This window comes from Natator depressus, chromosome 14 (genome assembly GCF_965152275.1).
Source record: "Natator depressus isolate rNatDep1 chromosome 14, rNatDep2.hap1, whole genome shotgun sequence".
Classification (NCBI taxonomy): Eukaryota; Metazoa; Chordata; order Testudines; family Cheloniidae; genus Natator; species Natator depressus.
In genome coordinates, this window is record NC_134247.1 from 28,696,061 (window position 1) to 28,768,149 (window position 72,089).

Genomic DNA, 72,089 nt, shown 5'->3' on the forward strand with positions numbered 1-72,089 from the left:
TTTATGACAGTGCATGACTTTTGCTGACTTTTGTTCAGGCCTCAGGCCTTGCACCAGGCCCAATGCTCCAAGGGCTCTCTCTCTATTATACTTATGACACTCGGAATAGCCATGATGCCCCTTACATAGAGTGGTGTTTCTGGAGCAGGGCCACAAGCACAGACGGGTGGGACCATATTTTGATGCAGACCTAGGATGACCAGCAGTGGGTCTAGAAAAATTTTGCATGAAGAAAGCTACATTTCTGGAGCTTTGTGCACAGGATGCCCCAACCCTCCAGTGTAAAGCTACATGCATGGTAGCCCCCTTGGTGGTTTACAAGAGTTTCTATAACTGTCTGGAAGTTATCTACTCTGGACTGGTGTTGCCTACCAGTTTGGTGTTGGAAAGTCAGCTGTGAGGAAAGTGGTGGTGGAGGTTTCTAAGACAATAAGGTGTGTGAAGTAACTGCTGGCTTTGAAAGAATGGGGTTTTCAAAATGCCCAGGGGCGATTGGACTCGTGTCCATAGTTTGCACTCCTCAAATAGCACATGAGTAATTAAACCACAAAGGGTACCTACTCCATTGTGATGCAGGCCCTCTTAGACCACACAGCACAATTTTTGAATGTCAATGTGAGCTCCACTGGGAAAGCTTTGAGAATCAGAAGTCTTCATTCATGGAAAGGCTGGGACACTATTCCCACCAAATGACATTGCTATAAACAGAGTTACTGTCCACCCCTTCATATAGTGCTCCTCCAAGGATTTAAAGGTGGTTGATTATGCTCCAGAAATATCAACTGGAAGTTGCATACGTTATTGGGAAAGAGCTAACAATCATTGATGCCTTATCCAGTACATACATATTTCATGATGAAAGAGTAAGTTAGAGGAAGCTGATGTTGCAATACATCTCACCATGTCTTATTAGCCTATTTCAGAACAGAAATCAAAGGAATTTTTCAATCAGCTACTGAAAATGATGCTGTCCTGCAAATCTGAAGACCAACTATTTTGCAAGGATAACTGGACAAGAGACCTGATATATCAGAAGAGATATGTGCTTATTGGTTATACAGAGAGGAAGTAAATGTGCAAAATTGACATCTTTAAAAATGACCGTCATACTACCAAGAAGTCTCAGAAAAGGGATCTTGGCTATTATTCATAAAAATCATCTGGAAGCAGAGAGTTTGAGATGTTGTCTATTAGCCAGGCATGCATAGTCAAACTGAGGACATGCTTCAGTCTTGTAACACATGTCAAACCTTCAGAAACAAAAGTCAAGAGGAATTAGTGCTATTGTATAAGGTCCTAAATAGAGCTTGGCAGAAATTTGGCATGGACCTGTTTGAGTTTCAAGGAACAGATTATTTTTATTCTGGTTGATTATTATTCCAAATACTTAGAAGCCTGCTTGCTTCAGGACACCACAAGCATGTCTCTCGTAAGACAGAGAAAGTCTATTTGCAAGATATAACATACTGAGAAACTCATTAGTGACAATGAACCACAATTTTTGCTCCAGTTACTTTTAAACTTTTGCAAAACAATGGGACTTTATTCACCAAACATTGTCTGTTGATCCTATAGTCAAATGGAATGGCCAAGAAAACAGTTCAAACTTTAAAAAAGAATTCTTAAAAAAAAATCTAGCCTGGAAAACACAAATCCCTATTTTAGGCTGGAACAAAGGGACAGGATCCAGAGTCATGCACCTTGCAGATGGGTGCTGCAAGCACCAGGATAAAGAGTCACATACACTGAAACACACAAAAGGAACAAAGAATCCAAGTGAGGTAAACAGCATTAGAACTGGAATTGATTGTTTATGCAAGACAAACCTAATCCAAATGTATCAATGCCCTTTCTTCAGTGAATAGTGCTTAAGGTCTCTTATATAGTTAAGCAGCCCTTCCTGGGGGGAAGAAAGGGTTAGTTCTGGGTTTTTTTTTTTTTTTTCAATTTTAAAGTGGGAATGATAGACTATTTCCTTCCTTAGATAAAGCAGACAGAGAGAGAGAGAGGAGATGATGGTAATGATGGGGGGAATATAGCTTCTGTTGATGTTCTCAGCATGCAGGGTCGCTGGTAGGTAATGGACAGATGTTTTGAGCTGGCAGGTCAGCCACAACACCTGTTGCTCTGGACACTGGCTCACCTCCACAGTCAGAGATATCATCTGGTTCTTCTGGACGGGTCCTTCTCCTTCACTTGTCTTTCTCAGGCTGCTCAGAGCTGGATGAATTGTCTCATTTCAACATGCAGTCAGGGGCGCCATTTCAGATTTTTGTAAGGGGGGGGCAACTTTAACAGTGACTCCTGGGGCTATTTAGGCACTTGAAAACTCTAGTTTTTTGGCAGATAACTTAGCAATTAGCTGACAGGAGCCCTGTATCTAATTCCTTTATAAAAGAAAGAAAATTAAATATTAGACCCACTCAGCTCTAACAACAACATGTTCTGGCATCTTGTGGCAAGTCACTTAAGGGACACTGGTTAGGCTTAACATTTTAATGTATATTCTAACTTTGTTACTAACTATGTGGAGAGAGTCCCCATCAGGACTCCTGGGTTCTATCCCAGCTCTGGGAGGAAAGCAGGGTCTAGTGGGTTACAACGGGGAGCAGATACATCTGGGTTCTATATAAGAACATTAGAATGGCCATACTGGGTAAGAGCAATGGTCCACCTAGCCCAGTATCCAGTATTCTGACACTGGCCAATGCCAGGTGCTTCAGAGGGAATGAACAGAACAGGCAATTACCAAGTTGACCTGTTACCCATTCCCAGCTTCTGGCAAACAGAGGCGAGGGACATGCCAGACATGGTGTTGGATCCCTGCCCACCCTGGCTAATAGCCATTGCTGGACCTATCCTCCATGAATGTATCTAGTTCTTATTGGAACCCTGTTCTAGTTTTGGCCTTCACGACATCCCCTGGCAAAGAGGTCCTCAGGTTGACTGTGAAGAAATACTTCTTTTTGTTTTGTTTTAAATCTGCTGCCTATTAATTTCATTTGGCGACCTCTAGTTCTTGTTATGTGAATGAGTAAATAACATTTCCTTATTCAATTTTCCCACACCATTCATGATTTTATAGATCTCTATCATACCACCCCTTAGTCATCTCTTTTCCAAATTGAAAATTGCCAGTCTTTTTAATCTCTCCTCATAGAGAAGGTGTTCTATACCCCTAATAATTTATTGCCCTTCTCTGTATCTTTTCCAAATCCAGTATATCTTTTTTGAGATGGGGTGACCAAATCTGCACACACTATTCAATATGTTGGCGTACCGTGGATTTATATAGAGGCAATATGATATTTTTCTCTTATTAGCTATCCCTTCCCTAATTATTCCCAATATTCTTTAAACTTTTTTGATTTCCACTGCACAATGAGTGGATGTTTTCAGAGAACTATCCACAATGACACCAAGATCTCTTTATTGACGGGTTCAGGTAATTTAGACCCCATCATTTTGTATGAAAAGTTGGGATTATATTTTGCCAACTGCATTACTTTGCATTGATCAACACTGATTTTCTTCTGCCGTTGCCCAGTCATCCAGTTTTGCGAGATCCCTTTGTAACTCTTTGCAGTCTGCTTTGGACTTAACTATCTTGAGTAATTTTGTATCATCTGAAAATTTTATCACCTCACTGTTTATCCCTTTTTCCAGATCACTTATGAATATGTTGAATAGGACTGATCCCAGTACAGACCCCTGGGGGACACCACTATTGACCTCTCTCACCTTTTATTCCTACCCTTGGTTTCCTATCTTTTAACTGAAGTGCCTGGCAGTGCTTTCAGGATCATCTAATGATCCTTAATTTACTTTAATAATAAGCCTTTTGCTATCTTAATCACCCAGCCTCTGTTTATAAACAAAGGCCCTGCCCCAAAGGCTGTGCTTCTCCCAGCTTCGGAATTCATTCCATATCCCACTGGAGCTGCTGCAGAGCTCCATCTGGGGCTAGGGAGAATAGACCTCCCCTACGAAACTCGGCTGGGGCCCTCCTCCACCCCCCCGCCCCCCCCCCCCAATTGGACCCCTGCATACAGTACAGATGGTTTCAGGGTCCAGTAAAAAGCTGAGAGAGAAACCAGAGCGGGAGGAGGGCAGGGGAAGACAGAGGAAAGACCGTAGCATAAAAGGGAGAGGAAGACAGAGCAGGATATCACAAGTATCAGGTTGGGGACCTCACTGGTGCAGTGATATTCAAGGGTCCTCACTGGAGTATCAAAGACTGATAAAACCAAAGCAATTCTTCTGTCACCACCGCAGTGATGGTAAAAAGCTTTAAATTTGTCCTTCCCCAAAGTCTCTTTTTAAGGGCCCCAAAAGGGAGTGATGAGGACACTATTTTGTCCACCATTTAGGCCTAATTTCCAACAAACCAATTTTGGTTCACTGATTTCTGGTTCCTCACTTAGAATCATTGGAGGTGCAATGTCCTGTGTTGCCTGATCTATAGATTATATATTAATTGTATTGATTACTTAAGAAATTCCCAGTTAACACACTGAGGTTTGGTAGGTTCTAGTCCTGAGATCAAACCCAGTATTATTAAAATTATTTAGTTGCAACTCACCACTTAGGAAAAGCCTTTGGAATTTGCAATAGTTTTATTAATAGAGTTAGCAAAGTTACAAACACTCCAGCCAATCAAGATAGATAGGGATAATACAGAATGCACATAGTCATATCATTCCTTTTAGAACAACCCGAAAGATCTGTCATTATTTTTCTCAGCATCATCCAATCAATCATCATAATCATTTTCCTTGTCACCATCATCAGTGGTCATCATCCTGGCATCTTCCAAGACCTACATCTCTCAAAGCACAAAGACCAGGATACAATTTTTAATAATGCCTAATGCATATTCAGTAGGGATTTTAGCCCATTTTCCTTATCTGTATTTCTTCACCTTACTAATGTAAAGGTGGCCTTCTCCCATAGGAAACTAATCCTGTTACCTAAAGTTCATTAGCATACACATCCATTAATTACCATAACATTCTCGTGGTCAGACATTTGCTTATGTTCCTAACTTAAAATATCCCAGACTTGTACAAACCAGTATTTTGTGTTTCCTGTCAGCAGTTTGGGCATTACAGCAATCTGTCTTGTGCTATATTATGTTTGAGGGTTACTCCTGATTAACTACTTTTGCTAAAGCTTTTGGGGCATCCTTACAGCCCTCAGAGTAAGGGTCAGTTTATTGACTCTCGATGCTAGGCCTAGCAGCCCTGAGAGCAAGGGCAACCCTATTGAGTCTGGCCATTGGGCCTTATGGCCCTGAGAATGAGGGCAAGTCTACAGACTCTGACCATTAGGTGTCATGGCCCGGAGTCAAGAGCAGTCCTGAGGACTTATTCGTGGGATGGGGTGCACTCACCACACACTGGATGGGATACCCCCCACCCAATCACAGGCTCCACCCATTATTGCCTTAACTTATACCTATGCCTTACCTACAGAATACACCTACCCCTGCACTCAAGGGAGCTTGTGGACAAAGGAAAGGAGATGCAGGAAAGGATCCTGGACATCATGCAGAAGCAACCACCTCTGCTGGAAAACACTGTGGAGCTATGTTCACATCCAGCACCACAACCAAGCCATCCTGCAGCCTGTGGAGAACACAGGACACTGGGAGTCCCCTTTTCCTCCCACAAATTCTATCCTCCAAGAAAAGGAGAACAGTTTCCACCTACACATTTTTGTGAGCTCATCAGCACAGCCATGTGTGTGCTCAGGAGTCTGGGCATGTTTCTCCACAGGTCCATTGGTCTGAAGTTTCCACTGCATTATGTTAACTCAACAGAGGTTTCATCACGTTCAATTCAGCTTAAAAAAAATTGCTGCGGTACATTTCCCCTTCCCCCACATAACATTAATTATTAATCTTTACACAAACACACTACATTCATTTCTTCTTACAGAACATTCATTTTCTGCAACTACAGTCTGACATTTTTGGAGCACAACACATCTGACTCCATGTCCTGGACCACTTGGGGCACCTGGCACAGGTCCCCTCTCTGGCTGTTCAGAACAGGGAAATTCTCTCCCCCTCTGCTTCCCAGCCATCAGTGAGGATCTCCCCCTGGCTTTCACAGATGTTCAGCAAAACTCAGCAATCACCTATGACAAGAGGCAGATACTGCTCAGTGGCCTCCAGCCTTGTTAGGAGGTTCCTCCTCCTTCCCTTCAGTCTACCAGACGCCTATTTCACTGCAGCTAATCAGACTGTGGTTAAACAGCTCCTTTAACCTGTCCAAGTGCCCAGGGCAATGATTTATAAACCAGGGATTCAGATGCTTCCCCAGAATGAAAGGAGCGTGAGGCAAAAAAGGGTTGGTTGCCAGGTAATATTCAAAGTAAAATTACTAAAATAATGAAACAATTTATCAAAACTGATAATTAGGAGAAACAATAAATAGATGGAATTGTTAATTAATTGCTCCTCAGCGGGCTGGTTCAGGAAAAGCAAAGAAAACATGGAATTATTGATCATCGTTATTAATGCATTCAGGAAGTAACCACATAAAAATTTACCCAGGCTTCTTTTTCCTGTGCATAAGGGATGTCCCAAAATAAACAATTCAACTTGATAACTTTTAACCTAAAAATAAATTTGGATGAAACTAGATAGGTTGATAAGGCAATACAATTGAAAGGAGTGTCAACTTCATAAAAGCTAGCAAAGCTATTATTACATCTTTTATTTTTCATTAAAGGTAATACCATACATCTATGGGTGACACTGTATTGTTCAAATATAGAAAAAGAATGATCACAAAGTACCCTGCTTTTGTTATTTAAAATGGGCAAAGGTAAAATAGGAACTAATGAAGTTCCCACCCCAAGACTGGAACGAAGCTAGTCTGGAGTGTAAAATAGGAACACGTGAGACAACTCTGTAGTTTAAAAACACACACAACATAGTTAAAATTATTTTAGAAGTAAGAGTATTCTAAAGTTTAGAAGCCACACAAGTAAAGATTAAAGTATGAATCTGAAGTTAGAAGATAGCTTTGGTCTCACACACACACACACACACACTATAATATCCCAAGGGAGACAGATCTGAGGAGATTTCTTTCACTGGCAGGTAATTCTCACTCACACGTGCAAAGGCAGCCCAGCTGGAAGGCATGAGTGTAAGGGTTTGTTTACATTGGCACTTGGTCAGCAAAACTTCTGTTGTTCAGGGGTGTTAGAAAAACACCCCCCCCCCCCCCCGAATGACAAAAGTTTTACTGACTAAAAGCACCGGTGTGAACAGCGCTTTGTCGGCAGGAGCACTCTCCTGCCGACAAACAGCAGCTACGTTGCATGCCTCTTAGCGGCCTGGCAGTAGCAGCACAGCCGTGTCGCTAAAAGCCTCGTAGTGTAGCCATAACCCAAGATGCAGGCAAGAGCAGAACAGTGATTGACAAAGTTGCTAGATCTCAGTAGCACTTAAAGTTAGGAATTGAGTTGAAACAAGACAACAAAAGAAAATTAATCATCAAGCAATGGATTTCCACAACGCTGGGATAACACAATAAGCACAGCGGAGATTTAGTTATGTCCTTGCCAAACCAAAGCTTTGAAGGGTAGCTCTTTTAGGCAGTAAGGCAGATAATTAATAAGACAATTAAAGTCAGCTCAGCACTACATAGACAAGGTGTGAAAAGTAACTGGCGGTTACAGGTGCAAGCAGGCAGTTTAAATCAGCACCACATCAGTTTCAGTTAAAAAGCTGTCACATTCAAATGCTAGAACTTCGTCCGGTGATGTTCTTAGGAGGATTTTCCTCACTGTTTTGGGTGGACTCAGGCGGCTTCTGAACACACTTACTGGACCAGGCCCCACCGCATCTACCTTCCCTGGTTTGTCAATCACAAACAGAGATAGGTTCCTATGCCCCTGGGAGGGGTGAGGTTTAGCACACATCCCTCTAGTCATCATCTTCCATTGGCTAGCTTAGGCTGTGCCCTACGTAGCATGCTGGCTTTTGTGAATCTCACTCTACGGCACCTATCTTTCATTTATTGTAGAGTGGGAGCTGGTGCTCCTAACTCAGGCTTTGTTGATCCTGGTGTTGTTCCTGTGATTTGCTAGGTGCCAAAAAATTTAGTTTCTGCAATATTGAGTGTCACAGCGCCTAAGTCCCTCGGTGGATACCAACCTAAAATACTATCAAGAGTTAATGCAAAGTCACAGCATATAAGATAGGGATGATTCTAGATGTATAAGACCAAATTTCAATAGATAACCTGAATGGAAACATCTGGAAAATTATAATAAAATACCATCACAACGTGGAAGTCTCATCTCAGATTCTCGTTCTCCACAGCTTTGCTCCAGGAAGGTGATTTCATTTTCTGCTTTATAACTACACCATGTCCTCATTACATGGCCACTCCTGCCAGGCCTGGCCTGACCCTCTGAGATTTGTGGGAACTGGCAAAGGTGTTATTCACTTGGCCCTTCCCCAGCCAGGACAATTCTTGGTTTTGTGATCTCTGGATTCTCTTATGTGTCATGAGGTCTGAGCTGTGCTGAAAGCCTTTCCCACAGTCAGGGCATTTATAAGGTGACTCTGCAATGGAGGTTCTCTGATGTGATTGAAAGTGTGAGATATGACTGAAGCCGTTCCCAGTCAATACACTTGTAGGGTCTTTCTCCACTGTGGATTCTCTTATGTTTAATAAGGACTGAGCTCACAGTGAAGCTTTTTCCATATTCTGGGCATTAAAAGGGTTTCTCCCCTGTGTGGAGTCTCTGGTGAGCAACAAGGACTGACCTCTGACAGAAGTTTTTCCTGCAGTCAGGGCAGTTATAGGGTGGATTCTCTCCAGTGTGGATTCTCTGATGCGATAGGCGGCCTGAGATCCAACTGAAGCTTTTCCCACACTCAGCACATTTGTAGGGTTTTTCTCCCATGTGGATTCTCTGATGTTCAATAAGGACTAAGCTGTGATGAAGCTTTTCCCGCAATCGGGGCAGTTATAGGGTCACTCTCCTGTGTGGGTTCTCTGATGTGACAGAAGCTGTGAATTCTCACTGAAGCTTTTCCCACAGTCAGTACACTCATAGGGACTTTCTCCACTGTGGATTCTCCTATGTTTAGTAAGGGTTGAGCTCACAGTGAAGCTTTTCCCACATTCTGGGCATTGAAAGGGTTTCTCCCCTGTGTGGACTCTCTGGTGAGTAACAAGGACTGACCTCTGACGGAAGCTTTTCCCGCAGTCAGAGCAGTTATAGGGTTTCTCTCCTGTGTGGATTCTCTGATGTGATAGGAGGCGTGAGATCCGACTGAAGCTTTTCCCACACTCATTGCACTTGTAGGGTTTCTCTCCTGTGTGGATACTCTGATGTTGAGTAAGAGTCGAGTTGTGACTGAAGCTTTTCCCACAGTCAGGGCAGTTATAGGGTTTCTCTCCTGTGTGAATTCTCTGATGTGTTAGGAAATGTGAGATGTGACTGAAGCTTTTCCCACACTCTTTACATTTGTAGGGTTTCTCTCCCGTGTGGATTCTCTGATGTTGAATAAGGGTTGAGCTTTCACTGAAGCTTTTCCCACAGTCGGAGCAGTTATAGGGTTTCTCTCCTGTGTGGGTTCTCTGATGTGACAGAAGGTGAGAGAACCGACTGAAGCTTTTCCCGCACTCATTGCATTTATAGGGTTTCTCTCCCGTGTGGATTCTCTGATGTTCAATAAGGACTGATCTATGACGGAAGCTTTTCCCGCAATCGGGGCAGTTATAGGGTCTCTCTCCTGTGTGGGTTCTCTGATGTGATAGAAGCTGTGAATTCTCACTGAAGCTTTTCTCACATATGAGGCATTCATAGGGTCGCTCTCCCGTGTGGATTCTCTGATGTTTAACAAGGTGGAACCTCTGACGAAAGCTTTTCCCACACTCTAGACACTCATAGGGTCTCTCTCCCGTGTGGACTGTATGATGTTTACTAAGGGCTGAGGTTTGTCTGAAGCTTTTCCCACAGTCGAGACACTTGTAGGGTCTCTCCCCTGTGTGGATTCTCTGGTGTCTAATAAGGGCTGATCTGTATTGGAAACTTCTCCTACAGTCACCACACGTGTAGGATCTCTCTCCAGTGGCGATTCTCTGTTGAACAGTTTCTTTGATTTTCCTGATTCCTCTAGATTTACCCTGTCTCTCCTCTGAGTGGTTTCCTTGTTCTGTCTCTGGCCTACTCTGACCCTCATGGGCTTCTTCCTCCTCATGACTCTGGGAAACATCCCCTTCGGCTCTTTCCAATACTGTCCCCTGTGGTTCCACTCGCTCAGGACCTTCCTGCTCAGGATTCACCCCCTCAGTCTCACTCACCGTCCCATCACCTGCTGGGACGGAGAGAGAATCCAGACAGGAGTCAGTCCCTGGGCCAGGGGGAGGGTGGGGGGGATGGGAACCTCAGAAAGGGAAACAGAAAAGGAGGGAACAAACCAAAGTAACTGTTGAGGAGATAAAAAAAATCAGGGGCTGAATCCTACCTACTCTCCCTCCAAGAAGAGAGAGGAGGGGACCCATCCTTCCTCCACATCCTCTGAATATAGATGAAGGCAGGGCTAAAGGGTCAGACACACTTGATAAAAATTCATGATTGATGTTTGCCAGGAGGATAGAAAATTTGGTTTCTGAATCAGTTTTGCACAATCCTCACCTGTGTGGGTGTTTCTTGGGATCTCTCTTTCCTTGTATCCATGGAGACCAGGGAGCCACAGCTCCTCTCCTTGCTCTAGCCAGGAGATGACGTCAGGTTTGAAAATCAGAAATCCTGCTTGAGGGGCAAAGAAACTTGTTCATTAAGGTCAGTTCTGTTACTCCTTCCAGATCCAGAATCTAAGCAGGAAAGTGCAGAGAGGCTCCCTGCTATCCTTTCCCCTCCCCTCCAGGGTCTGGGCTATAAACCATACAAGATCTGATCTGGAGCAAGGGTTCACCACCTCTGTCTAGGAAACTGCCCTAACTTTTTCCCCTGGGGAGCCTAGCAGAGTTGCTACCCTCTCTACCTATCTGAGATACAACCTCTCTCCCATCACTGACAACTACTCTCCTGCCACACCTACCCCTCCCCAATACAAGACAGAACACGAAGATGTTGGTGCACCAACTCGCCAACCTTATGAGGAGGGCTAATATTCTGGGGTGTATTAACAGGAGCGTTGTATGTAAGACAGAGGACATAACTGTCCTGCTCTACTCAGCACTGAGGAGGGCTCAGTATGAGTACTGTGTCCAATTCTGAGCACCACACTCTAGGAAAGATGTGGACAAACTGGAGAGAGTCCAGAGGACAGCAACAAAAATGATAAAAGATTTAGAAAATATGAGTTATAAGGAAAGGTTAAAAAACATGTACAAGTTTAGTCTTGAGAAAAAAAGACTGACAGTCTTCAAATATATTAAGGGCTGATAAAAAGAGGATGGTGATGAATTGAGGTAAGACAAGAAGTAATAGATTTAACTTGCAGCAAGGGAGATTTAGGTCAGATATTAGGGAAAAAACTTTCTAACTAGAAGGGTAGTTTAGCTCTGGAATAGGCTTCCAAGGGAGGTTGTGCAATCCCCATTCCTGGAGGCTTTTAAAAAATGGTTGGATAAACATGTCAGGGATAATCTAGGTTTACTTGGTCCTGACTCACTTCTTGAGGTCCCTTTCAGCCCTAAATTTCTATGATTCTATATTCGTTAGACTGGGAGCTCTTTCATCTGGAGACTGCGCTTTACTAGGTGTCCCCATGCAGCACCTTGCATAATGGGGCAGTGGTCCCTGACTAGTCCAATCCCCTGTGCTGAGGCAGGATCAAATAAACCTACTCCATCTCTAACAGGTGTTTGTCCACCCTGTTCTTAAAAACATTCAGTGACAGGGATTCTAGAACCTGTTCTCAGTGGTAGCAGATGACAGAACAAGGAGTAATGGTCTCAAGTTGCAGTGGGGGAGGTTTAGGTTGGATATTAGGAAAAACTTTTTCACTAGGAGGGTGGTGAAGCACTGGAATGGGTTACCTAGGGAGGTGGTGGAATCTCCTTCCTCAGAGGTTTTAAGGTCAGGCTTGACAAAGCCCTGGCTGGGATGATTTAGTTGGGGATTAGGTCCTGCTTTGAGCGGGAGGTTGGATTAGATGACCTCCTGAGGCCCCTTCCAACCCTGATATTCTATGATTCTATGAACCTGCCTTGATAACTGTTCTAGTGCTTAAATATCCTTACAGTTAGAGAGTTTTTCCTAATATCCAACCTAAATCTCGTTTGCTGCACATTAAGCGATTACTTCTTCTGCTATCTTCAGTGCACACAGAGAACAACCGATCTCCATCCTTTATACAACACCCTGTAACATGTTTGAAGACTGTTATAAGGTCTCCCTTCAGTCCTTTTTTCTCACAACTAACATCCCCACTTATTGTAACCTTTTCTCATAGCTCACGTTTTCTAAATCTTTTATCACTTTTGTCACTCTCCTCCGCACTCTGTCCTATTTGTCCACATCTTTCTTAAAGTGTGGTGTTTAAACCTGGACACAGTATGCCATCTGAGGCCACAGCAGTGCCAAGTAGACAAAAGATAACTACCTCCTGTGTCTTACACACATCATCTCTGTTTAGACACACCAGAATTATATTAACCTGTTTCACAAGTAGGCAGGAGCAGCGCACGGAGCCACATGATTTCCCCCCCTGCCCCCGCGGGGCCGCAGGATTGTTCTGGCTGCTTCCGCGAGCGGCGTGGGGCCGGAGCAGACAGGGACCCTACCACCAACCGGGAGATGCCCGAGGTAAGTGCCACCTGGCAGAAGCCCGCACCCCAACCCCCAGCCCTGAGCCCCCTCCCAGAACCAGCACCCCATATCCCCTCCTGCACCTGAACCCCCTCCCACACCCCAACCCCCTGCCCCAGCCCTAACCCCCCATCTGGAGCCGGCACCCCATAACCCCTCCCACACCCCAATACTCTGCCCCAGCCTGGAGCTCCATCCTGTACCCAAACTCCCTCCCACAGCTTGCACCCTTCAACCCCTCCTGCATCCCACCCCCTGCCTCAAGCTCAGTCTAGAGCCCCCTCCCACCCTCAGAAACCCTCGGCCTCAGCCCAGAGCCCCCTCCCAAACCCCTGCCCCAGACCAGTGAAAGTGAGTGAGGGTGGGGAAGAGTGAGCGACGGAGGGAGGGGAGGATGGAGTGAGTGCAGGATGGAGTGAGTGTGGCGGGGCTTTGGAGAAGGGGCAGGGCCTCGGGGAAGGTGTGGGGTAGATCCTGTGTCGCACTTAAATTCAAAAAGTGATCTTGTGTGTAAAAAGGTTGGAGACCACTGAGCTAGACTATATTCCCTAGATTGCATATGATAATATCATGTGGGATTGTGTCAAATCTTTACTAAAATCAAGCTAAATCGTGTCTAGTGCTACTTCCCTATGCACTAGAAGAGTAACCTTGTCAAAGAAATAAATTAGTTTGTTTTAGCTTGATTTGTACTGGACAGATCTATGCTAGCTCCTCCTTATAACCCCGCTTCCTCCAGTATCTATCCAGGTATCAAAGTTCAGCTGCCTTGTCAATAATTCTGTGGGTCCTCTTTGTTCCCCTTTTAAAAATAGGAAGTCAGTTTCACTTTCTCCAGTCCACTGGGACCTAACCTGTTCTCCATGAGTTCTCAAAAATAATTGCTAATGTTTTCTGAGATTGCCTCAGCTAGTTCCTTAAGTGTCCTAGGGTAAATATGGTCAGGCCCTGCCAACTTCAATACCTCTAACTTTACTAAACATTCTTCAGCTTATTCTTTCCCTATTCTAAATTGTGTTTCTTCCTCCTTCTTGTTAATACTAGTAATGTTAAGCATCTGATCATAATTATCTTTACTGAAAACTGAAGCAAAATAGGCATTAAAAAGCTCAGCCTTGTTGATGGTATTCATTGTTAGCTCTCCTTCCCTGCTAACTAGTGGGCCTACACTTTCCTTCATCTTTTTCTTGTTCCTAACATGGTTATAGAACCTCTTCTTACTTCCTTTCATGTCCGTTGCTATGTGCAACTAATTTTGTGCCACAGCCTCTCTCATTTTTTCCTCAATGTGCTTCTCCTGTTCTTTCATAATCATCCTTAGTGATTTATCCATTTTTCCACTTTTTGTTGGATTGCTTTTTGATTTTCAAGTCAGTAAAAAAGCTGCAGATCCAGCCATATTGGCCTCTTACTATTCTTCCTATCTTTCATGTGCATTGGGGGTCTTCCTTGTTGTGCCTTAAATATTCTCTCTCAGATACTGCCAGCTCTTCTTAACTCCTTCTTCCCCTTAGATATTCTTCCTCTGGGACCATACCTACTACTTCTCTAAGTTTGTTAAAGTCTGCTTTTCTGAAGTCACATGCCCCCCAGATTTGCTGCTTGGCTTGGACTGAGCATGTTCACATGGACTAAGCATGCTCAGTTATATTTGCTGAAGCTGCTGCCCTCACTCTGCCCTGCTCGCTATCAGCAGTCTCTGCACTCCTGCCTTTACTTAGATGCAGAAATTTAGATGCTCTAGCCAAACAAATCCCACCCATAATCTCCCAGGTGGTCAGTTGAGCACACCACTTAAACTCAGTGCTTGAATCCTATTTACATTAAGTTAAAGGTGTTCTTATGTTCTTGGTGAATAGGGATGGTTTGTTTAAATGGGGCTTGAGTCCCCAGACAAGGCTAACCGGTTTCCCAACTATCATATAGACTTGCAAACAGATTCATATAATGTTGAAGCTAGAAGCGAGTATTATGATCAAGTTTGATCTCCTGTATAAAATATAGACGACAGCAGGGGTTCTCACAACAATTTTTTGGTGACCTCAGGGTGCAGCCACCAACTCTTGCTGGTGGCCGCACTGACACTTTTTCCTAAACTACCTAATTAACTTTAGAAAAAACAAATAAATATGCACATATATAAATCCAAATAATTGTATTTTATGTATGTAGGGTTTTTTTGCAGACTCTCTAATAAAAATAATGCTGTGAAAAGTGATATTTTTACGTTTGTTAATATCACTTTTCACAGCACATTACTCGCTAGAGGAGAAGCTGTGAAAAGTGATATTAACAAATATACAAGTATAGCCTCCCAGCTAGCTAGTTAAGTCTGCTATGAAAAGTGATACTTGCATGTTTGTTAATTTCATTTTTTTCAGGAAAAACTAAGCCCTAGATGAGGGTGTGGGGAGAAGGAAGCAGGGGCCAGGGGCAATGCAGGGATGGATGAGAGGCTGGGGGAGACTGCGGGGGCCAGGTGCAATGGGGAAGGGTGTTGAGCCACACCTCTGAATGGCTGGATCTGGGGGTCAGCGCCCAAAGCCCCATGACCAGAGCCATGGCCAGAGTTGGAGCCTGGGGGCTGCGTGGCTGGATCCAAGTCAGCACCTGCTGCTACGTGGCCAGAATCGCGGGTCAGCACCCAAAGCATAGTGGCTGGAACCTGGGGCTGGAGCCAGGAGCTGCACTGCCAGAGCTGGGTGTGGCACCCACCACCACATGGCCGGAGCCAGGGGTCAGCACCCAAAGCCATGCTGCTGGAGGCTGGAGCTGCCACTGGAACATGCTGCCCAACCACCCCAGGGCTAAAGCCCAAGCTCCACCACCTTCACTTGCTCCTCCAGTGTTGTGCCCCACCTGTCTGCAGAGGTGGTGCAGGGTGTCACATCCAGGAACAACAGGGAGGGAGGGAGGGATAGGTGCTGCTGCTTTGACCCCCTCCCCTCCATCACCACCCAGGAAACTGTCATGGCTGCATGAAAAGTGGCTGGTGGCCACATTTGAGAAACACTGGACTAGAGAACCTCACCCAGAGATTCCGAATCAAGCCCATATCTTGTTGTTAAGCTAGACTCTATTTCTTAGAGCGAGACATCCCTGGCTTGATTTAAAGACTCCAAGTGATGCACAGTACACCACAACTCTAGGTAATTTCTCCAATACTTCACTCACTTCAACATTTGCACCTTCTGACTGGCCTGAATTTGCTAAGCTCCAGGTTCCAGCCACTGGATTTCATTCTGACTTTGTCTGCTAGATTAAAAAGCCCTCTGCTGTCAGACATTTTCTCCCCATGTAGGTATCTTTGGGCTCTGTTCAATACACCTCTTAACCGTCTCCTGGACTGTCAAGGTTCCTTCCCCACTCTGAACTCTAGGGTACAGATATGGGGACCTGCATGAAAACCTCCTAAGCTTACTTTTACCAGCTTAGGTTAAAACTTCCCCAAGGTACAAACTATTTTACCTTTTGCCCTTGGACTTTCGCTGCCACCACCAAATGTCTAACCGGTATATTATTAGGAAAGAGTCCGTTTGGAAACGTTTTTCCCCGCCAAAATCCTCCCAAAAGTTACCCCCCCCCCCTCCTTCTGGGGAAGGTTTAATAAAAATCCTCACCAATTTGCATAGGTGACCACAGACCCAAACCCTTGGATCTTAAGAACAATGAAAAAGCATTCAGTTTTCTTACAAGAGGACTTTTAATAGAAATCAAAATCTTGGAGACCTAAACTCCACCGAATAAGGTTTTTGTTATTTCCCGTGGCGGTATGAAGCCACCGTACCGCAGCATTGTCGGTTTGCAGGTGGAAACGCCCTCCCCAAACATATGGGCGTAGCTTTTCCAGAGCGTAGACAATGGCGTAACATTCTTTTTCACTGACTGACCAGTTGCTTTCCCTCTCAGACAGCTTCTTGCTGAGAAACACTATAGGGTGGAATTCTTGATCCGGTCCTTCCTGCATTAAAACTTCTCCCACACCACACTCGGATGCATCCGTGGTTACTAGGAACGGTTTGTCAAAGTCTGGGGCCCTTAGTACAGGGTCAAACACCAGTGTCGCTTTAAGCTGGTTAAAGGCCTTCTGACACTCTTCGGTCCACTGACCTTTTTGGTTAGGTCTGTCAGTGGGGCGGCGATTTGGCTGTATTGCAGTACAAATCATCTGTAATAACCGGCCAAGCCTAAGAAGGATTGAACCTGTTTCTTTGATTTTGGGACAGGCCACTTTTGGATAGCATCCACTTTGGCCTGTAGGGGGTTAATAGTTCCTTGACCCACCTGGTGTCCAAGGTAAGTCACTCTGTTTAGGCCTATTTGACACTTCTTAGCCTTAACAGTTAGTCCTGCCTCCCTTATGCGCTCGAAGACATTTTTTGAGATGTTCCAGGTGTTCTGCCCAGGAATCCAAAAATATGGCCACATCGTCAAGGTAGGCGACTGCATATTCTCCTAATCCCGCTAGGAGACCATCTACAAGTCTTTGGAAGGTGGCGGGTGCATTCTGCAGCTCGAAAGGGAGTACATTAAATTCATACAGCCCGAGATGTGTGGTGAAGGCTGACCTTTCCTTGGCGGATTCATCTAGCGGTACCTGCCAGTACCCCTTGGTTAAGTCCAAGGTAGAGATGAACTGGGCCCATCCCAGTTTCTCTAATAGTTCATCTGTGCATGGCATTGGATAGTTGTTGGGGCGAGTTACAGCATTTAGCTTACGGTAGTCCATGCAAAAATGTATCTCCCCATCTGGTTTGGGAACTAGAACCACTGGAGATGCCCATGCACTGCCAGACGGGTGGATTACACCCATCTGTAACATATCCTGGATCTCCCGTTCTATAGCAGTTTTAGCTTGAGGAGACACCCGGTAAGGTTGGTGTCACGGAGTCCCTGGGCGATACTCTGGAACTGCTCCCATGAAGCCAGTCAGGACTCTGGGGCAGTCGCCTTTCTGTGAGCAGCCTGTCTGCAGACACACAGCTCACCCGGCTTCCACCTTCCTGGGTCTGACCTTGGAGCATTCAGCATCCTCTGCCCCTCCGTGCGCTTCCCACAGCGAGTCCACTCAGGCGGGGCTCCTGGGGAAGCCAGAGGGTCCTGCACCCCAACTTCGCAGACAGACGTGACTCTCAGCCAGCCAGTAAAACAGAGGTTTATTAAACGACAGGAACATGGTCTAAAACAGAGCTTGTAGGTGCAGAGAACAGGACCCCTCAACTGGGTCCATTTTGGGGGGCAGTGAGCCAGACAACCACATCTGCCCTTCACTCCATGTCCCAGCCAGCCCCAAACTGAAACTCCCTCCAGCCCCTCCTCCCCTGGGCTTCGTTCCTTTCCCGGACCAGGAGGTCACCTGATTCCTTTGTTCTCCAACCCTTTAGCTCTCACCTTGCAGGAGGGAAGGGCCCAAGCCATCAGTTGCCAGGAAACAGGGTGTCGGCCATTCTCTGTGTCCAGACCCCTGCACACACGTGCCCTCTAGGGCTCTGCAATGATCATACACCCTTACCCCACCCCCTAGATACTTAAGAACTGCATAGGGGAAACTGAGGCACCCCCACACTATTCAGAGGAAACATTAAGAACAGTCCCACTTCGTCACACCGGTAAGGTTGGACTTTAACTGGGTGAGCATTACCTGTGTCAATGGAGTGGTATGCCCGTTCAGTCAGTTCTGGGGTGGCTGAGAACGTTGGCACGTAGCTAGTGCACAGCTCCTGGATCTGCTGTCACTGCATACGCCCAAGAGTCATGGAGAGGTTCACCTCTTCCATGCCACCAGCACTTTTCCCTTCGTAGTAGACACCTTCAGGCCACTCAGCGTCATCTCCTCCCTGGCCTGTAAACTGACAAACCTTTAATTCTCTGGAATAAAAGGGCTTTAGAGAATTAATATGGTATACCGTAGGCTTTCGGTTGGAGGTGGGGAACGCTATGAGATAATTAACAGCTCCCAGGCGCTCCTGGACCGTGTTAAAGAAGTATGAGCTGGATGAATGGACTATGAGGTGGATAGAAAGCTGGCTAGATTGTCGAGCTCAACGGATACTGATCAATGGCTCCATGTCTAGTTGGCAGCTGGTATCAAGTGGAATGCCCCAGGGGTCGGTCCTGGGGCCGGTTTTGTTCAATATCTTCAAAAATGATCTGGAGGATGGTGTGGATTGCACCCTCAGCAAGTTTGCAGACGACACTAAATTGGGAGGAGTGGTAGATACGCTGGAGGGTAGGGATAGGATACAGAGGGATCTAGACAAATTGGAGGATTGGGCCAAAAGAAATCTGATGAGGTTCAACAAGGACAAGTGCTGAGTCCTGTACTTAGGACGGAAGAATCCAATGCACCGCTACAGACTAGGGACCGAATGGCTAGGCAGCAGTTCTGCGGAAAAGGACCTAGGGATTACAGCGGACGGCAAGTTGGATATGAGTCAACAGTGTGCCCTTGTTGCCAAGAAGGCCAATGGCATTTTGGGATGTATAAGTAGGGGCATTGCCAGCAGATCGAGGGACGTGATCGTTCCCCTCTATTCGACATTGGTGAGGCCTCATCTGGAGTACTGTGTCCAGTTTTGGGCCCCACACTACAAGAAGGATGTGGAAAAATTGGAAAGAGTCCAGCGGAGGGCAACAAAAATGATTAGGGGACTGGAACACATGACTTACAAGGAGAGGCTGAGGGAACTGGGGATGTTTAGTCTTCAGAAGAGAAGAATGAGGGGGGATTTGATAGCTGCTTTCAACTACCTGAAAGGGGGTTCCAAAGAGGATGGTTCTAGACTGTTCTCAGTGGTAGCAGATGACAGAACAAGGAGTAATGGTCTCAAGTTGCAGTGTGGGAGATTTAGGTTGGATATTAGGAAAAACTTTTTCACTATGAGGGTGGTGAAACACTGGAATGCGTTACCTAGGGAGGTGGTGGAATCTCCTTCCCTAGAAGGTCAGGCTTGACAAAGCCCTGGCTGGGATGATTTAGTCGGGGATGGGTCCTGCTTTGAGCAGGGGGTTGGACTAGATGACCTCTTGAGGTCCCTTCCTACCCTGATATTCTATGATTCTATGAATGGCCCTTCCCACGAGGCTTCCATTTTATGGGCCTGGAGTGTCTTTAAGACCATGACCTGGTCCCCTACTTCGAAGGAACGCTCTCTGGCATGTTTATCATACCAGGCTTTTTGCTCTTTTTGAGTATCCTGTAGGTTTTCTTTAGCAAGGGCTAGAGAGGTTCGGAGGGTGTTTTGTAGGTTGGTTACAAAGTCCAGAATGTTAGTTCCTGGAGAAGGTGTAAATCCCTCCCATTGCTGCTTCACCAACTGTAACGGCCCCTTAACCTCACGGCCATATACAAGTTCAAATGGTGAAAACCCTAAACTGGGATGTGGTACAGCTCTGTAGGCAAAGAGCAACTGCTGCAACACTAGGTCCCAATCATTGGAGTGCTCATTTACAAGTTTACGTATCATGGCCCCCAAAGATCCATTAAACTTCTCCACCATGCCATTTGTTTGATGGTGGTAAGGAGTGGCAACCAAGTGATTTACCCCATGAGCTTCCCAAAGGCTTTCCATAGTTCCTGCCAGGAAATTAGTCCCCGCATCTGTGAGGATGTTGGAGGGCCAACCTACCCTGGCAAAAATGTCTGCTAGTCCTTGGCACATGCTTTTGGCCCTGGTGTTGCTTAGAGCTACTGCCTCCGGCCATCGGGTGGCAAAATCCATGAAAGTCAGTATGTACTGCTTTCCTCTGGGTGTCTTTTTCGGAAAAGGACCCAGAATATCCACAGCTACTCGCTGAAATGGAACTTCAATGATGGGGAGTGGCTGGAGGGGGGCTTTGACCTGGTCTTGGGATTTTCCCACTTTTTGGCATACCTCACAAGACCGGACATAGGTAGAAATATCCTTGCCCATTCCCTCCCAGTGGAATGACCTCCCCAAACGGCCTTTGGTCCTGTTCACCCCAGCATGGCCACTAGGATGATCATGGGCTAAGCTCAAGAGCTTGACCCGGTACTTAGTTGGAACTACCAACTGTCTCTGAGGATGCCAATCTTCCTGGTGTCCACTAGAAAGAGTTTCCTTGTATAAAAGTCCTCTTTCTGCAACAAACCTGGATCAATTAGAAGAGCTGAGAGGTGGTGGGTTGTTCCATGCCGCCGTCCAAGCTCTCTGGAGGCTTTCTTCTACTTCCTGTTTGGTCTGGAACTGTTCCCTTGATGCTGGAGACATCAGTTCCTCATTGGATTGTGGACCCAGGCTTGGTCCCTCTGGAAGCGATGTAGGGGATGGGGCTGTTTCCGTTGACTGTGAACTGCTCTCTGCTGGTGCACTATGTTGGGGTTCAGGCTCCAGCTGAGCCTCTTGTGTAGGGTTATCAGCTGCTGCCAGTTCAGGTTCGGTGGGGCCCTCTGGTGTTGGGGTTGCAAGTACTGGATTCAGTGCTGGCAATGGGTCTGGTGCTAGTTGTTCTGCTGGTTCCGGTTCTGGCTCTGTCTGGGTCTCTGTGACTGGATCCACTACTGCTGTTGCAGACATTGGCCTGGTGTCCGGGTCCATCATCTCTGACCGAGTCCTGGTAGAAGTTTCCGGAACAGAGCTAGGCCTCACGGTTTGTTTAGCCTGGCTGCGGGTGACCATTCCCACCCTCTTGGCTCACTTCACATGATTGGCCAAGTCTTCCCCCAACAGCATGGGGATGGGATAATCATCACAGACTGCAAAAGTCCACATTCCTGACCAGCCCTTGTACTGGACAGGCAACTTGGCTGTAGGCAAATTGAAAGGGTTTGACTTGAAGGGTTGAATGGTCACTTGGATCTCTGGGTTGATTAAATTGGGGTCCACTAAGGAAGCATGGATAGCCGACACTTGTGCTCCGGTGTCCCTCCACGCAGTGACCTTCTTCCCGCCCACTCTCACAGTTTCCCTCCACTCTGAGGGTATCTGGGAGTTATCTGGGCCTGAGGACCTCTGGTGTGATTCCGGTGCAATGAACTGTAATCTGTTGGGGTTCTTGGGGCAGTTGGCCTTTACATGCCCCGGCTCGTTACATTTAAAACATCGTCCAGCTGACGGGTCACTGGGGCGAGGTGGGTTGCTGGAGAACGGGGTGGCGGGACGACAAGGTGGCTGGAGGGTTCCTTCGCGGGTAGGTGGGGCCTGGGGTGGCCCCCGTAGTAGGGTGTGGTCTGAGGTTGTCCCTTCTGGTATCCACTCCAACTGTGACCAGTTTTCTTCTTCTCTGCCACCTCCACCCATTTGGCTCCAATCTCCCCCGCCTCGATTACAGTTTTGGGCTTCCCATCTAGGATGTATCTTTCTATTTCCTCAGGAACACCCTCTAAGAACTGGTCCATTTGCATTAGGAAGGGCAAATCTTCTGGAGATTTAACACTTGCTCCCGATATCCAGGCATCCCAATGTTTCACAATGTGGTAGGCATGTCGAGTAAATGACACGTCTGGTTTCCACCTTAGGGCTCTGAACCGCCGACGGGAATGCTCGGGTGTTAGCCCCATTCTGACTCTCGCCTTGGTTTTAAACAGTTCATACTGGTTCATGTGTTCCTTAGGCATTTCAGCCGCCACCTCAGCTAAGGGTCCACTGAGCTGCGGCCTGAGCTCTACCATGTATTGGTCTGTAGAGATGCTGTACCCAAGGCAGGCCCTTTCAAAGTTTTCTAAGAAGGCCTCGGTATCATCGCCTGCCTTGTAGGTGGGGAACTTTCTGGGATGGGAAGGGGTACCTGGAGAAGGATTGCTAGGGTTTATTGGTATATTCTGCTGAGACTTTGCCTTGTCTATCTCCAGTGCATGCTTCCTCTCTTTTTCCTTCTCCTCCTCCACACGCTTCCTCTCTTTTTCCTTCTCCTCCATTTCTTTGGCGCTTGCCTCCATTCCCATCCGCATGAGTTCTATCTGTCTTTCATGTTCCTTTAGTTTTTCCTCAGCCTCTAATCTGGCTAATTCCAGCTTTTGTTGAACCGTGGAGTCTGTCATCCTAACCGCTCTGTTTTTAACTAACTTTACACCCGAGAGTTAGAAAGAAAACAAAACAAACAAACAAAAAACTTGGCTTGTAAAATTTTGCTGTGCTGTCCGGATACCTATGTTCTCTGATAGTGATTGTCAGCCTACAGAGAAATCCTTAAAAAAAACCCTAACACCTTTGTCTCCAGGCAAATAGGCAGAAAACCCCTCTAGTTGCTCTTAGGTTAAAAAAAACAAAACAAAAACTTCTTCAGGTCTGTGAAGACGGGTGAATTGCCCTGCAGGAGGTTAACTACCCTGCCTTTCGGTAGAGAAAACTGCAGCTCACAAAAGACAAAAAATTCCTTTTTGTCTCTGCTCTGGTCCCAAAGCAGAGAAAAAAAAACTAACTGCTTTCAGTTTAAAACCTGCTCTCCAGCAGCCCAAAGGAAAAAAAAAATATTTCCTTTTCAAATCTGTGCTTCTGGTTCAAAAAATCTCAACTTGATCTCAAAATGATTTCAAGTTAATCCCACCACTCTGCCACCATGTCAAGGTTCCTTCCCCACTCTGAACGCTAGGGTACAGATGGGGCACCTGCACGAAAACCTCCTAGCTTACTTTTACCAACTTAGGTTAAAACTTCCCCAAGGTACAAACTATTTTACCTTTTGCCCTTGGATTTTATCCCTGCCACCACCAAACGTCTAACCGGTATATTATTAAAAAAGAGTCTGTTTGGAAATGTCTTTCCCCCCTAAAATCCTCCCAAAAGTTACCCTCCCCCCTTTCTGGGGAAGGTTTAATAAAAATCCTCACCAATTTGTATTGGTGACCACAGACCAAAACCCTTGGATCTTAAGAACAATGAAAAAGCAGTCAGACTCTTAAAAGAAGAATTTTAATAGAAGAACAAGTAGAAAGAATCACCTCTGTAAAATCAGGATGGTAAATACCTTACAGGGTAATTAGATTCAAAACATAGAGAATCCCTCTAGGCAAAACCTTAAGTTACAAAAAGACACAAAAACAGGAATATCTGTTCCATTCAGCACAGCTTATTTTCTCAGCCATTTAAAGAAAACAGAATCTAACACATATCTAGCTAGATTACTTACTAAGTTCTAAGACTCCATTCCTGTTCTGTCCCTGGCAAAAGCATCACACACACAGATAGAGAGAGGCTTTGTTTCTCACTCCCCCCAGCTTTTGAAAGTATCTTGTCCCCTCATTGGTCATTTTGGTCAGGTGCCAGCAAGGTTATCCTAGCTTCTTAACCCTTTACAGGTGAAAGGGTTTTTCCTCTGGCCAGGAGGGATTTTAAAGGTGTTTACCCTTCCCTTTATATTTATGACATGGATAAACTAAATAGGCAGAGCTCCTTTAGTCGCTCACTCTAAGGCAGATTTTCCAGACCTCGAATCATTCTTGTGGCACTTTTGTAAGCCCCTTTCCAATTTGTCAACATTCTTCTTGAAGTGTGGACACCAGAACTGGATACACTGTCCACTAATAGTTTCCTAATGCCTGAAACAGAAGTAAAGCCAGGTTGGCTGGCTCATCGGGGATAAAGGCTAAAGGCCAGGCTTCTTTCACTCAGGCTGGTAAACCATCCACTTTGAAGTGAGGGTGAAGGCTATGTCACTCGAGTGCTAACAGTCCTTCAAATCCTTCCCACATCTCCCTGTGCTCATAAGGACAGAGAGTCCTCCCCCGATTCAGTGAAAAAGAATCATAGGGCATCCCAGCTCCCTGCCGTGCTAAGAACCATGGGATGAGCCCCCAGAAATTAGAGAGACATACACAAGTTGAGTGCAGCACCAGTGAGGACACTGTAACTTGCACAGGGCTTGCAGGGTGGCTGCTCACAGCCCAGCTAGGCTAATTCCAGGGCTTAGACCCAGGTGTCGATCTAGGGTAACCAGATGTCCTGATTTTCTATGGACAATCCCGATTTTTGGGTCTTTTTCTTACATAGGCTCCTATTACACCCCACCCCGTCCCAATTTTTCACATTTGCTGTCTGGTCACTCTATGTCGATCACCCCAAGTTAAATCTGCACTGAAGACATATCCTGAGTTTCTCTCAGGTAATGTCTATTCCCACACACAGTCACCTCCTGGACTGGACACAGGCATCAGAAACACCAGACCCCCCACCCCCCTCATCCCCAGCCCTGTCAGGCTGCTCCCTACTTCAGGCACAAACCAGAACTGTCCCTTTAGGAAGGATTGCTGAGCTTCACTTCACTTCAGTTACCCCGTGAACCACAGACCCAGAGAGGCAGAGGAGATGCTCTATTCCCATCTGGGCTCAAACGCAGACACACCGTCCTGCTAATCTATGAAGCAGCAGTTACCATCATGCTCCATCCCCAGAAACTCATGAAAACTCTACCCAAGCAAGAGGCCAAGGAGCACAAAGATGTATTAGCTACAGCAGGGTGGAGAAAGCTGGTGCTGGGTTACAGACGAGCAAAAAAGAGACTTCAGAACAAAGAATTTTTGTACCCCTTACACTACTGCTGCTGCTGCTGCAGGAGGACGAGATTATTAGTGACAGAAGCACAGTGAAACTCAGATTGAAATCATGGTCCACTGTGTTATCAGTGTACTTATGTGGCCCCTCATACCATAGTAACTGAGCACCTCACAGTATTTAAAGTAATTCTCCTCAGACCTCTGTGACACAGGGATGGGCTATAATAAATATTGTACATATAGGCAACTGTGGCAGACAGTTCAAGTGACATACACAAGCCACACAGAAAGTCTGTGGCAGTCAGAGCAAGAAATTAAACCCAGGTCTTTGGAGTTTGCTGTCAGAGCCCTAACCACTGGCCCATCCTCGCTCTCAAAATAGGCACCAGACATCCACGTAGTGAGAGACAGGTCCTACCCAAAACAGCTGTCAATCTAAAAAGACAAAACAGACAGGGAGTGGATTTTTTTCTCCATTTCACAGAGGGGAAAAGAAGGACTAGAAAAATAAAGCTGGGACTTCTAAAGGGTCCCAGACACCGAAGGAAAAAGATTGGATATCTAATTCTCTAGGGCCCCTTTGAAAACCGCAGACTGTGATTTACAAGAGGTCAGACAGGGAGGCTGTGGAAGAGCCTGGAATTGAATCCAGGCCCCTGAGTCACAGAGCAGAGCCTGGAACACAAGAGCCCTCCTCGCTTTTTTCTACTAAAGTGACCTACCCCACACAATACTTCCAGACCATAAATTATGTCATTAACCCTCACTGAGCCCCAGAACCCAGCCCCTCTCACTACCAGGAACCATCACTTCACAGAGAACAACCACAGCCAGGAAGAGATACCAGGAACACCACCCTCCTTCCAGGAGTTTGGCACATTGGCACAAGAGGGAGCCCTTAGTGAAGGCACTAACAACAGCCAGAGCCAGACCCAGACCCATGACACTGGACCAGGGGTTCTCAACAAATTTTTGGTAGCCTCAGAGTGTGACCATCCACTCTTGCTGGTGGCGGCACTCACAATTTTTCCTAAAATGCTTAATTAACTTTAGGAAAAACAAACAAATATGCACACGCACATGTCCAAATCATTGTAATTTATTTATATAAGAGGTTTTTTTTGCAGACAATAATAAAAATATACAGTTCACTATTCTTTACTGGACCAAAACAGAACAGAAACACAAATAAGGTGCTTTTCATGTTCTTGTCTTTTTTGTTGTTGTTTCTTTTGGTTGCTTTTTTAAAAGACTTATTAGCTAGTAAGTCTGCTGCTGTGAAAAATGATAATTGTATGTTAACATCACTTTTCACGGCCTCCCAGCTAACTACTAACTCTGCTGTGAAAAGTGATATTAAAAAACAAATAGAAATATCCCTTTTCACAGCAGATTTACTCAGCCCTGGCAAGCCCAGGGACAAATTAAGTCCTGGATGGGGAAGTGGGTAGGGAGATGCCAGGGGCAGCGGGGTGGGGGGTGAGTCCAGGGGATGGCACCTGAAGCCCCAGGACTTAAGTCTGACCCCAGCGCCTATGGGAAGGTGGGGAACTCACTGGCTGCCTGCTCCTCCAGCGTTTGTGTCTCCAGAGAGGTAACCGGGGCTGGGGGGAGTGGCAGCACTGCTTTGCTTCACCCTCCCAATCACCACCATAAGAACATAAGAATGGCCATACTGGGTCAGACCAAAGGTCCATCCAGCCCAGTATTCTGTCTACCGACAGTGGCCAAGGCCAGGTGCCCCAGACGGAGTGAACCTACCAGATAATGATCAAGTGATCTCTCTCCTGCCATCCATCTCCACCCTCTGACAAACAGAGGCTAGGGACACCATTCCTTACCCATTCTGGCTAACGGCCATTAGTGGACTTAACCTCCATGAATTTATCCAGTTCTCTTTTAAACCCTGCTATAGTCCTAGCCTTCACAACCTCCTCAGGCAAGGAGTTCCACAGGTTGACTGTGCGCTGTGTGAAGAAGAACTTCCTTTTATTTGTTTTAAACCTGGTGCCCATTAATTTCATTTGGTGGCTGCTAGTTCTTATATTATGGGAACAAGTAACTAACTTTTCCTTATTCACTTTCTCCACACCACTCATGATTTTATATACCTCTATCATATCCCCCCTTAGTGTCCTCTTCCAAGCAGAAAAGTCCTAGCCTCTTTAATCTCTCCTCATATGGGACCCGTTCCAAACCCCTAATCATTTTAGTTGCCCTTTTCTGAACCTTTTCTAATGCCAGTATATCTTTTTTGAGATGAGGAGACCACATCTGTACGCAGTATTCAAGATGTGGGCGTACCATGGACTTATATAAGGGCAACAAGATATTCTCCACCTTATTCTCTATCCCTTTTTAATGATTCCTAACATCCTGTGTGCCTTTTTGACTGCCGCTGCACACTGCGTGGACGTCTTCAGAGAACTATCCACAATGACTCCAAGATCTCTTTCCTGATTAGTTGTAGCTAAATTAGCCCCCATCATATTGTATGTATAGTTGGGGTTATTTTTTCCAGTGTGCATTACTTTACATTTATCCACATTAAATTTAATTTCCCATTTTGTTGCCCAATCACTTAGTTTTGTGAGATCTTTTTGAGGTTCTTCACAGTCTGCTTTGGTCTTAACTATCTTGAGCAGTTCAGTATCATCTGCAAACTTTGCCGCCTCACTGTTTACCCCTTTCTCCAGATCATTTATGAATAAGTTGAATAGGATTGGTCCTACAACTGACCCTTGGGGCACACCACCAGTTACCCCTCTCCACTCTGAAAATTTACCGTTTATTCCTACCTTTTGTTCCCTGTCTTTTAACCAGTTCTCAATCCATGAAAGGATCTTCCCTCTTAGCCCATGACAACATAATTTACGTAAGAGCCTTTGGTGAGGGACCTTGTCAAAGACTTTCTGGAAATCTAAGTACACTATGTCCACTGGATCCCCCTTGTCCACATGTTTGTTGACCCCTTCAAACAACTCTAATAGATTAGTAAAACATGATTTCCCTTTACAGAAACCATGTTGACTTTTGTGCAACAATTTATGTTCTTCTACATGTCTGACAATTTTATTCTTTACTATTGTTTCAATTAATTTGCCCAGTACTGAAATTAGACTTACTGGTCTGTAATTGCCGGGATCACCTCTAGAGCCCTTTTAAAATATTGGCATTACATTAGCTATCTTCCAGTCATTGGGTACAGTAGCTGATTTAAAGGACAGATTACAAACCATAGTTAATAGTTCCGTAATTTCACATTTGAGTTCTTTCAAAAGTCTTGGGTGAATGCCATTTGGTCCCGGTGACTTGTTACAGTTAAGTTTATCAATTAATTCCAAAACTTCCTCTAGTGACACTTCAATCTGTGACAATTCCTCAAATTTGTCACCTACAAAAGACAGCTCAGGTTTGGGAATCTCCCTAACATCCTCAGCCGTGAAGACTGAAGCAAAGAATTCATTTAGTTTCTCCGCAATGACTTTGTCATCTTTAAGTGCTCCTTTTGTATCTCAATCGTCCAGGGGCCTCACTGGTTGTTTAGCAGGCTTCCTGCTTCTCATGTACTTAAAAAACATTTCATTATTACCAAGAGGCTATGGCTGCACTAGAAACACTATATATGCAGTTGTAGTGTGTCTAGTGAAGACACTCTATGCCGACGGGAGAGCGCTTTCCCAGTGGCATAATTACTCCACCTCCAACAGAGGCAGAAGCTATGCTGGCGTAAGGGCATCTCCCACCGACACAGCACCGGTGTGGATAGCACTTAGGTCAGCGTAACTTGCGTTGCTCAGGGGCTGTCTTTTTCACACACCCTGAGTGATGCAAGTTATATTGACTTAAGCGATAGAGCAGACCTGCCGTAAGTGTATTTGAAAATCTGGCCACTGGGGACTGAGGCAGACCTAAGGGGAGATGGCAGAGGGCTCAGAGACCCCAGAAGTTGGAATTTGCCTTGGGAAGGGGGAGTAGAGTGTGAATTTGACTCACTTGAAAACCTTGGTTATGGGAAGAGTAGCACCATCATTATGTCCCTGAATCTTCTGTGCTGTGGGAGGGAATGTGGAAGGCACAGTCTCTCACACACAGGAGCTAGGGACTGATCCTCCTGATATCTGGGGGACCAATGAAGAATCCTGCACAGAAACCAACCCCGGTGCTTTAGAGACAGCTGCAGCTTCTACTTCCCAAGGGGCTATGCATCCTTACCCAGCAAGGTCACAGTCTCATAATTCTCCTGCATGACGTCACAGTAGAGGGCTCTCTGACCCGGGTCCAGCAGAGCCCATTCCTCCTCAGAGAAATACACAGCCACTTCCTCGAAGGTCACCAGCTCCGCTGCAGTCATTTCCCTTCCCTGTCTCTGGAGGGCATGGGACAACCTGGAGCAAAACGTCGGTGTTATTCTGCAGCCTGTCAGCATGAGGAGGGTGATGGGGAAGGTTTCAGTTCCCCCCAGTCCTTTCCCTGCTGACACACATTCCAGACTCCGCCATTCTGGGAAAATACTTGAGCCAAGATATTTAAAAAAAACCCTGAAGTTAGATCCCAAATCCCTGTCCAGTTCTCTGGGATTCAAATTGCTGAGCCAGCAAACTGTAGCTTATGAAAGTGATGTGTGCTTATGTTCAAGAGAAAGGTGCTAAAATGTAATTAGAACAGAGGTTTGAGGACCTAAATTTAGGCTTGACAATAATGAGACCTGGTAAATTGTGGGCGAAGTGAAGTGAGACAGCTCAGAAGCTGGTTCTTCATCCAACTTTCAGAAATAAATTCACGTCAGAGAGAGACTGTCCACTGTAAAGATCAACATAGGAACTGCCAGAGTGGGTAGAAGCGAGGCTCATCTAGTAACTGAACATGTTATAAGCATCTGAAAAAGGTCCTTTAGACTAAAGTTGTGCACCCAACAGCGTCACTGTGTGCTCCAGCTGTCATTAAAGAGCAGAATCCAAGGAGCCGCTTTGAGGGATCCCCCTGACACTGTCCCCAGGCCCAGGGGAGCACATTCCCCCAGCAGCGCGGGGACCAGGCAGAGGCAGGAACTGGCTTTTCTTCTCCCTGCTCCTCCCCTTCTCCCCAGGAAAGTCAATCTGCCCCGGGGTACTGCAGGGAATGGGGCTGGGCAGGGCTGAGAGCCGGGAACCTCCCTCCCCGCTGACTGCTCCTGCTGCCCCTGCCAGTCTGTTCCCCATCTCCCTCCTACCCCCTCCCCTCCCCTCGGGCTGGGAGACTCGGTCCCTGGTCCGGCCCGGGGCGGTCGCTCCCCCAGCGTTGGCTCGGCTCCTGCCGGCGCTCAGGGGGGCAGAGCCGGGGGGGTCAGGGAGGGCAGCAGCTCCGGGACTCGCAGACCCCCGCCCCCCGGGAGCAGAGCTGGGGCGAGGAGGGGCCGTTGGTGCAGAGTCACTCTCCTGCCCGGCCCCAGCCCTTCCCCCGGGTCTCTCCCCTCACCTGCAGGCTCCGGCTCAGGGGCTGGTTCCAGCCCCCGGAGAAAGTCGCCCCGAGGGGCGCTAGGGAAGGGCTCTCCCCGCACAGACCCCGCTGGGCAGCAGCTGATAAGTCCGGTTCCGGTATCGCAATAGATGGCAGCGGCAGCGGCAGCTTCTGACCCAGGAAGTTCAACCCCAAGCCCGCAGGGCAAAGCGACGGAGCAGCCGCCTCCCTCCCTTAGCTGTAGCCAGAGCCCGGCAGCGACCGCAGCTAACGAGCCCCCCTGCTGTAGCGACCACGCCGACACAGGAGCGGCTGAGCCAGCTGCCCCACAGGTGCGGGAACTAGAGCCCCACCGCTGTACACGTGGCTCCGGCAGCCCTGCGCCGCCCTCGCTCCCGTCTGATTCTGCTGCCTGCTCACTGCAGGCCAGGGATCAAAACGGCACAAAGGGGTCAAATCCAGGCGGGGGATGGATGGGCAGGGTCTGAGAAGGGGGTGGAAATTGACTAGCCCTGGGGGTCAAGCAGCTAGAGGCAGGTTTAGGATAGGGGCTGAAGGGCAACACTGGGGGAGGAGCCAGGGTTAAATCCAGGGGCAGGGCCAGATTAATCTTTTGTGGGCCCGGCGCCAAACATATTTGTGGGCCCCCATGGAGGCAATAGAGCCTGGCACGGGGAAGTCAGTCCCCGGAGTGAGCGGCTGGCCAGGGGCAGTGGGGCGTGGCACGGCAGAGGCAGCCCTGCTCCACCCAGTGTGAGGACACTGTTCACAAACCGGCAGTTGACCTGGCCCTGTGCTGCCAGCGTGCCCCCTAAACCATGGGGGTGGGCCCATGCTGTGCCACACAACCCCAAACGCTCCCCGACTCCCTATGCCCAGGGCCCCCCCTCCACATAAATGCACAGCGCCCTCCACACCATCACCCCGCCCAGCGCACCCCCACCCTCAGCCCAGCCACAACTGCCCAGCAATACACACAGACGCCCCACTTCTTAGCACTCCAACACACACACATCTCCTCCATCTCCACTGCCCAGTGTCCTTCCCCACAGCCCCCCCCACCACAACTACACAGTGCCCCCCAACAGACCCTCACTGCCAAGCACCCCAAATCACACAAACCTCCCCCACTCCCCAGCACCTCCCACCCCTTCACATCCCAGCATCCCCTTCACGACCCATTTCCCCAAGCCCTGCCCCCAGACCCTGCGGAGCCACTGCAGAGCAGGGATCCCCCTTCCAGCACAGTGCTAGGGGGCAGGACAGCTGAAGCTCGGGAGCACAAAGCGGTCCTGTCCCCTGGGGCCCCGCCCAGCCCTACCTGCCTGGCATTGGTGCTGCCCGTGGCGGAGGAGGCGTTTCCTTGCATGGGCAGAGTGGGGGGACAGCCACCAAGTTCCCCAGGCCACCACTTCTGCAGAGCGGCAGGGAGTGGCAGGCCCTGGGGAACCCGAAGCGGACAGTCACCAGGCTGGAGTGGCAGTGGCTGAGGGTTCCTCTCCACCCTCGTCTCCGCTGGTGGCTGCCTGCCAATGATGGGGGCAGAGAGGAGCCCTCAGCCAGCTGCCAGCTGAGAGGAGCAAGCAGTGAACAGGAGGAAGGGGTCATGGGGTGGGGAGGAGCCAGCAGGCAGGGCCAGGGGGTGGAGAGAAGCCCTGGGCCAGGCAGCCGAGTGGGGCAAACAGTGGCGGGGAGGAGCCGGGGCGTGTAGAGGAGCCAGCTGCTCTGGGCGCAGAGCAAGTGAGCGGGCCAGGTCGGGGCCCCTTTTGAGTGTGGACCCGACGCCAAGGCGCCACTGGTGCCATTGTAAATCCAGTACTGCTCAGGGGTGAGGTGCTGCCAGAGGGTGGCAGAGGGCAAAACCCTGGAACAGGGAGCTGCAGAGGGGGTAACAGTTACCTCAATGGGTTAAGCCACCTGCTGTGTTTGCAAAAATAGGGTGGAGGGCAGAGGGGCTTTTTTATTTCTCCTCTCCCAGGACGGTATGTCTCAGCACGGGCTTCGCAGGGCTGGATTCTTAAAGGAACATAAATCCCAGTACCTAGACATAGCAGCTCATGCAAGTGTTCTCAAACTTCATTGCACTGCGATCTCCCTTCTGACAATAAAGATGCTACATGACCCCTGGGAGGGGTCGGAGCCCAAGCCCTGCCACCCCAAGAGGGAGAAAAGGGGGCTGCAGCCCAAGCCCCACAGCCAAGGGTGAAGCTCGGGCTTCAGATTCAGCCCTGGGTCCCAGAAAGTCTAATGCTGGCTCTGGCGACCCCATTAAAATGGAGTGACAACTCACTTTGGGGTCCTGATCCACAGGTTGAGAACCACTCTGATATAACCTACTGATGTGCCATAGAAGACTTGATTCAGTGAAATATTTTACCTACACCCCCAAAAACTCTGTGTCACACATTTTGAGTATTTAAAAGAATCCCTTATCAATTTGTATGTCTACATAAAGTCTCCTAGCAGTTCACAAATTGGTCTTATCTGCTGCTGTGATTCCCTGAATTGCTTTGCTTCCTTGCAATCCATTTTAAATATGTTTTGTTTTTCAGATGTTATTTTTGTCACTCTTATTATTCTTAGCACTTCATCATTTATCTTTGTTATAATTGTGCAGATGCAGGTCATTGTGCTATTTAACTTATCTTTTAATAGCAAATACTCACTGAAAATATTTATAAGTAAATAATTGCTAGTAGTTTTAGCAATGACATCTTTGTTTCTAGTATAGCACTTGCTATGTTTTTTACTGTGATTTTTCATCTGGAATTTTTAACTTTTTAAAGTTTTTCCTCTTATTTGTATAGCACAAGTTTATTCTGTTGGATCGTGTAACTCCCAGTCAGACTGATTACCTGGCCTGGTGTCAAAACTTTCTTTTCATTTAATCCACCAGTGAGGATTGCCAGCTGTTATTTTGCCTCTCAGTCCAACCCTTAGAGCTTTTTCACATGTCATTACTTAAGTGTAGAACTTGATTCTCAAATAGTCAATAAGAGCAGCATATGATCTCATATTAAATCCTTCTGAAAGGCAAAAACCTACTATAATTTTTGCTGAACTAAGAATGGCCATATTGGGACAGACAATGGTCCATCTAGCCCAGTATCCTGTCTTCCGACAATGGCCAATATCAGATGCTTCAGAGAGAATGAACACAAAAGGCAATCATGGAGTGATCTATCCCCTGTCATCCACTCCCAGTATCTGGCAGTCAGAGGTTTAGGGACATCAGGAGCATGGGGTTTCATCCCTGATTATATTGGCTAATAGCCATTGATGGACCTATCCTGAGAAATGTATCTAGTTCTTTTTTGAACCCAGTTATAGTTTTGGCCTTCACAACACAATGAACACACCTCTACAACCCCAAGATACCTTGACAACCACAAGCGTTCAAAATCATGAGTTATACATAAGGCTACATTTTAGTCACAGGTATTTTTAGTAAAAGTCATGGACAGGTCACAGGCAGTAAACAAAAATTCACGGCCCGTGGCCTGTCCATGACTTGTACTTTATACCCTGACTAAATCGGGGGAGCGGGGGGACAGCCCGGGGGTGCTCTGGGGGGAATAGCCTGGGGGGCACCATGGGTGCTCTGGGGGGAGTAGCCCGGGACACCCACTGGTACTGTAGGAGGGGCGGGTGGGCGGCCTGGAAACCCTGCTAGTGCAGGGAGGGGGGGCTGACAGGCTCCCTACTTGGCTCCATGAGGCTCCCTGGAAGCACTGACATGGCCCTCCCTCAGCTCTAGGTGGAGGTGTGGCCAGGCAGCTCTGCACGCTACCTCTGCCCCGAGCACCAGCTCCGCAGCTCCCATTGGCCGGGAACTATGGCCAATGGGAGCTGCGGGGTCAGTGCCTGCGGGCAGAGCAGTGCACAGAGCCATCTGACTGCACCTCTGCCTAGGAACTGAGGGAGACATATGACGCTTCCATGAAGCTCCCTGAGGTAAGTGCCACCCAGAGCCCTCACCCCCTCCTGTGCTAAGTTTCCTCTAAGCTGCGCAGCTGCACAGCTGGCTATCAAGGGCTGTGGAGGTGGGGAGAAGCACCTCTCCCCCAGCTGAGCCCACCCACACTCCACCAGAGCTGCCGCAGCCGTGGAAAGGTGCCTCTTCCCTGGCCCAACCCCGAGCTGCTGTGGAGAGAGAGGGCTGCAGGGAGTACTCTCTCCCTGCCACAGTCCTGGGGTAGCCTGCACCCCAAACCCTTCATCCCTGGTGCCACCCCAGAACCCACACCCTCAGCCGGAGCCCTCACACCCCAACCCTCTACCCCAGCCTTGAGCCCTCTCCTGCACCCCGAACCCCTCATCCCTGGCCCCACCCCAGAGCCTGCACCTCCAGCTGGAGCCCTCACCCCACGTACCCCAACCCTCTGCCCCAGCCCTGAGCCCCTTCCACACTCCAAACCTCTCAGCCCCACCCCTGTCACACATCACTTCCATACTGATGCACATAACAAAATTCATTCTGCACATGGATGTAAAAAATTAAAGGGAACACTGCTCCTGTGCCCCTACCCCCAGTCCTTAGCCCCCTGCCACACCCAAACTCCTGCTCCTGCTGGGGTAGGGGGGTGCAAAATAGCACGTACTTGTGCTCACCATACTTAATAATGGACATTGAGTGAACTTGTGCAATTTGAGCATGGCTAACTACATCATTGAACATGGGCCCAAACCACTAACATCTTCTCTCTCATGCTAAATGCTATTAGCAAAACAGGCCATAGCAAATCAAGTGATATATAGTGTACAACTCTGATACAATAATATGAAACCAAGTGTGTGTGTGTATATAAACATTAAGTTGTTGCATTAAATAGAAAAAGAAAGGATTACTAAACATCTGCAGTAACTATAAGAAAAAGCGAAACCCACTTATACAGTCAGCTACTGTACTCCCTACAAATTTCAGATCCTTCATCTACTGAGAAACTGGAAAATCCACAATGGGACTCGGGAAAACAAAAACTGTGAAACACAAGAGACAAATAAATAGGCACAACTGTGGGCCACTCATCCTAAAGGTATTCAATACCAAATTTTCCTGATTATTTATTAATGATGTGTAATTATGATGTGTTTCTAATTAGATGTGTTATTAGTTTGCAGAAATCAATTTACAGCATAAAGACATCGGTACTTTGGAAACCACACAAAAGGCTCTAACTACTTATAGAAGAAAAATTGCAATGCTTTTAATAAAAGAGTCAGGTAATAACTTTGTTACATATACCTAGTGCGCCAATCATATATGGAAAGATAACAGGAAGAGTGGAATAATGTCACATCACAAGCAATTATCTTAATACACCTACGGTGGGGTATATCAAGTTTGGTTCTATAATGGTGACTCTGTATGAATAATTTCTTTAAGTAGTGAAAAATGTGGAAAGGGTGAACGGTTGATATTGGTAGAGCAATGAAATCTAATTAGATATCGTTATATCCACCAGTAGTAAACAAAAAGTTTGAGAAACATAGACTGGGGTACCAAATATAATTTAAAATATGACCCCCCAAAAGACATAAATATTTGCAAACCAGTAACTTAATTGATATAATTGACATTAATGACTAAATCAATATGTCTATTTAGAGTTTTGGTCATAATGTAATCATCATTTGAGTAAATTATATTGATTTTTCAGAGAGCATAGAGGAGTACTGCACGTACTGCAACCTTGTCACTTGTGAAAAAGAAAATGAAGATTGCATGATAATAAGAAACACAAAATTGTATTAGAAACACATACCATGTGTTGGAGCAGACAAATAAGCAGAATATGATGGTTTATAGTACAAGAACAAAAGTCATGACCCAAGATCTAGCCAGTTGCATATAGACTCAATGGAATAATCTGTCCAAGGATTAGGATTCTTGTAATAATTCCACTTTAATAAATATTTCCACTGCTGCTGCTAGTCATATCTTGACTAATGATTATATGTTCAAGGAATATTATTTTATAAATTTTATGAGTTAATTGAAATTATATTTAGCATTATTAGTTCTGTGATTTTCATTTTTTCATCTATTACTTATCAAAGGTCTAGTGTGACTCTTGTGCCTTCCTTTCCAGAGGGAACCAAAGAAATGGTACAGCTGCACAAAGTGTATATAGTTCATAACCCCTTTTTCCACCAGAACCTGAGCTTGGCCCACAAGCACCCTTAATCCATTATTCTGGCCCAAACAGAAACAACAAAAACAATGGCTAATCAAAGACCTTCCCTTGGTGTTCTTAGCATTGCCAGAACAAACCCACTTGCCTACCATCATGTGGATACAAAGCCAAGGAAAAAGGTCCCTGAGAATCTACAACCGCTATGGTGGAAGTTGTGGCAAATTGTCTGCCAAACACTACTGGCTGTGTTGAACCCCAGGGTCGTTGGGGAATCCCCTAGTGCAGACTTTCTTTAATTGGGGGTCCCAACCCAAAATGGGTTGCAAGGCTAGTGTAGGGGGGTTGCAAGTAGGGTTACCATACATCTGGGTTTATCTCTTTTTGGTCCTTCGATCTCCCTCCAGGCAGATTTTGGCAATATGAAAAAATGTCTGCCGTTTTTCCTTGCCTTCAAAGCTGGCAGCAGGAGAGCAGCAGCCACTGGCCGGGAACCCATCTCGTAAGGCAGCATCACTGCCAGTACTAGTGCAGAAGGAAGGATGGCATAGTATGCTATTGCCACCCTTCCTTCTGTGCTGCTGCTGGCAGCGACTCTGCCTTCCGAGCAGGATGGCCAGAGAGCGGAAGCCACTGGACAGGCACCCAGCTTGGAAGTAAGCAGTGCTGCCAGCAGCAGCCCAGCAGGCAGCGTGGCATGGTATGGTATTGTCACCCTTCCTTTGGCGCAGCTGCTGGCAGCAATGCTGCCTTCTCAGGTGCGTGGCTGCATGGGAGTGCTGGAAGTGGCCCAGTGAAGCCAAATATAGTTCAGCTGTGTTGCTGACTGACAGTCGGCCAGCGTGTTGCGGCTGGATTCCCCGCTGACCCAGTGGTGGACCACTCCGCCACTGTTAGGGTCCTGGGCTGGGACCTGGTGGAGTCGGGCCTGTGTTTTTTGGTGGTCCACCAGAGCCAGGACCCCTGACTGCTTCTCTGCCCTGCCCTGCCCTGCCCTGCCTGAGGGTCTGGGCTTATAGACTTTGCTGCTCTGTCCTGACCACAGGCCAGAACCGCATGTTTGGTGCCCCACCCTGCCTGAAGATCTGGGCTTATAGACTTTGCTGCTCTGTCCTGACCTAAATGCCCTCTAAACAGCATGGCCACCACCCATCAGTCTATCAAGTGCTGTGCACTTCAGATGCCCTTCCCCCCACTGCCATGCTGCTCCTGCCCTCTACCTTGGGTTAGAGCCCCTGGCCAGATGCTCCTGGGAGCCTCCTGCTTGCTGTGCATTATGTGTGTGTGGGGCAGGGGGAGGGGAGAAAGCTGATGTCAAGGTGTCCCCCTCCTGCCGTCCCCCACCCATATACCCCATCTCCACACAGCGAGGGTGGGGGGACACGACAGGGCTCAGGAGTGGGACAGAGGGAGGGAGATTGCTGGGGGGGGGGGGCTGGTGCTGTATCTGAACAAGCAGGGCAGCACACTTAAAGGGGCAGTGTGTGTGTGTGTCTCTCTCTCTCTTACACACACACACTGTTTGTCTCTCTCTTTCACACACATAAACACACCACTCTGTGTGTGTGTCTCTCTCTTTCTCTCCCTTGCTCTCTCTCTCACACACACACACCATTGTATGTGTCTCTCTCACATACACACACCACACTGTGTGTGTCTCTCTCACACACTCATCTCCCAACACACACTTGTATTGTTGTTATTGTTACTTCTTGATAATTCCTGCAGTGCACATCTATTCTCTGTAATTTCATTCTTTCAAAGTGCTATTATTTTAGTTTCTGGGTCAGTCTATGCATTTCATAATTTTTATTTCTCTCTTATGCTTAAATTTAATTCTTTGACTAGTGAGTTCTAAAATACCTAACCGGTCCTGGCTGGAATAATTATCCCGATGGTAACTTTTTAAAAATATATTTTATATCTAGGTTTTTTGTTTCTACTGGTGGAGCACATCCACACATACCTTAGTGCACATAACAAAATTCATTCTGCACATGGATAGAAAAAATTAGAGGGAACATTGGTCCTGACTAGAGGCCAGAGCCTCCTGACTGTTTGGTGCCCGACCCCGCCTGAGGGACTGGGCTCCGAGGTTACTGACTGTTCTACCCTGCCAAGTGGCGGAGGCCCCAGTGCTAATTCCCCACTGAACTATGTCCTTCCAGAGGCCTTGTAGGGAGGGGGCATCTTCCTGTGCAGTGAGAGAGAGAGAGAGTGTGTGTGTGTGTGCACACGTGTGCGCAGATAGATCTAATGAAGAGTCATCAATGAGTGAGGGTGTTTCCAATGGAATCCTGCAGGGATTGGTTCTTGGCCCAATGCTATTCAATATTTTTCAATATTCAGTGACTTGGAAGAAAGTATAAAATAATTACTGACAAAGTTTGCAGATGACAGTGGAGTGGTAAATAATGATGAGAACAGATCACAGATGTGACATGATCTGATTCGCTTGGCAAACTAGGCACAATCAAAACACATCTTTTAAAGCAACCAAATGCATAGACACATACCTCTGTGTAATACTCATGAGAAATCAATTTGGCTTATAAATGCTTCATAGCATGTAAATTATGCACTTCTCAAGCTTGAACAGTTGATTGCTGTCATGCTGCTTTGTAAGTAAGTAGAACCATCCTTATGCATTACCAAATTAGTAAGCAGAGAGAATAAAGCATAGCAACTGCCTTCCCAGCACATTATACTACAGCTCCTTGCTACCTGGACACCGGGGCCAGCTTTGACACAATAAACAGTTTTGGAATAAAACTTGCATCAAGTTGCACCGTCGTGTCCAGTAACATCCTGTGCTAAGTGCTTAGGGGAGGAAGCATCATACTTCATTTTTTCTAAACCTCTGTCTGGAAGTTAAATGGTTCTGATAGAGAGATCTTTAGCCAATAGGGCCTAGGTCCTCAAAGGTATTGAGGCACCCAACTCCCACTGACATAAAGTGGAATAAGGCACTTAGGGTATGTCTACACTACGAAATTAGGTCGAATTTATAGAAGTCAGTTTTTTAGAAATTGTTTTTATATAGTCGATTGTGTGTGTCCCCACACAAAATGCTCTAAGTGCATTAAGTGCATTAACTCGGCAGACTGCTTCCACAGTACCGAGGCTAGCGTTGACTTCCGGAGTGTTGCACTGTGGGTAGCTATCCCACAGTTCCCACAGTCTCCGCTGCCCATTGGAATTCTGGGTTGAGATCCCAACGCCTGATGGGGCAAAAAACATTGTCACGGGTGGTTCTGGGTACATGTCATCAGGCCCTCCCTCCCTCCCTCCCTCCCTCCCTCCGTGAAAGCAACAGCAGACAATCGTTTCATGCCTTTTTTCCTGAGTTACCTGTGCAGACGCCATACCACGGCAAGCATGGAGCCCGTTCAGCTCACTGTCACCATATGTCTCCTGGGTGCTGGCAGACACGGTACTGCACTGCTACACAGCAGCAGCAACCCATTGCCTTGTGGCAGCAGATGGTGCAATAGGCCTGAAAACCATCCTCATCATGTCCGAGGTGCTCCTGGCCGCTTCGGTAAGGTTGGTCAGGAGCGCCTGGGCAGATATGGGCGCAGGGACTAAATTAGGAGTGACTCAACCAAGTCATTCTCTTTAGTCCTGCAGGCAGTCCTATTGTACCATCTTATGGTGAGCAGGCAGGAGATGAAGATGGCTAGCAGTCCTATTGCACCATCTTCTGCCCAGCAGCCAGGAGATGTGGATGGCTTGCAGTCCTACTGCACCATCTGCTGCCAGCCAAAGATGTAAAAGATAGATGGAGTGGATCAAAACAAGAAATAGACCAGATTTGTTATGTATTCATTTGCTCCTCCCTTCCTCCGTGAAATCAACAGCCGACAATCGTTTTGGTGAGGTCTGTCAGGGGGACTTTGAAAACTTTAATGGAGATTCAGTCCTGCCTGAAATACCAGAGGGAGGAATAGTTTAGTGGGTTGAGCATTGGCCTGCTAAACCCAGGGTTTTGAGTTCAATCCTTGAGGGGGCCATTCTGTGTGACAGTTGTTTTTGTTTTTCCTTGATGTAAAGTCACCCCCTTTGTTGATTTTAATTCCCTGTAAGCCAACCCTGTAAGCCATGTCATCAGTCGCCCCTCCCTCCATCAGAGCAACGGCAGACAATCGTTCCTCGCCTTTTTTCTGTGCAGACGCCATACCACGGTAAGCCCGGAGCCCACTCAGATCACTTTGGCAATTAGGAACTGTCAAGGTTCCTTCCCCACTCTGAACTCAAGGGTACAGATGTGGGGACCTGCATGAAAACCCCCTAAGCTTATTTTTACCAGCTTAGGTTAAAACTTCCCCAAGTTACAAACTATTTTACCTTTTGCCCTTAGACTTTTTTTGCTGCCACCACCAAGCATCTAACAAATATATAATTGGGAAAGAGCCTGCTTGGAAACGTCTTTCTCCCCAAAATCCTCCCCAAACCCTACACCCCCTTTCCTGGGGAAGGCTTGATAAAAATCCTCACCAATTTGCATAGGTGAACACAGACCCAAACCCTTGGATCTTAAGAACAAAAAACAATCAGGTTCTTACAGGAAGAATTTTAATGGAAGAAAAAGTAAAAGAATCACCTCTGTAAAATCAGGATGGTAAATACCTTACAGGGTAATCAGATTCAAAACATAGAGAATCCCTCTAGGCAAAACCTTAAGTTACAAAAAGACACAAAAACAGGAATATCTATTCCATTCAGCACAGCTTATTTTCTCAGCCATTTAAAGAAAACAGAATCTAACACATATCTAGCTAGATTACTTACTAAGTTCTAAGACTTCATTCCTGTTCTGTTCCCGGCAAAAGCACCACACAGACAGAGAGAACCTTTGTTTCTCCCTGTTAGAGAGCTTATTCCTTCACTCTCCCACTTCCCTGGTCCTTCTCGCATGAACAGAGAGCAACAATACCCGAAGTCCGAAGGTGCAAACAATTCGATGTTTATTGGGGTGAACTTCCAGCAAGCTTAAATACAAGTTCCTTTTTCCTTATTTTCGAATCCCAACTTACTTCCTGTTTGCCCCTAATTTATATAGTAATATTCTTAGCTATACCTTAACCAATCATTCTACTGAAATTTAACTAACCAATCCTAACATATTGTAACATGATTAGCTAACCAATTATATCCCACCACCTTAATTAGATTACGCCCAGCAAAATTAATTATACAGCAGACAGAAGCAATCACAGAACCAGACAGAGATTATACAGACAAACAATAGCAAAGTGGGAACTATAATGACAAAACAATACAGAAGTGAGGATTTCACATCCCAGCTATTGATAAGTGAGTTCTTGCCAGACAGGATGCTATCAAACTAAGTTTCCTTTTACATTTTCTAGGCACTTCCCTTTCTCTGGAGGTGATAGGCACTATCAGGACAGGATTGTATTCCTAACAGCCCAATAGCACCTTCTTTCAATGTGACTAGTTTGGAATGTGAGTGTCAAGGTTCCTCCCCCACTCTGAACTCTAGGGTACAGATGTGGGGACCTGCATGAAAAACCTCCTAAGCTTATCTTTACCAGCTTAGGTCAAAACTTCCCCAAGGTACAAAATATTCCACCCTTTTGTCCTTGGATTGGCCGCTACCACCACCAAACAAATATTGGTTACTGGGGAAGAGCTGTTTGGACACGTCTTTCCCCCCAAAATACTTCCCAAAAACCTTGCACCCTACTTCCTGGACAAGGTTTGGTAAAAAGCCTCACCAATTTGCCTAAGTGACTACAGACCCAGACCCTTGGATCTTAAGAACAATGAACAATCCTCCCAACACTTGCACCCTCCCTTTCCTGGGAAATGTTGGATAAAAAGCCTCACCAATTTGCATAGGTGACCACAGACCCAAACCCCTGGATCTGAGAACAATGAAAAAGCATTCAGTTTTCTTACAAGAAGACTTTTAATAAAAATAGAAGTAATTAGAAATAAGAAATCCCCCCTGTAAAATCAGGATGGTAAATACCTTACAGGGTAATTAGATTCAAAACATAGAGAACCCCTCTAGGCAAAAACCTTAAGTTACAAAAAAGATACACAGACAGAAATAGTTATTCTATTCAGCACAATTCTTTTCTCAGCCATTTAAAGAAATCATAATCTAACACATACCTAGCTAGATTACTTACTAAAAGTTCTAAGGCTTCATTCCTGGTCTATCTCTGGCAAAGACAAGACGTAGACAGACACACATACCCCTTTGTTTCTCTCCCTCCTCCCAGCTTTTGAAAGTATCTTGTCTCCTCATTGGTCATTTTGGTCAGGTGCCAGCGAGGTTACCTTTAGCTTCTTAACCCTTTACAGGTGAGAGGAGATTTCCTCTGGCCAGGAGGGATTTTAAAGGGGTTTACCCTTCCCTTTATATTTATGACAGTGAGGATGTGACTGTTCGCTTCCTGGCTTATGGCTGCCTCTGCTGCTTAGCCAAAGGCCTTAGCCTAAGAACAGGGCCTCAAACAGTCACAGTAAGAGAGGGCCCTTACACCAGCAGACAGTGATTTTGATTCTTTCTTTTATACCTCTAGAACTAGCCAAGTGATAAGAATACCCCTAAATTCTTAAAGTACAGGCTTTTGCAGACAGGCCTGAATATCTATATCCTAACACTCCCCCCCAGCTTTGAAAAAAGCTTGTCTCCTCATTGGTCATTTTGGTCAGGTGCCAGCGAGGTTATCCTAGCTTCTTAACCCTTTACCGGTGAAAGGGTTTTTCCTCTGGCCAGGAGGGATTTTAAAGGTGTTTACCCTTCCCTTTATATTTATGACAGGAGCACATTAAACACCACATGCATTATCCAGCAGTATATGCAGCACCAGAACCTGGCAAAGTGAAACCGGGCGAGTAGGCGACGTCAGCGCAGTGATGAGGTGATGAGGACATGGACATAGACTTCTCTCAAAGCATGGGCCCTGGCGATGCAGGCATCATGGTGCTAATGGGGCAGGTTCATGCCTTGGAACGCCGATTCCGGGCCCAGGAAACAAGTACAGACTGGTGGGACCGCATAGTGTTGCAGGTCTGGGATGATTCCCAGTGGCTGCGAAACTTTTGCATGCGTAAGGGCACTTTCATGGAACTTTGTGACTTGCTTTCCCCTGCCCTGAAGCGCATGAATACCAAGATGAGAGCAGCCCTCACAGTTGAGAAGCGAGGGGCGATAGCCCTGTGGAAGCTTGCAATGCCAGACAGCTACCGGTCAGTCGGGAATCAATTTGGAGTGGGAAAATCTACTGTGGGGGCTGCTGTGATGCAAGTAGCCAACGCAATCAAAGATCTGCTGATATCAAGGGTAGTGACCCTGGGAAATGTGCAGGTCATAGTGGATGGCTTTGCTGCAATGGGATTCCCTAACTGTGGTGGGGCCACAGACAGAACCCATATCCCTATCTTGGCACCGGAGCACCAAGCCGGCGAGTACATAAATCGCAAGGGGTACTTTTCAATAATGCTGCAAGCACTGGTGAATCACAAGGGATGTTTCACCAACATCAGTGTGGGATGGCCGGGAAAGGTACATGACGCTCGCATCTTCAGGAACTCTGGTCTGTTTCAAAAGCTGCAAGAAGGGACTTTATTCCCAGACCAGAAAATAACCGTTGGGGATGTTGAAATGCCTATAGTTATCCTTGGGGACCCAGCCTACCCCTTAATGCCATGGCTCATGAAGCCATACATAAGCAGCCTGGACAGTAGTCAGGAGCTGTTCAGCTACAGGCTGAAGAAGTGCAGAACGGTGGTAGAATGTGCATTTGGATGTTTAAAAGCGTGCTGGTGCAGTTTACTGACTCGGTTAGACCTCAGCAAAACCAATATGCCCACTGTTATTACTGCTTGCTGTGCGCTCCACATTTTCTGTGAGAGTAAGGGGGAGACATTTATGGCGGGGTGGGAGCTTGAGGCAAATCGCCTGGCCGCTGGTTACACGCAGACCGACACCAGGGTGGTTAGAAGAGCACAGGAGGGCGCGGTGCGCATCAGAGAAGCTTTGAAAACCAGTTTCATGACTGGACAGGCTACGGTGTGAAAGTTCTGTTTGTTTCTCCTTGATGAAACCCCCCACCCCTTGGTTCACTCTACTTCCCTGTAAGCTAAGCACCCTTCCCTCCTCCCTTCCATCACCACTTGCAGAGGCAATAAAGTCATTGTTGCTTCACATTCATGCATTCTTTATTAATTCATCACACAAATAGGGGGATAACTGCCAAGGTAGCCTGGGAGGGGTGGTGGAGGAGAGAAGCACCGGGAGGGCTGGTGGAGGAGGGAAGGACAAGGCCACACAGCACTTTAAAAGTTTAAAACTTTAAAACTTATTGAATGCCAGCCTTTTGTTGCTTGGGCAATCCTCTGGGGTGGAGTTGCTGGGTGGCTGGAGGCCCCCCCACCGTGTTCTTGGGCGTCCGAGTGAGGATGCTATGGAACCTGGGGAGGAGGGCGGTTGGTTACACAGGGGCTGTAGTGCCGGTCTGTGCTCCTGCTGCCTTTCCTGCAGCTCAACCTTACGCTGGAGCGCATTAGTTTGATCCTCCAGCAGCCTCAGCATTGAATCCTGCCTCCTCTCATCACGCTGCCGCCACCTTTCAGCTTCAGCCCTCTCTTCAGCCCACCACCTCTCCTCCTGGTCATTTTGTGCTTTCCTGCACTCTGACATTGTCTGCCTCCACGCATTCGTCTGTGCTCTGTCAGTGTGGGAGGACAACATGAGCTTGTTGTACCAATAAATTAAAAACCAGCAGGATCTTATTAAAGGGAAAAAGGCAAAATACCACATTTATTGTGAATACAGAAAGAATCATAGTCTACAGCTGTAACATTCCATTCAATCTCATCTTTATTCACTCATTCATTCATACACACACACACAGGTTCTGCAAGGTTGTTATCATAGTAAGCAGTTAGTTATAGCTATAACATTCCATTCAATCTCATATTTATTCACACATTCACACATTCACACACACACACACACACACAGGTTCTGCAAGGTTGTCATCATAGTTACCAGCCTTAGAGTTGCTCATGCCAAGCCACTGGCCAGGTGGCCTGGACATGAGGAGGGAGCAGGGCCTTGTCAGATGCTCATCTGATGCTCCTGGAAGTTGGTTTGCAGAATCAGACCCCAAAGTTCTCACTTTTTAGAGTCTCTTTTTATAGGAATTTCTTCCTAGGCCAGTCTGTGGGAATTGCTTCATCATGCTGTTGCTGAATCAATCAGCAGATGGCACATTCCTGACGGCTCCGTGCTGCTAGATGTTATCTTGTTCTTTGGTTCTCCCATTCTTGAGGCTGTTGGGTGGATTCCAGTCTGCCCTCCGGGGGTCCTCTGGTTATTTCCACTTGACGCCTTCTTCAGCCGATGGACACTGGATTCTTAGGCTGGCACCTCCCTGATCATTCAGTTATTATCCACACCAAGCATCCATCCACATACATCCTCTATCTCTATTTTAATCACAATTGTTAATACAACAAAAGGGCGAGGAGTCTCTGGGTGCTGTTTCTGTCGTTAGAGTATTGCTTTGAGTCTCTGTGAATTGCTTTGAGAACAGACTCTGTCTTAGAATGTACTAACACAATTAGCAGCTTGCAAGTTTCACACATAGAGGGAGAGAAACAGTACCAAAACCCAAGAGACCTCTTAATTAGTAATACCCTGGAATTTAAACTATGGGGAATCAAACTCATTTGTGATTTTAATACAGAACTTCTTTAATATGATCCAACAAGCTCACAGAACATTTCATCACGAGTGTGTTTTTTTCACCTTCTAATCTTTGCTACCCTCTGGGAAGGAGAAGATCCTGTGATCCTTGAAACACATGCAGCTGGTGGAGAAAAGAAAAGGGACAGTGGTATTTAAAAAGACACATTTTATAGAACAATGGGTACACTCTTTCACGGTAAACCTTGCTGTTAACATTACATACACAGCACATGTGCTTTCGTTCCAAGGTCGCATTTTGCCTTCCCCCACCATGTGGCTAGCCCCTCACCTCTTACCCCTCCCAGTGGCTAACAGTGGGGAACATTTCTGTTCAGCCACAGGCAAACAGCCCAGCAGGAAAGGGCACCTCTGAATGTCTCCTTCAGAAAAACACCCTATTTTAACCAGGTGACCATGAATGATATCACTCTCCTGAGGATAACACAGAGAGATAAAGAACGGATGTTGTTTGAATGCCAGCAAACATACACTGCAATGCTTTGTTCTACAATGATTCCTGAGTACGTGCTACTGGCCTGGTGTGGTAAAGTGTCCTACCATGGTGGATGGAATAAGGCTGCCCTCCCCAGAAACCTTTTGCAAAGGCTTTGGGAGTACATCCAGGAGAGCTGCAACTTCCAGGGCAAATTAATCATTAAACATGCTTGCTTTTAAACCATGTATAGTATTTTAAAAGGTACACTCACCAGAGGTCCCTTCTCCACCTGGCAGGTCCGGGAGGCAGCCTTGGGTGGGTTCAGGGTGTACTGGCTCCAGGTCCAGGGTGAGAAACAGTTCCTGGCTGTAGGGAAAACCAGTTTCTCTGCTTGCTTGCTGTGAGCTATCTACAACTTCATCATCATCATCTTCCTCGTCCCCAAAACCTGCTTCTGTGTTGCCTCCATCTCCATTGAAGGAGTCAAACAACACGGCTGGGGTAGTGGTGGCTGACCCCCCTAAAATGGCATGCAGCTCATCATAGAAGCGACATGTTTAGGGCTCTGACCCGGAGCAGCCGTTTGCCTCTCTGGTTTTCTGGTAGGCTTGCCTCAGCTCCTTAAGTTTCACACGGCACTGCTTCGGGTCCCTGTTATGGCCCCTGTCCTTCATGCCCTGGGAGATTTTGACAAATGTTTTGGCATTTCAAAAACTGGAATGGAGTTCTGATAGCACGGATTCCTCTCCCCATACAGCGATCAGATCCTGCACCTCCCATTCGGTCCATGCTGGAGCTCTTTTGCGATTCTGGGACTCCATCATGGTCACCTCTGCTAATGAGCTCTGGCCAGCGTGGCAAGCTGCAGGTGACCATGCAAACAGGAAATTGAAATTCAAAAGTTCGCGGGCCTTTTCCTGTCTACCTGGCCAATGCATCTGAGTTGAGAGTGCTGTCCAGAGCGGTCACAATAGAGCACTCTGGGATAGCTCCTGGAGGCCAATACCGTCTAATTGCGTCCACAGTACCCCAAATTCGACCCGGCAAGGCCGATTTAAGTGCTAATCCCCTTGTTGGGGGTGGACTAAGGAAATCGATTTTAAGAGCCCTTTAAGTCGAAAAAAAGGGCTTCATCGTGTGGACGGGTGCAGGGTTAAATCGATTTAACGCTGCTAAATTCGACCTCAACTCCTAGTGTAGACCAGGGCAAAGTCTCTCACCAAAGGCTCTTAAGGAAAGTAAGCAGTCATGGGATAAGAGGGAAGGTCCTCTTATGGATTGGTAACTGATTAAAAGATAGAAAACAAAGAGTAGGAATAAATGGTCAGTTTTCAGAATGGAGAGAGGTAAATAATGGTGTCCCCCAGGGGTCTGTACTGGGCCCAGTCCTATTTTAACATATTCATAACTGATCTGGAAAAAGGGGTAAACAGTGAGGTGGCAAAATTTGCAGATGATGCAAAACTACTTAAGATAGTTAAGTCCCAGGCAGACTGCGAAGAGCTACAAAAGGATCTCTCAAAATTGGGTGACTGGGCAACAAAATAGCAGATGAAATTCAGTGTTGATAAATGCAAAGTAATGCACACTGGAAAACATAATCCTAACTATACCTATAAAATGATGGGGTCTAAATTAGCTGTTACCGCTCAAGAAAGAGATCTTGGAGTCATTGGGGATAGTTCTCTGAAAACATCCACTGAATGTGCAGCAGCAGTCAAAAAAGCGAACAGAATGCTGGGAATTATTAAGAAAGGGATAGATTATAGGACAGAAAATATGTTGCCTCTATATAAATCCATGGTACACCCACATATTGAATACTGTGTGCAGATGTGGTCACCCCATCTCAAAAAAGATATATTGGAATTGGAAAAGGTTCAGAAAATGGCAATAAACATGATTAGGGGTATGGAACGGCTTCTGGAAGAGGAGAGATTAATAAAACGGGGACTTTTCAGCTTGGAAAAGAGATGACTAAGGAGGGGATATGATAGAGGTCTATACAATCAGGACTAGTGTGGAGAAAGTACATAAGGAAGTGTTATTTCTCATACCACAAGAACTAGAGGTCACCAAATGAAATTAATAGGCAGCAGATTTAAAACAAACAAAAGGAAGTATTTTTTCACCTAACACACAGTCAACCTGTGGAATTCCTTGCTGGAGGATGTTGTGAAAGCCAACTATAACAGGGTTCAAAAAAGAACTAGATAAATTCATGGAGGATAGGTCCATTGATGGCTATTAGCCAGGATGGGCAGGGATGGTGTTCCTAACCTGTGTTTGCCAGAAGCTGGAAATGGGCGACAGGGGATGGATCAGTTGATGATTACCTGTTCTGTTCATTCCCTCTGTGCACCTGGCATTGAACACTGCTGGAAGACAGGACACTGGGCTAGATGGACCTTTGGTCTGACCCAGTATGGCTGTTCTTATGTTCGGTCGCTCTCCATGGCAGCCGGGCGCAGAGTGTGACAGAGCTGCTTCTGCTTGAGAGAGCCTGGCTGGGAGACAGCAGTGGCCCACTCCCTGCCTGGGCTCTGCTGCTGGGGACAGAGGCCAAATGAGCTGCCCCCCCACCTGCGAAGCATGCTCGACCCCTGCCACTGCCTCACAGCCAAGCTCTCTTTACACATTCAAAACTTTCAAGCCTTTTGTGGCTTATGCAAAATTAGTATCAGAGTAAAAAGAAAATAATAGTACAGATGAACTCTCTTTTAGATTTCCAATAACACATACACACCCACACGTGTATTAAGCAAAAGAATCATGAATAATTACAGTGAAATACCTGTTAAAACTATAGGTATTACTACTAAAAATTTAATTCTATATGGTGTGACGTTCCCTCCAGGCAGCACGATCAGGGAGCAGGGTGGGTTGGATAGAGGGCAGGGGAGTTCGGGGAGGTGGTCAGGGTGTGGGAAGGTGGATAGGCGTCAGGGAACAGGGGGGTTGAATGGGGGAAGGGGTCCCAGGGGGGCAGGAAGGAAGGACGGGGGGGTTGGGTGGAGTGGCGGCTGGGGGCAGTCAGGGGACTGGGAGAAGGGGTGGTTGGATGGGGCAGGAGTCCCAGGGGGGTTGGATGGGGTGGCAGGGAGACAGTCAGGGGCAGGGTTTCCATGGATGGGCAGGGGACAGAGAGAAGGGGTGGTTGGATTGGGCAGGGGTCCCGGGGGGGCTGTCAGGAAACGGGGGATTGGATGGGGCAGGAGTCCGGGGGGGGCCATCAGGGGGCAAAAAGCAGGGGGGCAGATAGGGGGTGGGGGCCGGGCCAAGCCCCCATCCCCTAACCAGCCCTCCATACAATTTCCGAAACCCAATGCGGCCCTTAGGCCAAAAAGTTTGCCTGCCCCATTCTAAACAGATTCTTTTGTTGCTGCCAAAGCCAGTATCCATTGTTCCTGTGAGGCTGGGCTGGGTTTGTCCCATCCATGCCCTGACAAGGTGTGAACTGCCTCTATGTTCCTGGAGAGTTTTTGCTTGGGCTTGCTTTAAGCCATGAGGATACATTTTCAGCTTCATAACTATATACATGAAATTATAACCTTACTATAACATTACTCAAAAAGAACAGGAGTACTTGTGGCACCTTAGACACTAACAAATGTATTAGAGTATAAGCTTTCGTGGGCTACGGCTCACTTCATCGGATGCAAAGAATGGACCATATAGTAAGAAGATACATACACATACAAACAGAGAAGGTGGAAGTTGCCATACAAACTGTAAGAGGCTAATTAATTAAGATGAGCTATTATCAGCAGGAGAAAAAAAACTTTTGTAGTGATAATCAAGATGGCCCATTTAGACAGTTGACAAGAAGGTGTGAGGATACTTAACATAGGGAAATAGATTCGATATGTGTAATGGCCCAGCCACTCCCAGTCTCTTTACTTCCAGTTCATTAACTTGGTTTTGAATAGAGACTGGGAGTGGCTGGGTCATTACACATATCAAATCTATTTCCCTATGTTAAGTATCCTCACACCTTCTTGTCAACTGTCTAAATGGGCCATCTTGATTCACACACACTCACACTTACACACACACAGATTCTAATCCATTTACTGCCATTGGGTAAAATTATCATCCCCCACCAAGTTATTTAGGTACCGAAGTCTTATTTTCAAAAGTGACTTTGGCACTTCTAGATATACTACTGCCATATTTTTAAAGGTATGTAGGTGCCTATTGAGGATTACCTAAAAAACCTAGATGCTTAATACTTATAGAAATCAACGGGTGTTAAGTGATAAGATGTTTTTGAAAATCTCACAATGCACCTAAATACCTTTAAAAATCTGGCCTGAGTGACTAAGGCATTTTTGGAAATGGAACCTTTTCACAGAAGTGCTTTTGCAAATGTTACCCCTTGCCATGAGGCAGCCACCAGCCAGAGGCAGATCCGATTGCTCACGATAGTGAGGTATTGCAGCAGGTATGAGATGGCCATTTGTATGTCTAAGGACATGATATGAAAGAGGAAGAACTCCATGCAGTCCATCAGGAAATGGAAGTAGGCCTGGGCATGGTAGCTAGGGAAGGAACTCATCTCCTGATTGCTCACCATGGGGATGACCATGCTGGTGAGCAGGACATCCAGGAGGGAGAGGTTGGTGAGGAAGTGGCACACTGTACTGGTGAGTTTGGAGAAGAAGACCCAGAGATTCTGGCTTTGGGATAAACTGTTATTTCATGTTAATCATCCAGAACCCAGAAAGGGAGAATAATTCCAGTGCACCAATTGCAGGGCTTTATTTGATTGGGAAAGGAGAATAACTTGTACAGTGTGAGGGTCTGACACCAGTTTGGGGTTATCCTTAAGCCCTAACCCATAACCAACAGGGACTTAAGTATAAGTTTTTCTTTAAACCTTCAATGGGGCCACTCATGTGTTTAAAGTTGAGAATGTGCTGAAGTGGCTGCGGAATCAGGGCCTTTGTACAGAATATTCAAAGTGAGTTTTAATTTCATAAACGTGAGTGTTTGGACCAGATCCTCGGCTGGTGTAAATTCTCAGAGATCGATTGACTTCAACAGAGCGATGAAAATTTAAACCAGCTGAGAATTAGCCCCTTGGTTTTTCAGGAACCCATGTGTGATACATCCATTTATTCAGAGAAACAAAACACAGCATGTTTAAAATGTATCCAGTCAAAACAGCTCACAGTCCAAACACCAAGTACTTTTGATGAGCTGTTTGTAAATGAGCAATGGAGTAAGATATAGTCATAAACAATCTTTGCTAAATAATGCTGAAGAATGAGTACTTATAAGGGAATCATGATGTGGACAAAGACAATCATTAACAGGAAGAAGCACAATAATTTTCCTAGGTTATTTGTTGTCTAGCTAGCTAGCTAACATAATTCACAATCAAAGAGAAATCTGTCATTATGACTAAATGAGGTTGTGTGTTCGGAGAAGAAATGATCTTATCTGTCTGTCTCTCTATCTAATCACATGGTCTGTTTTTATCTGTCATATATGTAGTGTACAGAACCATGCACAAAGATGGTATTCTAATAGTAACAACTTCTGAGATACTTTCTCAGCTTGGAAATGAATAGATCTACATGGGATAGCGTATGGAACACCAGATCAGTGCATGTGATGGCACTTTTCCACTTACATCAAGGCTAGAACAAAATGATCCCAAACAAGTAACTTACACCAGTGTTCATGTCACTGCTGAGTTTAGCCCAGAGACTTTGGGCCAGAACCTCATCAGTATTAAACTGGTGATGTTAATGTGTTTACTCTACATTGGTGCTGGTTGAGATGAGTTGGGATATCAGACCCTTAGATTTCTGTCACACTCACTTTCTCCAGGGGTCTGTCAGCCAATTCTGGATCCTTGTGTAGACAGGCTCTTGGCCAAATCCTAATTTCTTTGAAGTGAGGGGCTAAACCTCAGTGACTTCAATGGGATCCAAACTTGGCCTCATTAGCCCAAGTTGGATTTTCTTTAGAAAACACTGGAAAAAGTTTCTCTTCCAAAGAGTCTTTGCACCATAGCAAGAACGACACAGCTCTTACACAGAGACGGTGGGTGAGGTAATAACTTTTATTGGACAATCGTTGGTGAGAGGGACAAGCTTTCGAGTTACACAGAGATCTTCTTCAGGTTAAAATAATCAAAGACAGCTACCTGACGCTCTTACTCCCCTAACACATCATTCAGAATACAATAATATCCCAACAGTATATACATAATCAAGTCAGGAGGAACTTAGCCATGCAGAAACTTCTTTTGCACCCTTTTATCATTGTGGGGAGCAAACCTTCAGCTCACTCAGAAAACCCCATCAAAGATATGACATATCAGCACTCTCAAGAGAAGGCAAACATAGAAAATCCTGTCGAACCAAACTCTCACCATCTCAACAGGCCTGCCCACCTGCAAACCCACCTGGAACAAAGAAACAAATAAAAACAACAAACAACTCAACAAAAATAAACTAAAAAACTGACAAACAAACAAAAACCAAAGAACAAATGAGTTGATACCTCCGTCAGAGTTATTCTCCTGAAAAAGAAGAGCCAGAGAACCCACTAGGAACTTTGCTATGGCTACTGATTATCACATAGAATGGTGATGTCTAGCAGTACATCGATAGATAGATAGATAGATAGATAGATAGATAGATAGATAGATAGATAGATAGATAGATAGATTCCGATCTTAATTACATTTATGTAAACCTATAGTAATTACAATTTTCTTGAGTTAAATTTGTCTGGATTTTTATTCATGTAAATATCCAGTTCTGCATAAACAGATTGCAAAGTATGTTCTCATGAAGGCAATCATGTCATCAGATAATTCTATTTATAAAGAAACACAGAATGAACTCATGATCAGTGGAGAAATATAGACATTTTATTCTTGCTGAATAACCTCCAACCTATCAGTTTACTCAATACACCTTTCATTTCCTTGTTTCTCATGCTGTAGATGATCGGATTCATCATTGGGGGCAACACAGAATAGAGAACAGCCAGCAAGAGTTTCAGATCTGAGGTCGAGTTGGAGGTTGGTTTCAGGAAGGCAAAAGTGCCCGTGAATAGGAATAAGGAGACCACAGTGAGGAGAGGGAGGCAGGTGGAGAGGGCTTTATGCTGGCCCTGCTCCGAAGGGATTCTCAGCACTGTTTTGTAGATCTGAACATACGACACAATTATAAAAGCAAAGCAGATTCAACCTAAAAGCACATGAAGAGAAATCACAACCATTTCCCCGAGGTACGAGTCAGAGCAGGTGAGACGGAGGAGCTGGGGAATTTCACAGAAGAACTGGTCCACCACGTTGCCTCCACAGAAGGATATTGCAGACATGTTCCCGGTGTGCACTGCAGAGTAGAGAATAACACTGATCCAGGCACTGGCTGCCATTTGGATGAAAGTTCTCCTGTTCATGACTGTCACCTAGGGCAATGGTTGGCAGATGGCGATGTATCGGTCGTACGCCATGATGGTCAGTAAGGGAAAATTTGCTGAAGCAAAGAATAAGAAAAAAAAGACTTGGGTATCTCATCCAGAATAAGAAATCAATTTTGTGTTCATGAGCGAATTGGCCATAGATTTGGGAATGGAGAAAGAGATGGAACCAAAGTCTAGAATGGACAGATTCATCAGGAAGAAATACATGGGGTTGTGAAGGTGGCGGTTGCGGGCTATGGCTGTGATGATGAGAAAGTTCCCCAATAGGGATATCAGGTAAAGCAGTAGAAACACCAATAAGTGTAAAACCTGCAGCTCCTGAACATCAGAGACTCCCAGGAGAAAGAATTTGGTCATGGCGGTTTGGTTGGACATTTTCTTCCTCAGTACACTGTGTGATGGCTGTCGAAGGAATGAGAAGGACAATGATCAGGATTAGAACGGCCCTCTTTCTCCTTTCCCTAATATCTCATTCTATGAATGTCCAAGTTACATAGAACTCATCACTTACAATGACTAGGTGTTGTTCATGCGCCTCACCTCTGACAATCAATCAGTAATATTATCACACTCGTGTAAGCTCCTTGAAACTCAACAGAGCTTCATCACTTTACCCAATCTGAGGATTCGGCCCAAGGTGTGGCTTGATAAAATGCAGTATGAAGGATGGAACAAAGCACACTCCAAATCCAACAATTCTTGCAAAGAAGGTCCCTCCATTGCGACCATCACCAAGCTTACCACTTGGGCATGAATCTAATAGACTAAAATGCCAACACAGCCCCATGTCTTCTGTGTCTTCCATGTAAGTTCTGTCCACCCATTTACACCCTTTATACTCAGCCAGCAGCAGTGTGGAGCTAGGCCAGGAGCTCTGGGTTCTACTCCCAGTGAGCTCCCGTATGTCTTTGAATGGGGTCAGGATAGACAGGCTTTGGCTGCTTGGTTCAACTCTAACCCAGGGTTTAAAGGGGCTCTTCTGTCTAAAACATGATGTGTGCTGCCAACTTTACTGCTTATTCAATTGTTACCTCCACGCAACTATCCCTTTGAAAGAGAAATCACACAGATGCGATACAATCAATGGGTTTGAAATCAGGCTCTTATCAGACAGTATGAATGTTCCCCAATGTATTTAACATTTACTGCTGGTTGGAAATTTTCAGCTGTGTTCTTGTTAATGGAGATTGTTTTGTCAGCTAAACAATACTGCCAACAACAACTTCTTAGAACCTGTCTGCTTCCCTCCAACATTTTGGGATTCTTTTGTAAAGAAACTGAAAACTCAAAAACCAAACATTTTTGGTTTGCTGATGAAAAAAAAATCCAGTTTTCAGCAGAAAGTTTACATTTGCCAACAACTGGGGAGAAAAAATTGATTTGACATTTTCAGTGAAAAGTCAAAATTTTCCCCAAGGGTGGAAAAATTCCAATCCGCAGCTGGTATTTGATTAAACTGAGAGTAACATTCTTCATGAGTTCATAACGTTTAAGTCTTATTTCTCATCTTAATTTTCCCCTGTACGTTGATCCACCAACATATTTAATTGAAATAGCAAACTTCCTGACCTCTGTGGATTTTTTCCCAGCACATGACGCATTCAGTCATCCAGCACCAGGCTTTTGGGGTCAATATCTATCTATAGACCAGAATCTAGAAGCTAAAGGCACAGGTATCTGAGAATCTTTCCCCCCCACCCCCAGCCCTTCTGAGCCTGAATGGACAGAACTAGACTCAAACCTGTTGCTCTCTGCAGATGAAGTGTGTGCAGCTGGCATTGAGTATCACTGGCATTGAAGGACTGATGCTGCGGGAAGGTGATTTATTCATGTCTATTTCCTAAGGGCGAGCGGGACTCACTCCCTGGAGCTCTGCACAGCTCAGCAGCAGAGGCCCAGAGGCAAGTGCAGAGATGCCTAGGTGATAAAGCCAAAAGAGCCATTCTGTCCCTCAAGCCTGAGACCCACATAGCATGAGGCCTATGATCTCCCCCATCATTCCCCAATTCCAGCCCTGCTTCTATGTTATCTGTGGGTCAGGATCACAAAGATGGAGACAGGCACCGACGGGGATTGATCAATGCTCCTAAATGAGCTCGGTGGCTAAGTCCCATGGTCATTCAGTCGGAGTGAGGACCTGAACCTGCTTAGATGCTATTGTAAATCCCAATAGGCACCTGTCTCCTTCTTTAGGTGCCTTTGAAACCCTGGTCCTGTGTCTAGCTTGTTCACTTTGAAAGCCTGGGCTTCTCCAGAATTTCAGACAATGAAGGCTGGGATTCACAAAAGAGCCTATGGGAGGAAGGCATGTACATCTTGGGCTCCTAACTCCCTAAGACTCCCTTGAGAAGCCCAGCCTGAAATGATAACTAGTACAGCCAGGGATCTATAGAGAGGAGGTCACAAGAGGCCAAGAACTCCTAGAATCTAAGCCCAAAATCTCGGGCATAATAATTGAGACTGGATGAAAAATTCATAATGAAACTTTTATTTTGAGATGATCCATGGTTCAGCTTTGTTTGACCTCTTCATGAATTTTCATCGATCTGGGTGAAATATTGGCCTTTTTTTACCCAGATAGAATTGGCTTGTGTTCCACAGGAATATAGGAATCATCAGAGTCCAGTGCCCTCGCTCTGACAGGAGCCAGCAACAGATACTGCAACATCCACAGCCTGGAACGACAGGGATGGGATGGGGAGATCTGCCTGCACTGCAGCATCTGCAGCATCATCTGCCTGAGTCTGAAGAGGGCCTGAGACAATGGCTCTGGGAGAAGGAACTGCCCCAGGCATCTCCATGGGATTTGAACTCCCAGCCCCACTTGTCTGGAGCACCCCACCAACCCCACCCCAGCAGGGGGCTCTCTGTGCAGGGGGAAAGGAAGAGCACAGCAGTCCTGACCCCCTCACCCAAGCATACCCCCTGGCTGGGGAGGTAAGGACTTGGACTACCACAAATGCTCCCTGCCTGTCTGTGGGCACCTTGCTGATCCCAAGGGGTTGGGGGAGAGTCTCCTGCTCCTCTTCTGGGACAGAGCAGGGCTCCTAGGCCATTGTCCCAGCATCTCTTTGAGGGCCTCCTGCCACTGCCACTCCATGTGGGGCACCGGATCAATGGGGCAGTCCCTTGCCTGGCCCAGGAGTGTCTGAATCCAGCCCTGAGAGTCAGCAGAGCTTTATGGGACTAAATGTGCCTCTTTCCACAGGCTCCTGGGAAGAGCCCTGTTCAGAGCAGTGACTCCTGGAGGGACTAGTGCCAGCTACTGTAGAGGGAGGGGCAGAGACCCCGCCCCCAATCAATGGACAATTCTGTGTGATGGGACAATTCTCCCATATCAGGGAGATTCCCTGTGAGTGAGCGGCTGGTTGGAGACCTGTGCTATGGTGGTTTAATTCATTCTCTGATCAAATGTAACTGTGAAGGCTTTCATGATCCCTGTCAGTGTCTCACCCTGCTGGTCATTTTGTCTCAGTAATACCCTGTGGCAGTGAGTTCCCCAGGTTAGCTGTGTACTGGGTGGGGCTGGGCAGAGGCCATCATGGAAATAGCGTTCAGAAAAGAGACTGGGTAGGCAGAGGAAGGGTAAGGAAGAAAGTGGTGGCCAGGGCTTGCCAATGGGGAGAAGGAGGAGAGAATGGGCAGGTGTTTAGAGCCAGCGGTGTGGGGCGGTTCCCTGGGGCTGAGGCCATTTTAGGGGAGTGGGGCTGAGCGGAGGAGGGGACTGGTGGGCAGAGGGGTTAAGCAGGGGCAAAGAGAAGCCAAAAGAACCTTGCTTTCCAAAGAGGCAAGGAGGAGAAGGAGACAATCCATCAAGAGAGACTGCTCTAGAGGTTCCTGGATGAAGAGAGGTGGCTCAGACAGCGGGACGGATTGCTCAGGGTGAGAATGCTGGATATGTGGGCCAGCAGGGTGATTCATCCAGCTCCGTGACAGTGCCTGCACCAATGCATGTGCCAGCTGCAGGTGCACAGGTACATGTAGACAGGAGAGTGGAATGGTGTCCCTGGTCCTGCTTCACAATGGTTGGAGGGTGGAGTTTCGAGCAGGGCCAGTGAACAACATGACAAGTAGGGTTTGTTTTCCAAACTATTCACTGTTGTGTGTCTGAGAGAAAGATCCTCTAACCCCTGTCCAAGAGATGTACCCCTGTCTCCGAGACCAGGGAGGTGGCAGAGCACATTCTGGTTTATGACATATACGACACCTTTACTGGTCAGCCCTGAACTCTGAATTCCATGATTAATCTTCTTCTGACACTTAATATCTTTTCTATTTTGGCTGTGCTGATTCTTCAGACGCTCGGCCAAATCGCAATCCCGCTCCCACGTGGCACCTCAATTTCCCACTCTCTAAAATGGGGATAATCCTGACCCACATTCAGAAAGTGGTTGATCTTCTCTCTTTCTTCCCAAGTCCCTCCCCTCCTTGCCCAGCCCTGGCCCTGTTCCCTGTTCCCCAAACTTCCATGCCCATATTAGTGGCTGTCTCACCCCCACTCAACCTGCAAGGTCTCCTGCCAGCAAAGGCAAGCTGCTCCCAGGTCTAGAGCTGCATTCGCATGTCCTGAGTGCTGTCCTGCACCATGCTCACCGCGGGTAGGTAGGTCATCAACCTCCATCTGTGTCCCAGGTGCAGGATGGCCTCTGGTTCCTGCTCCCTCAGGCACCTGGAGATGCTGAAATAGGGTTGGGGTTGCCGGAGCAGGAGAGCACCCCATGAGGTTAAGAAATGGCAGTGAGAGCTTTTTCCCGCCCTGGGAGATTACGGTGTCCCTCTGTGGGGACTCCCTTCCTGGCAGATGCCGTGCTTTCGTTCCTGGATGCTACCACTCTAGAGTGTATTTGTAAGCTGATGACCCCCACATGTTGTTCAGAAGCTATGGATAACACAAGCTCCGAAATTTGTTCTGTGCTTAGCCCCTATGGCACAGCTGGGCTGGGCAGCCTTTTCTCGCTGTGCTGTGCGGAGCAGGTTCTGGGCACGAGGGATATGAAGAGGCTCTCAGGGACTAATTCTTGAAAATAAATATCAATGATCTGCAATCCAATATCAAATCACTGCTGCTAACATTGGTGGGTGATGAAATAGTAGCAGATTAGTCATTAATGATGAGGTCAGGGCAGTGACACAGAGCAATCGGGTCCCTTGATAAGCTGGACCCATTCAAAGAAAACAAGTTTGAAAAGAACCAAATGAAGGGTCCTTTCGCTAGCAACAAAGCATGCAGGCCACACCTACAGAATGGGGAAGTGTAGCCTGGAAAGCACTGAGTATGAAGAGGATTTAGGGGCCATGCTGGGCAAGTCATTCAACATGAGCACCCAGGGTGATGCTGTGGTGAAAGGGGCTAAAGCCATCATTAGATGTATGAAAAGAGCAGTGAGGCGCAGAGGGAGGTGACACACCATGAGGAAGACTGATCATGGAATCCTGCATCCAGTTTTGGCGTCCACCTTTGAAAAAAGATTTGAAAATATTGGAGATGGGGCAGCAAAAAGCAATGAAACATTTTGAGGGCTGGAGAAAAATGCCTGCGAATGAGCCATTGAAAGAGCTCAGCCTGTTTAGATGATAAAAAAGATTGGGAGGTGACATCATTGAAGTGACTTCATGGAGAGAAACTGTCGGGCAGGAAAGGGCTCATTCATCGAGCAGAGGAAAGCATAAGAAGACCCAGTGGCTGGAAACTCAAAAGAGACCAATTCATATTAGAAAGAGGGCACACATATTCAACAGTGAGGATGACTCACCAAAGAAACAAACTAGAAAGGGAAGTGGTGGGAATTCCCCATCTCTTGGTGTCTTCTCATGACGACTAGATGCCTTTCTGGAACATGTGTAGTCAAAAACTAGCTACTGTGCTCTACAGAAAGCATGTGATATGCAGGGGGTCGGATGACATGCTCTAATTGTCTCTTCTGTCCATAAAGTCTGCTAATTTATGAAAAACTGAGTGTAGCATGGGGAGAAGCCTCTGATGTTTTACTGTGTAGTGGGCTTGAGCCCACAATAAATGCTCATTGAGTGGGGTGATTCAGGGGAAGTGGCTGAAACATCCAATGTGTCTGGACAGGGGCAGGACATCAGCACTGCAGGGGAGGGGTGGGTGTGGCAGTGACATGACAAGGGCCTTTGGCAGGACCTCAGCCTATTGGACAAAGGTGGTGGGGAGGCAATGACCTCACAGAGAGATCTTGACATCAGCCAGGCAGGACAGGGGTGAAGGACGGGGCAACCTCGGAGATCCCTGTGGCTTTGCTTCAGCACGTCTCCTTCTTGAGGTCTCTCCTGGAGGACTGAGAGAGCATTCACTTTCACATTCGTGAGCGCAAGGAGGACCCTCTTTGGAGTTTTCTCCTTTTCTTGTAGTGGTTTTGCTTGAAAACAGACGTTCCTGTATAGAAGGTAAGAGCCTCGGAGAGGTTTGGAACCTGTTCAGTCTGATCCAACGGGTGCCGGCTGATTTTTAGGAAAGGAAAACAATAGATTTTGGGGGCAGCATTTTATTTCCGACCTAGGACTTTGTCCCTTAGAATTACTGGGGACATTGGGGTTTCTCCTTTTTGTTTTCCCTTTTCCTCTGTCCCTCCTAGCTTTCTCGTCTTCTCTTGCATCTTTGTCTCTTTCCTCTGCTCTCCTCCCACCACCAGGAGCTCTGTGTGTGGAGCGGGGGCCGAGGGGGGGGGGGGTTTGTGGGCGACCCTCACAGAGAGGTGAGACTGGACTAGTGCTCCGAGAGTGATCCCCTCGGTGGTGACCAGGGCCATTCTTTGGGCTATTTGATGAGAACCCTTAGCCTCCCACCCCTCAAAGTCTCAACCTTGATTGGCTGAGGAGGGGGCTATTGACAGAGAGGAAACTCTGGTCTTTGTTGTTCTCTTTTATGACCAAGCAAATAAAGTCACAACCAGATCTACGTTTGACCAATGTGGATGCTGCTCTCCATTCATTGTCTCGGAGCAGTTCATGATCCTCTCGAACATTCCAATTCTTCTAAAATACTTGCTGAATAATTACTATGACAATTGTTGGTCTGTAGCTCATTTGAGAGCAACTCTGCTACTGACTGGCTGCATCAGCTAAGACAAGTCCCTGCTCCTTTCTCAGCCTTCGTTTCTCCTTCTGTCCAGTACGAATAACAATCCTCTCCCACCTACCTCGCCATGGGTGGATGCTGGGGATCCACTGAAGAGTGTCACTCGGAGCAGTGCAGACTAGCGAGTGTCCTATCACACTGAGCCATTTCATATTATGACCTAATATTCGATTTGATTTGTATTTTATTCTTTTGAAATTGTGAAGAGCAGCAACTACTTAGCTCAGACTGAAGCATCTCATCTATTTTTCTAGGTCATAGTGTCTCCCCTTTGTGTACGATGAGACAGTTTACTGCACTGTGACAAACAGGAGATGCTCTTGTTTTGCAAACAAATATTTTTGCAAAGAATTTTCATCCTACTTCTTATGATTTCAAGAAACAAAGTGGTTTCGTCTGAATGGATTTTCTGACAGAAAACGGTTTCCATGAAAATGTTCACACCTGATTTCCTGGGCTTTATCCCTGCCTCCGGGGGGTTGTTGTCTGTTAGTTAGAACAGGAGTCAGGACTGTTGTCTTCTCTTCCTGGCTCCGTCGCCGCTTTGCTGTGTGACACCTTGGGTAGGTCCAATGGGAATAGGGTCAGTTCTCTAACTCCAGGCAGCAGTGAGCTGTGAGCAGTGAGTGGGAGATAAGGGATGTTAAGGCCGTCTGCAAAGGAGAAAGGGATGTTTCCAGGTGTTGAATGCCAAGAATTCTAAACTTTGCTAAAATGGCGAGTCAAGAGAAACAAGAACTAGTTGGGGCCAAACTTTAACCATTGTCTTTTTTAAAGCCCATTCAGGGATGTGAGTCCCAGAGAGCCATAGAGAGGGGGAGCAACTTGCCCAAAGTCCCACAGATCAATAGGCAGCAATGGAAGCAGGAGTGACCCTCCCTCTCAAAGGCAGCGGGACCAGACATTAGGGCCTGGTTGCAATTGCCAGCTGTGGGAGGGAGTGTGCAGCAGTGGTTAGTGAAGGGGTCCATCCATGGCTCTGACACTCAGTGTGACCCTGAGCCGGTAGCTGAGGCCCGTTTGCTATCAGTAGGGTTGGGGTCCCATGGCTACAGCCCAGTGGGTTTGGGAGGCTCCAGGAAGGTGTGTAAAGTGCTGGGATGTCAGGATCCTGGAGGAGCTGTCACCTCTGCCCTAGGGCCGTGTTCTGCACCCCCCTGCTGCTGGCTGAGTTTCTCCGTCCCTTGGCAATAAGACAGACTCTTGTTTTCACAGCCAGTTGATCGCCCTAGTGTCATCACCCTGCCTGCTGGCTGGGCAGGGTAACTCCTGAGGTCACCACCCTCTCCAGCTTGCCTGGGGCTTGGGGAGTGAGGAGGAGGGTGAGGGATGTTGGCTGACCCTGAACCATCCATCATCCCATCACTGAGAGCAAGTGAGTGGCATTCGGGTTCCTCGGTGGCTTCCCCTGTCTGTTTGGGGAGAGGCAGAAACAGGGGGAGAGAATATCTCCAAAGGAGGATTGCATTTGCAAACAGCCCCCAAGAGCCCCTCACTCTTAGGCCAGGCAGGGGCTTCTCCAGAGCCGTCTCCAGTGTGTTTGGAAAGGTTCCAGCAATGGGGCTCCCAGCCCTTCCCTTGTGGGACACTGTTCCCCAGGCTGAGAGTCTCTGAACTGGGCCAGACCCTGTGAGCTGCTGAGCATGGAAATCAATGGGGAACAAGGAGGGCCCTGGTCTTCCTGTGCCAAGGGTCTTTGTGACTTTGATGTGGGGAATGGTTTCCCAGGAGAAGTCCGGACTCCTGGGTTCTGTTCCTTCTCTAGCCTGGGCAGGAGAGTGGCCTGGGACGACAGGAGAGGGCTGATTGTCCAGAGGAACCGATGGTCTTTGGGACTGACCCCATTGCTTGAAAAGGATGAGACTTCCTGGCTCTTGCAGCAGCAGGGATTATGAGGGGGAACGTTGGGAGCAGATCATGCAAAGAACTCCTGCCAGTGTGTGTAGATGGCACTCCCTGCACTCCTGTGGGGACAGAGGGGGCTGCTGTGGTTGGAGCAGGGAGGAGGAGGGACGGAAAAGGCCCATGAGTGAAAGGCTGCCTTGAGCCCAGACTCACACCTGCTCCCGCTTGATTCCAGGATGGCCAGGCTCCTGCGGATGGTCCGGAGGAAGGCTCTGCAGGTGGCCCCAGAGCCTGAGGGAAGCAGCTGCCATCTTCCCAAGGGGCAGAGCAACCCCTGCATCCCCGCTGGTGGGGAAGCAGCTCCCGTCCAGGCCAGAAGGCAGAAGTGCCCAGCCTTCTGGAAAAGGAAACCAGCTCCCGGCGCAGGCGCCGAGCTGGGAGAGGCCCCGACCAGGCCCCAGTGGAGCTGGCCCAGGCTGCGGTTTCGCAGACAGGACCCAGCCCAGGAGGGGCGCCGGGCAGGGTGGCTCTGGGGCTTGTTGTGTGGGCAGCAGCGGCCCCAGGAGCCCAGCCCTCGTTCCCATCAGGAGGCATCGCCCTGCCCGCTCACTGAGGACCTTCCAGCCCCCGCAGGCCAGGAGGTGGAAGGTCCCTGTCCCAGCACCGGCAGCTCAGCATGGGACAGCGGCAGCACCGGGGCCTCTGGCAGCAGCCAGGCCGATGGAGGCCACTGCTTTGTTCCAGGTGAGGAGCCAGGCTGGGCTCAGGGAGGGCTGAGGATGGGGATGTGAACACCCTGGGCCCAGACGCTCTCCCGGTGATATGGGGGGGGGATCCCCAGCCCAAGTGTCTGGCCTGAGCCACGCGAACCCCACTGACAGCAACAGCAGTCACACAGCTGCCCCTTCCGCAAGGGGAACTGGGGGTGGGGGCATGAAGAGCTGCTGCCACTTTGGTCCTTGCTGCTCCGGGGCTGGGGGAATAGGCACCTGCCCTGGAGTCCTGGCCAGTGGAGGGGGGGCTCTCTGCTCTGGGCTTCTGAAGCTGTTGGGGGCTGAAGGCATCCCTGAGAGGGAGGTTTGGGGCCCGATCTGCCCTGGGTGCCTGAGGTGGGAAGGGGGTCTTTAATCCTGCTCTGCCCACCACACCCCTGTCCTTCCCTCCCTGGTGCAGGGACCCCCCTGGATTCGGAGCAGGAGGAAGGGGTGGACATGGCCAAAGATGAAGCTGCTCTCAAGGTCATCCGAGAGCAGCTCCAGTGCAGAGATAAGGTACAAATGTTCCCCACCTGGGCTGGAAGCAAGATTGCCCTGTCCCTTCCCAGCATCCCCACCCCCTGCCGAGGGTCTTGTCCCTCCTGATCCACCACCCCTAATGGGGCCCTTTTACATCCATGATGTGGGACCCCCAAGATGGGGGTGTTTGTCCCACAACAGCCGAGGTCGTCTCCCCCCACAGGCACTGTCCCACTTCCTGATCCTGCTTGTGTAGGAGTCGTGGAGGATTTGGACAATAGGCGGGTCCCCACAATCCCCCATTGAGGCCTGAGCCCTGGAGCTGGTGGGGGTGGGGCAGGAAGGTCCCTAGCTAACAGGTTCTCTATCACTATACCCCACTCCTGGTGGGTCCAGGATGAGGGGCAGCAGCTCCTGTTCCTTCAGGCCATCTACCCCCCATGTCTGGCTGCACGGGAGAGAGGGGAGGATACGCTGGAGCTGCGCTGCTGCAAGGAGGCTGTGGTGAAGAGGATTGTGGTGAGTGAGACATGCCATATGGCAGCTGGAGGGAGGAGAGAGACATGGGATTGGCAGGGGTATGGCCGGGCTAATGGGTGGGGGCTGCGTGGTGTTGGAGAGGGCAGCAGAGGGCAGGGATTGCTGGGGCTGAAGACTGGGGAGAAGAGAAGGGAGAAATTCTGAGTTTGGTCAGTAGTGGGCAAGGGGGGAACTGTGGGGCTGGAGGGCAGCTGAGAGTGGGGGACAAGGAATCACACGGTCCCAGCTCGGTTGTCAGGATGGGGCTGAATGGGGGCAGTTTTGACAGGGCGGAGGAGAGAAGGGGATTGGGAGTGAGCTGGGCAGGAATCCGGGAAGGGGGACAAGTCTGATGGGCAGGAAGGAATCGGAGGAGCGGGAGGTGGTGGGGGATCCTGATGGCCATGTGGGGCACTGGCTGTGTCATCTCCTCACTGGGAGGGCCTGAATCTCACACGCTCCTTTGTCTCCTTCGTGTCTCACAGGAACTCATCGAGGAGCTTCCCGATCACTCTCCACCCAGAGCCATCCTCGCCAACTCCCTGGCTGCAGTGGGCAACCTCAGGTACCGAGACAGCCCCGCCCCCTTGCCGGCTCCCCTAAACCCAGTGCTGCTCAGGCCCAAGGCTGGGAGTCACTGTCACTGTCCCTCCCAGGTCACCTCCCAAGAGTGACGCCTCTGGCAGAGATGGTGGGGTGGGAAGGTTCACTCTCTCCTGGTGGGGCTGTTCTTTTCACTCCAATAACATTACAGGGGCCTTGGGGAGGGGCTCACTCCCGGGCTCAGATACAGGATGGGCAGCAGGCTCCAGGGAACAGGAGCTATTCCTGTCCTGCCACTGTCTGTCTGTGACACCTTGGCCTTGTCATTCCCTAGCTCAGTGCCTCAGTTTCCATTCTCACCAGCCCGTGCCTATATCCCTGTGGATTGGTGTCCGTGTTGGCGACAGTCTCACCTCCGTACTGCACAGTCTAATACCAGCTCCTTTCTCTTGCCAGCACCATGAAACCTGCCCTTGAGACAGACCTAGAGACCCACCTCTTGCGAGCTGCTCTTCACTCCGTCTTCACCCTCGGCACGGAGGACACAACCCACATCCAGGTACCTCCTCCTCCTCCATCCTCCTACTCTTCCAGAGTGGTCCTTGGTCCCTGCTCCCTTGATTCGCTGGAGCTCCAGATTTAGGGGTGGGGTAGGCAGAGATGGAACAAGCTGCAGGGTTGGATCCTTCCCTCCCTCCAGATTCTCTCTCCCTGGGGGGGATTTCTTTCTTTCTTTCTTATGCCGTGTTTTGCCCAGCAGCTCAGCTTCCATCCATAGCAACTTGGCTGTTTCCTACTCTTCTGCCTACAAGGCCCTCTGCAGAGACCTGCTAAGCTCATGGATGAAAGGTCCAGGTGTCATCAATTCTTGAGAATTGCCTGCAGTGGGATGTGAAGGAGAGAGGCCAGGAGATGTGTTTGGGAGTCTCCCCAGTGCTTCCCAGAGACCCCTCTTCCCATCCTGTGGCAGGTGTAGGCCCAGGTTCCCTAACTCTGACCCATGCTTTGCAGGCTTTGCACGAAGTCCTGCCAGAGGTCCTGGATGCCATGCTGGGGAACCTGCTGGCAGAGTCCCCAGACACAGACAGGCTCCACTACATATTGGAGGTGAGCCCCATAAGGAGGGGTGGGGACCAATTTTACCTTAGCTCTTTGGGGGACTGGTAAGGAGAGACTGAAAGATCCATTTTCTACTCTGTCCTCCTAGCTGGGTCCCCAGTGGGCCGTCCTTGGTTGGGGAGGTCAGTGCAATGCAGTGTGAGGTCCTTCCTTCTTGAGGGACAGAGGAAGGAGCTGGGACTTCAAGCCAGAGCTCTGCCTGGTTCTGCTGAGCACTAACCACAGGGCTCCTGGCTGTCTTGGGGAGGGAGAGTCTGAAAACCCAGCCTTCCCCCACTCCTCCAACACACACACACACCATGAGATTCGGGAGATTGTTCTCAGAGAAGAGGCACACGCTCCTTCCTAGAGAAACAGGAGGACCCCAGAGAATCAGCCCTTCCCTCTGAGATGCTCTGAAATTCCTGGGGGGGATTGTGCTCTCAGTCACTCCCTACATCTCCCCAAGGATTTGCATAGCAGGGAAGGGCGCGGGTTCAGTCTCCTTTCTAGTGAACTGTTCAGGAATCAGGAGTTCTGGGAGGATGGGATCAGCTCCGACCCTGAACATTGTCCCAATATAGAGAGACACTGACAAGTTGTGACCTGCAGGATACAAGCTGCATCCTGGGGGAAAGAATCCCCTTCTACAGCTCTGCCATCAATGACTCAGATATTCCCCCCTGCGCAGAATGTCTCAGGCCCCTGGGGCTGGGGGCATGGGGCTCATTTGCAAAGCACGTGCACCTGGCCATTGAGTCTGACCTGCCTCCTTTCCCCACAGCATGTCAACTTCTGGATCGTGTCCAGGGTGTCTTAGGAGAGAGCCAGGGCCATCAGGAGCAGCACAGCCCTGCTCAGATACACAGTCACCCTCCCTGAGTTTGACGTAAGTGACCTCTGACCCCAGCTTCCTGGCTCCAGGCGGAGGCGGGCTGGCTCCAGTGGGCTGCAGGATCTGCTGCTGCCGGGGCTGTGGCTTAGGAGTGTTCTTCATGGGGAGGCAGAGTGAGAGCAGGGACTGAGCTAGGCTTGAGTCAAGTTCTTCTTGTCCTGGTTCAGTGTTGTCCCTGGGCCTTTGAGGGGACCATGCTCCAGCCCCTTCTTGGCATCCCAAAGCATCTCCTGGCTCCCTTGGCAGCAGAGCAAATGAAGGGTCTAGCTCAAGCTCCTCTCCCCCCGCATCTCCTATAGAGGTGCTAAGGGGAAGGATCCTTCTGGCCCAGCGGGGACAGGGAGCTAACAGAAAAAAGTCCCCTCTCCTCTCCCTTCCATTAGATCTCAGCCGAGTTCCCTAGGATGGGGCACCATGTGGCAAAGCTGGCTCTGTTTGTCAGTGACCCAGACAAGGACATCAGCCGGCAGGCCAGGGAGGGGACTTACAGGCTCTACCAGCTACTGTGCCAACAGAGGGGTGAGGAACCCAGCTGGAACACAGAACCCAATAGGGGACTGAGAGTGACCACAGGTGGATAATGGGACCCCAGACAATTTCTCTCAGACTGACCCCAGCTGGAGGACAAGTCTCTCTCTGCCTCTGTTCTTCTCCACTCCACTGTGCAGCCACCAGTGGGATTGGAAGGACACAGAAACTGCAACCAGAATGAGAAAAGTGTCTCTCTCTCTTCCAAGGTTGAAAAGTGTCTCTCTCTCTTCCAGGGTTGAAAATTCTTTATGGCCACTTAATGACCTTCCCAATGTTGTTTGTACCCTGAGCTAACCATTGTAAAGCGCTTTGGATAAAAGGGCTTTTTCACGTGGCACCTCCTCTCTGTGACCAGACTGTCTCCAGGGCAAGAAGCTTCACAGCTTCTACCTTCCTGGGTCTGACCTTGGATCATTCAGCATCCCCTTCCTCACCGTGCGCCTCCCGCAGCGAGTCCGCAGAGGCAGGGCTCCCGGGGAAGCCAGAGGGCCCTGCACCCAACTCCACAGTCAGACATGACTTTCAGCCAGCCCGTAAACAGAAGGTTTATTAGATGACAGGAACACGGTCTAAAACAGAGTTTGTTGGTACAGAGAATAGGACCTCTCAATCAGGTCCATCTTGGGGGGCAGGGAGGCCAGACCACATCTGCGCCTCCTTCCATTTCCCCAGCCAGCTCCAAACGGAAACTCTCCAGCCCCTCCTCTGGCCTTTGTCTCTTTCCCGGGCCAAGAGGACACCTGATCTCTTTGTTCTCCAACACCTTCAGTTGGCACCTGGCAGGGGAGGGGCCCAGGCCATCGGTTGCCAGGAGACAGGGAGTTGGCCAGTCTCTGTGCTGAAGGCATCACACTGGCCCTCTAGGGCTCTGCAACAATCATACCCCCTTATTCCCCCACCTAGATACTTAAGAAATGCATAGGGGAAACTGAGGCACACACAGAGGAGTCAGAGAAAACATGAAGAACAGTCCCACTTCATCACAGTGCTAAATAAAAAACCCTTCATAATCATTAACTTTTTTTGTTCTACACATAAAAGCACACAACTCATATTTTAATATCCATAGTCTTAACTTTTCTAATGCGATGGATGTGCCCTCTCTCCACCACCGCAGCAGCCCCCAGGATGGGGATGGGAAGAAGCGGGGTTCTCTCCCCCACCGCAGCAACCCCTGAGTTCGGGCTGGAAAGGATGGGGGCGGGGCGAGGGGGCTCTCCCATGCCAGAGCAGCCACAGAGCTGAAGCTGGGAAGGAAGAGGGTCTCTCTCTCCAGCAGCCGCAGCCTTGGAGCCTCTTTCTCTGGCCACCGTAGCCCTGCACGTCCCAAATTCCCCCCACCCCCTCTTCTCACACATCCTCTCCTCTCCCCCCCCCCCACGCAGGTGTGTACTCAGAATGCTCACACCTACCCCCTATTCCCCTCAAGGCCACCATCTCACCTTACATGTGCATCTTCTCCAGGGTCCAATGCTCCCTTATAGCATTGTTTGGCGTACGACCAAAGGGGAAGTCACCATCTGCCAACCACTGCACTATGAGACTATAATGAACAGAGGAGTCTGTGTCCAAATGGCAGCTAGTGCCTGGATCAATGGAATTCCTGTTGCTACTATGCAGACTGGGAACATATTTGCATTAACCTTTTGCGGCGGCAACAAGATAGATCAGTTCTTTTGTGAAATCCCCCAGCTCCTCCACCTCGCCTGCTCTGACGCAGACCTCGGTGAAGTTGTTGTTATTTCTCTTAATGTGCTTTTAGGTTTAATCTGCTTTGCTTTAAAATTGTGTCATATGTTCAGATCTTCAAAACAGTGCTGAGAATCCCCTCTGAGCCGGGCCGGCATAAAGCCCTCTCCACCTGCCTCCCTCACCTCCTTGTGACCTCCTTGTTACTTTGCACTGGTATCTTTGCCTACCTGAAACCCACCTCCAGCTCAACATCAGGTCTGGATCTCATGGTGACTGTTCTCGATTCTGTGGTTCCTCCAGTGGTGAATCCAGTCATCTACAGCATGAGGAACATGGAGATAAAAGGTGCCCTGAGGAAACTGACTGAGGGGAAGTTATTTAAGAAGAATAAAATTTCCAGATTTCTCCCATGACTATGTTTGCATACCGTGCTTCTTTACAGATATAATCAACTGATGGCATTATTGTCTCCATGAGAATGGGATGTGCAGTCGTTTTACGCAAAACCTTTATGTTCACGGTAGTAATAATCCAGACTAAGCTCACTGAAGTCAGTGGAGTTACTCTAGGTTTACACCAGTGTAAATTAGATAAGAATCTACCTATCTATCTATCTATCTAAAAAAATACTTGTTAACACAGAGCTGAGGTCACCTAGTCATAATTCTTTCCGTACCAGAACATTAAGTTCAGCAATCCTTAAACTTTGGAAACCCAAGAAATACAGAGTTAAGGTACCTGCTCACATAACCTTAACTCTGCCCCCAGGAGCTGACAGTAGCTGCTGGGAATTAGCTGCATGTACTCCAGCTGCATTCACTGTGCTCGTTTTAGCTGTGTTGAGTAGTGGAGGCAGTAGGTGGAGCAAGTAGATGGAGGTGTGATTGTGATATGAGGAGATTTTGGGATGAGCTGAGGAGCATCACAGAGCCATGATTGTGATCTAACAAGAACTGGGTCTGAGTCCCCCTATGGGTGTGATCAAAGGAGAGAGGTGCACCTGTTCCTTGAGGGTCCCGTCTGCATCAATTCAGTACAGAACTGGGTTGTGGTAGGTTGTGTCAGGAGCAGGGCACTGGTGTCTTCTTGCCTCAGGTATAGCCAGTAGTGAAGTGGGATACGAGAGCAGGCTGTGGATTTAATGACGGGTAGGGAATTATAAATGTAGGTGGTCTCCTGTGGGCAAGTGTGAAGGGGCTGTGTAGCCAGACAGCCAGCCCCCCCCCCTCAGACCAGCATTGCTGGAAACACACGGGAGCCAAAAACCACAGGGCACTTAACATGAATTCCAGCACAGCCTTTGAAGCTGAGAGAAGCACAGGTGTGCTGCTACAATGTGCCACTGGGAACATATACAACAATTGGGCTCACAGCGGCCAGAGGCGCTGTGACAGACATGGCTCTTAGCCCCTACTAAACAGCATGATGCACACACACCAACATCCTAGGTGGGAAAATATTTACCCTAATAAAAGGAATGTCCGGTAGTCGACACTTATTGTTTCTCTCCCTTGCAAGTGTGAACTACTCTTGCGAGAGCTGGCGTCACCCCGACAGACCAGCCCCAATTTGGCATAGAAAGGAGAAAGAGAATAAAGGAGCACAGAGGTGTAAGTAGGGGACCTACAGCACCACGATTTTTGAGTGCTTTTCACTATCTCTCTGCTGGTCAGATAAGTGACAGCCTCCCAAGGCTTCTGCAGCTAAGAGGGTCCCTAAGCCTTGTCCCTTATTCATCTTTCCGCGGAATTGAGTGACCGATCCTGGCTTGGCACCGCTGGAATCGAGAGATACAAGGAGGGTAAGAAGCACCCACACCTGATCTCCTATCTTTAGTGTACACATATTTTGAAATAGAGCTCTATACTTTGTTTTCTTTCTTTGGGATTGTAGCTTCAGTTTTGTAACTTGTTTGTGTGTGTAACATCTCTACATTTAAATAAGTAGGCACTAGCAATTTTGTAACCACATGATTAGAATCTAGTTTAATAAATTTTGGTAACCATTTATGCATAAGCCTGACTTGTTTCTCTGGTTTACTGTAGAGCAGCCAACACAATTAAAGAACCTCAGCCGTTTTGGCTATAAAGCCTGGCCATTAGGTGAGAGTACTAAGAGCCTAGCATTGAGTTGTGCCGCCTCCACGGGGCAAACTCTTGGGGCGCCTGTCAGTCAATCCTGGCTGCCCGCTGCGAAGG

At 47.8% G+C, this 72,089-nt stretch overlaps 1 long non-coding RNA gene and 2 pseudogenes across 1 annotated transcript; 1 reads left to right on the plus strand and 2 right to left on the minus strand.

The window, feature by feature from the left end:
* Nucleotides 1-7,226: 7,226 nt before the first annotated feature.
* Nucleotides 7,227-30,842, minus strand: LOC141998981 (uncharacterized; annotated as a pseudogene).
* A 36-nt stretch (nucleotides 30,843-30,878) lies between these two features.
* On the plus strand, nucleotides 30,879-36,509 carry LOC141999014 (uncharacterized). Its single transcript, XR_012641942.1, has 4 exons — nucleotides 30,879-31,014; nucleotides 35,607-35,718; nucleotides 35,797-35,905; nucleotides 36,343-36,509. It is a non-coding gene; the product is annotated as an uncharacterized LOC141999014 (long non-coding RNA).
* A 17,174-nt stretch (nucleotides 36,510-53,683) lies between these two features.
* On the minus strand, nucleotides 53,684-54,809 carry LOC141999003 (olfactory receptor 14A16-like; annotated as a pseudogene).
* Between the last annotated feature and the right edge of the window lie 17,280 nt (nucleotides 54,810-72,089).